The 71163-nt window shown below is 38.3% G+C and overlaps 5 protein-coding genes across 5 annotated transcripts; all 5 read left to right on the top strand.

Moving 5' to 3' along the window:
• Positions 1-15219: 15219 nt before the first annotated feature.
• On the top strand, positions 15220-21925 carry LOC135937375 (uncharacterized). Its single transcript, XM_065480526.1, has 7 exons — positions 15220-15401; positions 15459-15562; positions 15625-15805; positions 19557-19863; positions 20150-20746; positions 20915-21053; positions 21352-21925. Exons 1-7 carry the CDS (start codon positions 15220-15222, stop codon positions 21771-21773), a joined length of 1932 nt encoding a protein of 643 aa, XP_065336598.1. The 3' UTR covers positions 21774-21925.
• Positions 21926-22655: 730 nt separating this feature from the next.
• On the top strand, positions 22656-26631 carry LOC135936675 (major royal jelly protein 1-like). The gene is made up of 5 exons (XM_065479578.1): positions 22656-22710; positions 23538-23853; positions 24366-24962; positions 25278-25440; positions 26359-26631. The coding sequence occupies exons 2-5, from the start codon at positions 23548-23550 to the stop codon at positions 26376-26378; spliced, it is 1086 nt and encodes a 361-aa protein (XP_065335650.1). The 5' UTR covers positions 22656-22710; positions 23538-23547; the 3' UTR covers positions 26379-26631.
• A 728-nt stretch (positions 26632-27359) lies between these two features.
• Positions 27360-30392, top strand: LOC135936532 (protein yellow-like). The gene is made up of 5 exons (XM_065479375.1): positions 27360-27441; positions 28293-28621; positions 28799-29389; positions 29602-29764; positions 30128-30392. The coding sequence occupies exons 2-5, from the start codon at positions 28307-28309 to the stop codon at positions 30145-30147; spliced, it is 1089 nt and encodes a 362-aa protein (XP_065335447.1). The 5' UTR covers positions 27360-27441; positions 28293-28306; the 3' UTR covers positions 30148-30392.
• A 2501-nt stretch (positions 30393-32893) lies between these two features.
• On the top strand, positions 32894-34552 carry LOC135937376 (protein yellow-like). The gene is made up of 4 exons (XM_065480527.1): positions 32894-32926; positions 33179-33505; positions 33943-34466; positions 34537-34552. Exons 1-4 carry the CDS (start codon positions 32894-32896, stop codon positions 34550-34552), a joined length of 900 nt encoding a protein of 299 aa, XP_065336599.1.
• An 8336-nt stretch (positions 34553-42888) lies between these two features.
• LOC135936543 (protein yellow-like) lies at positions 42889-47511 on the top strand. Its single transcript, XM_065479394.1, has 5 exons — positions 42889-42961; positions 44686-45013; positions 45481-46080; positions 46235-46379; positions 47058-47511. Exons 2-5 carry the CDS (start codon positions 44696-44698, stop codon positions 47075-47077), a joined length of 1083 nt encoding a protein of 360 aa, XP_065335466.1. The 5' UTR covers positions 42889-42961; positions 44686-44695; the 3' UTR covers positions 47078-47511.
• The last annotated feature ends 23652 nt before the right edge of the window (positions 47512-71163 follow it).

Below are 71163 nucleotides of genomic sequence, written 5' to 3' on the forward strand. Positions count from 1 at the left end.
TTTCGCAAAAATTCAGTTTCTTTTCATGCACTTCCTTGGTGTGAATATCCTTTTCCTCGACAGTGTGGAAAAATGTGGCACATCTACGATATTCACACTTGATGACATTCTCGTGCATATATCTCATGTGACTTCTAATGTTTGCGACCATTTTTCTACAGTAAAAACATTTCCTCCCGCTCTTTCCACCTTCAGAATTTTCCTCATTCACTCCATTTTCTTCCGTCTCAATTTTCGGCAACTCAATCTTCTCCAGCTGTACCCAGCATTGCTCTGCTTTTCCTCCTGTAACAATTAATCCAGACTAAAATTTGGGAATAATTAATAATATTTTAGGTTGTCAGATTAGTTTCTTGTTATCCTCTTTAATAAAATAATATATAAAAAATTATGAATATTGCCCTCCGACCCCTTATCTTCAATCTCGCGTCTGGCGCGTCTCCTGATGTGACAATTGCACATTGCAAATCTCACTGCAGCGTCGGCCAACTCTCTTGTTCGTCGTCGTGGCGGCTGCCCCTCACGATCGTTGGTATGTCAAGTCTCGTATTTAATCATTTATATTTTTCTCTCATTCCTTCAACGGCCAGAAGAGCCCAAACAAGATAAATTGTTTGTGAGAAACCTGTAGAGTTGGGTTCCAGTTCTGATATTTCCTGAACCGCCATAATTACTTTCTTGCGCATTCAAAATACTGAATACTCTCTTCTAGTTCTCTTTTTACGCATCATTTTTAATAGCTACCTCCATTTTGTACGTAGTTTTAAAATAAATTTACAACATGATGATGTACCTAAATAATTCCGTCTCAGCTCCTTCGCCACGTCGTCCAAATAAAGCTGATCCGGTGGCCACCAAGCCAAAGCTTCAAACTCGCGAACATACTTGGACAGAAACCTTAAAATAAAAAAAGCGTAATTTCAAACTGAAAAAAATAATCCCGCTGCTGCTCACTCGGCATGCCAGATGCAGAAATTGCAAATCAGATCTTCATCCTCAATTTCGTCTGCCAATTCATCGCCACAGACATTCAAGAACCAAGTCTGCAGCTTCTCCTTGTCCATTTGGACAGCCTGGACAGCGCCGTCCGCCGTCGGACGCTCGCAAACGCGGCAGAGCGGCTTCACCAGCGGCATCACGGTGACTCGAAATGGCGCGAATGAGATCGAAACAGCTGCTGTTCGTCAGGGTAATCAGGTGGTTTATAGTCAGGTGGGTTACAGGGTAAACGAAAAGGAGAAGATTTTATAAAGCTATAACTTCAGTAAAGCAATCAATTGTTAAGATTGAAATTTATTGACTTTTAGCTAAATTGTTATTTTATTTGTCCCCACAAATATGTGGTTTGGTTTAAATAAATAAATTCTAGAAAAATAGCTTTTGTTGAACGAATTTTTAAGCTCCAGAATTATCTTCTATAAAATGAAGCAGCAATGGTGAAGGCGATAGTTCTCTCTTTGAAACTGGATGGCGCGTCGAGAAGTTGATATGACATGACGGATTGAGGGTTTTCAATAATTAATTAATTAATTAACTAGTGCAGTGCACGCCCTTCCAGGTCCTCCGGTCCTCAGACAGGGATAAAAAGAGCAAAAAAAATTAATTAATTTTAATGGCACTATACACTTTTATTTTTAAACCGCGAACCACTACTTGTTGAGTTCTTTTTAAACTTTTGAAGTTATCCGAAAATCTTATTTCCAACCAATTATAATGATTTTAAATTCGACCAGACATTTTGATTGGTTAGTAATTAATTTCTGATCAACTAACCATTTGATTACTTCACGCTGCCCGTAGGACACTTATTGGGTCTTTTTAAAATTATGAATGTTTTGTATGGCAAATATAATTAATGAAAATATTTTTATTTAAATTTCGATAATTTGTGTAATTTTAAAATTAGTGTCGAAACACATCGAAACATTACTGAATTTAAATATTTTATAATTAAATTTCAACCTTTATTATTAATCCCTTTGTAAAAAGCTTCCGAATTTCTTAAAAATATTGCTTTTAGGCTTTCAAAACTACTTGACTCCGTTATAGAGCCACAATTAATTATATTGAACATTTTTGCGCAATCATTTCACTCACAACCATTCGCCTCTTTCTGACTGGGAATGTCATTCATTCGTCCATTCATTGTTGGCGCTGCTGGCATTCTTCCTCCTCCCCCTCCTTCACTCCATTCGTTGCCACTGACGTCACTCTGGTCGCGTGCCGCAATTGTTGCGGGTTGCATAACCTGCTCTTTTTCCAGGCGGCAAAATAAACTGATTGCTATTTCAATACAATTTTTGGTCAGCCAGAAATCGGAAGAATCAGCTGTTCCTATGCCACCAAATGTGCGCTTAAAACAAAAAGTGTCTAATACTAAGACGCACGAAGTTCCTTTTGATGAGAGACGAAGGAAACTGACAATAATTAATATTTTTATCGATATCTATGGGACTGGTTATTAATAAGTTAATTAAAAAGTTTTGCATTTTCCCTCAACCACGATTTATTGGAAAGTAAATTACAAAGATTGCAGTATTAACGCATATAACTGCAAATTAAGAACAAAAGAGGGACAAAAGGGAATAGGGAGATTGAGCAGAAAATTTGGCTCGTACATCAAATATGTTTACATGTACAGATGATTACAGGAATGAAAAAAAAAATTACAGAAGCTGAAAACTACGACATCAAATTATAAAAAAAAAACAGTAATCCAAATCAATCTCTAAACATATTTTGACTAAAAACACTTACACTCTCAACATCGAACGGATATTTCTCAAGCACTTCTGATATCATGAATTGATAATAAATGGGTTTTCATCCACTTTTCACTTAATGATTTTCCACACACCTTACATAGTTTCAGTTTTTTGTTCATCAAATGAGTGCTTCTTTTGTGTGAAGCCAGAAAACGTGAAGAAACAAACTTCTTTTGGCACTCACCGCATTCGAATTTGCCTTCAATCAAAAGGTGCGCCATGGCCAAATAGTTTTTCAAGTGTGCAAAATCAGTGAAGCTTTTGGGACAGTGAGGGCAGTTCTTCAAATTTAGTCTCTTGTGAAAGTGATTCAAGTGGATTTTCAGTTGTTTTCCATTTTTGTAGTAACTTTTGCACGACTCGCACTTGAATCCAAGATTTTTGTACATCAAACCGTGCCATGAATTATTTCTGTGTTTCAATTTCAAGTGGTATTTCAATTGAAATGGATATTGGAAAATCTTTGGGCACTTTTCACATTGGAAACGGGTTGTTTTGCATGTTTTCAAGTGAGATTGGTACAAACCTGAGCATTCAAATTCATTCTTGCAGCGCCTGCAGTTCATTCTTTTGGAATGGCAACTCATATATCCAACAGTAACATCTGAATTGCAAATTGAGCACACAAAAAACTTATGGTTCTGTCTTGCATGTTCTGCCAGATGCTCCTTGGTAGAAAACAATTTGTGGCATTTGTCACACTTCTTGGTCTTTGGAAAATGCAAACGAGTAAAATGAATCGACAAAACCCTTTTCGATTTAGATTTGTACTCGCAATAAAGGCAATTGAAGACTTTTGCTTTGTCTTCTTCCTTGTGAACAGCTTCAAAGTGTAAAATCATTTCAGATTCCGATTTGAAATAACAGAAGCAACCAAAGAAGTTGCATTTAACGCGAAACTCGGTATGAACACGACGAATGTGCTTTCTGAGTATATCGGACCTCCGAAGCTCCTTCTCGCAAAAATTGCACTTGATCAATTTCTTTGCTTTTGACTTTTCATGCACTTCCTTGGTGTGAATTTCCTTTTCCCCGGCAGTGTGGAAATATGTGACGCAAACACGATTATCACACCTGATGGCATTCTCGTGCATTTTCCTCACGTGGCTACTAATGTTTGCGACAACTTGTTCACAGTAAATACATTTCCTCCCGCTCTTTCCACCTTCAGTCTTTGCCTCGTTCTCTCCATTTTCTTCCGTCTCAATTTTCGGCAATTCAATTTTCTCCAGCTGTACCCAGCACTGCTCTGCTTTTCCTTCTGTAACAATAACACCAACCAAAATTCCGAAATAATTAAAAATTAAATTAGTAAGAATAGAATATGCATCTGAAATATTTTGAGCTAATTTTTAGGATTCAAGTGTGGAATTTACCTTCAACCACTGTAAATCCTGAATGTTTACCACATAATGAAAGAATAAATTACATGTAGTCATTACATTTTTTTACTCTCTTCAATAATAAAACAAAATAAATATTTGGTGCCCTCCTACCCCTAAACTGTTACACTTCGCAAATCAGGAGCGGATCCTGACGCTGCGAACAGAGCTCGTTGGCGCGGCGACCACTAATCTTAAGATCGTTCGTATCATTTCATTCTTGCAATTTCTCTCTATTTCCTTAGGCCAGAAGGGCCCAAACAAGATTAATTATTAGTGAGAAACCTATTGTGTTACGTTCTGATATTTCCTGAGCCATAATAGCCAATTTCTTGCTCATTCAGAATTATATAAATACTTTCCTATAGTTCCAATTTTCGCGGATTTTTTACTACAATAATTTTACCTAGATATTTCTTCCTGAGCTCCTTCGCCACGTCGTCCAAATAAACCAGATCCGGTGGCCACCAAGCCAAATCTTCGTGATCGCTATCATGTTCGGCCAGAAACCTTAAAATAAAGAATTCATAACTTAAATTGAAAAATGAATCTCACTCAGCTGCTCACTCTGCGTGCCAGATGCAGAAATTGCAAATCAGGTCTTCGTCCTCGATTTCCTCTGCGAATTCGTAGCCACAGACATTCAAGAACCAAGTCTGCAGCTTCTCCTTGTCCAATTGGACAGCCTGGACAGCGCCGTCCGCCGTCGGACGCTCGCAAACGCGGCAGAGCGGCTTCACCAGCGGCATCACGGCAACTCAAATGGCGCGAATGAGAACGAAACAGCTGCAGTTCGTCAGGTCGTCAGGTGGATTATAGGGTAAACGAAAAGGAGGAGGAATTGCTGGGAGAAACTGTAGCAAATTTATCAAATTTGAAGGGTCGTATTAAGTTATGAATTTTATATTTATGACTTTGAAATAAATTATGAAATTTTTTCCCGTTTGTTTTAATTTTAAAAATTTAAATTTTGTTTGTATTTCAGCTCATGATCAATCTCCCACGATAAAAACGCTGCTAGAGGGCGACTGTAAAATAGAACTAGCTCATTTGTCTCCCTTTGAAAATCAAAAAGCGCGTCGGCGGGAAATTACGTTTGGCGTGACGGTTGGCATTGGCTAATTAATTTACCCCCAAGTCGCAAATATTTTTTCTTTGCTGATCTTGATTTAAATTTCTGATCCATGACAACTGTACATCCGCGGCTGGTGATATTTCTTAATTAATAAAACTGTCCAGAAACCCTTCCCGCCAGCGCTGTTCTTTCCAGACATGCTTTAAATTCTCTTCTTGCGAGTGGAAACACAAAACAGAAGCCAGAGTCGAGTCCATTATCAAATCGGCGAAAGAGGGGAAAAAGAAACTATGATAGAAAGAAGGAACTGCAGCTAATATTTTACGTTTCATTCATGCTTTCCCCGCAGAAAAGAGCGCGAATTGGTGCTCTCAGCAGCAATAAGACCAGCTCCAGTATCAATATCTCGCTTTAATTGATTAAAACGAATAGAGTTGAGATCTAAAAAGATAATTTTCTTGCCGTCAGATTCTTTTTAAGTTCGGATTTTACAATCTGTAAACTGTTGCCGGCCCTAAAATCACCTCAAAACCTAAATTGTTCTTTTCTGTTCATTTTCCCAATTAGTTTTGGATTTGCAGTGTCGGTTCTATTTTATAGAAAAATAGACAGTATGGATGAGGTGGTTAGCAGACAGTTCAATTAAAATTTATTCGAAACTTAATTAGATGCTTATATTTGTTCACGAAATTTGATATTTAAGCACAAATCGAGCGAAGTAGAATCCTAAGCTCCCCTTTCCCAAAAATGTTTTTTACTCGCGTAGAGAAAATTGCTTTTGCGACTAACTGGCAATGAACCTAATAGTTTTATTATATATATATTATTTTAATTTAAACGTCTCCTGATTGGAATTATGCATGCAAATGTTAAATAATTAAGCTTGAAAAATAAACATTTAACAGATATGTAGCGGTACATCAGCGCGGTCCTGCTTTTTGTTGGAAGCCAACTATTGTCGGCAGTTTAAATTATTGTAATTTTGCATTATTGTTTAACAGCAGAAAGTTGATCTTAAAATAAGAATTTTGTTTTCGTCCGTCAGCCACACGGTATGCTGACGTGAATCGTTTAATAGAGCAAAACCCGCTTCAAAGGGTTCTTGTACTTGATTAAGTATCCGAGCGGATTACAACTTTGAAAACGCTCCTCCAACATAACCCGTCATCTGTATTCATCGGTCTTCATCATTTCAACCCACTTCCTACTCCCCAAAGATATTAAACGAATTCGTTCAAATTACATACCAAGATGGAGAAAATACATGCGTACTAATTATATTTTATTTAGATAAATACAGTTTCACGAATTAATTTCTATGTTTTCAATATTATTTACGCATTGGACAAAAAGAAGCAGGAGTGTTTTTTTCTAATTAATAAAAATTTTACTTCAAAATCAATTTTAGGCCTTCGTGAAAAAAATGGAGCATTTGCCAGGTAGGCTTACTTTGACGGAAGCTATCGATCAATCAGTATTAATGTAACAGAGATAACTGAATGAATCGACGTGGTGGCGCTCAGGGCGCAGGAGGGGGAGGAGGGTTACAGTCGAGGAGACACAGCAAAAGAGATGAGAGACGAAGACGGCCCAGCGAAGCAAGCAGTCGAGCCCTATCTTCTCTCCCGTCTCGCAGCCCTGAGCAGCCAATCATATTGAGAAAGGTAAAATCTCTGATTACAAGCTCTCACCCCTTGCTAAAATGAGATATCCCAAAGAGAAAAGAGAGAAACTATTATACGAGCCTAATATGGCCGATCGAATATTAGTACTGGGGTTGGGGGAGACGCGCCACCGTAAATAGGTTGCCGAGGTGGAATAATCTCAGGCTCCCAAGTAGACATCTCAAGTGGCGATGGCCAAGCTTGGCGCCCCACGAACTCACTTCTCACAGATTAATTTGTATTATATATACATTCCACACTTTTAAGAAAAATAATAATAGCACACTGTTAGATAAAAAACAAAATATGCATTGTACCAGTGTTATTCCTTGATTTTATCAAAAATAATATTAATTTATTCCCCCCAGCACTATTCAAAATTCTTAAATGTTTAAGATGTTAGTGAAAAATGTCCCAAATTCCTCTAAAAGTTATATAGAGCATTTTTCGGAATTTTCAGCTATTCAACGACCTTCTTCTTACAATAGTCATTGCTTCAAAAGGTCTCGCTCAGAAATGTCGTGCGCGAAGCCACTCTGCGTTTTGTGCGAGCGTCCGACGGCGGACGGCGCTGTCCAGGCTGTCCACGTGGACAAGGAGAAGCTGCAGACTTGGTTACTGAACATTTGTGGCCCCGAATTTGCCGAGGAAATCGGGGATGAAGACCTCATTTGCTACTTTTGCATCTGGCACGCAGAGTGAGTCAATTAAAATGTCATTTTTATCGTTACTATATTTTTTTTATAAAAAGGTTTCTGGCCAAACACGGCTTGGATTTCGAGGCTGATTCTTGGTGGCCGCAAGATATGGATTATTTGGATGACGCGGCAAAAGAGCTGCGGAAATGTTACTTTGGTAAATTAATTCTATATAGCGTTTAATAAAGAACATTAACATAATTTTCATTGCTTTTCTAGATGGAAAAATTGAGCAGGGCTGGGTTCAGTTGGAGCAAATTGATGAGTCAGAGAGCGAAGAAGAAGAAGAAAGAACTGAATCAGAATCTGGAACTGAGCAAAAGCAGAGAAAATGTTTCTACTGCAAGAAGTCAATCAAATTTAGTAGAAACTTGGCTACCCACGTAAAGAATGCGCACAAAAATGCCATCAGGTGTGAAAAACGAAAATGTGCTACCTATTTTCATACAATTGAGGAAAAAACGGAGCACGTCAAGAAATGTCACGAGATGCCAAATGAACGAAAAATTATTCAGTGCTGCTTTTGTGAGAAAAAATTCCTTTATCATAATCACTTCCGCAAGCATGTTGGCCATATTCACACTGAATTTACGGTGAAATGCACTTTTCGAGGTTGCCTAATTTACTTCAAAACTGATGATGAAATGAAATCCCACTTCGACATAAGTCACAAGAAAAAAGATGAGGCGAAAGTCCACGAATGCCATCATTGCGGGTATAGAGCAAAGAGAAAAATGAATTTGGAAAGACACATTGCTGCGAAGCATTTGACAAAGACAATCAAGTGTGAAAAGTGTAACAAATCGTTTTCTTCGACGAATTTGTTGAAGATTCATTACCATCAACATCATTCTTTCAAAATTTGCTCAATATGCAATGCAGAAGTTACTTCGCAAAAATTCCGCCACCACCTGAAAAAGCAGAAATGCCAGCGCTGCAAAAGCATATTTGACTGCTCAGGGTTATATCAAATGCACTGGGAAACTTGCAAAGAGACTCAGTTTAAGTGTGAAAAATGCTCGAAAACGTTCCAAATGCGTTCCCTGCTGGATTACCACGTGCGAGGATCACACAGAAACAACTCCTGGCGTGGTTTGCAATACAAAAATCTCGGCTTCAAATGCAGACCATGCAAAACATACTACAAAAGTGCTAAAGCATTGTCAGATCACCTGAAATACAAACACAGCACAGCTAATTTGAAGCAATGCGCGCACTGTCCCAAAAGCTTTACTTATCTCAGCTCTTTGAAACGCCATTTGGCGACGAAACACAATTTGACCAAGGGTTGTTCTGAATGTGATTTCTGTAAGAAGAGATTTAGCTGGAAAAGTAACCTAACAGAGCATATTCAATTTACCCATTTGAGTCGCGCCCGTGGGAAATGCACATTGTGTCGCAAGGAGATGCTCATCAGTAACATGGAAAGACACCTACTTTATGTTCACGATACACAATAATCCACTTGCAGTTTCACAGCTTTCAAAAATGTACTTGTTGTAATTAAATCCGAAATTTATTTTGTAATTGATTTGAATTAAAAACTATCAAATTTTTTTACTGTGTTTGGCATGCAACTTTTATATCATTAGTATTTTTGACAAAAGGCATAACCAAAGAACAGTTGTTATAAAGCGTCTTTCATTTCATCACCATCAAAATAAACAAATTGAAATTAATAGTTATGAAAATGACTGTTCAAATAACGCTCAACAATGTCATGCTGGTTGTTTAATTTTGAATTTTAAAACTTTTGTTATAAGTTATTAAATTAAATTTAGTGAAACAAAATTACCTTATTTTTATTTAGCTTGGAGCCTTTTGATTTCTAATTGTAAGCGTTATCTTACCAAGAAAACGGCCAGCAAGATTCAAAACTGTTTTTTAAGGTTTTGCTACGTAGTGGTGCTTAACGCTAATTAGAAAATTTAAATGATGCGAGGGGGCCGCCGCCCATTCCGTTGCTCTCGCTGCTTCCGCAGGGTTTCCTCCTCAGCCTGTGCCCAACCTGCTTCTTCTGCTGCTCTCGTGGCTTACAATTAGTAGTTTAAAATGTGTAACCTGACACGCCCAACAACCCAAAGCCATCGTATCCTCAGTCCTAGCCTGAAATCAACGCTGAGATGCTAATTAAACTATTCTCAGGTAAAGGATTATTGGAACAAATTTAAATCGAGGGTTAAAATTAACTGACCTCCACTTTTACTGTTTGAAACAATTTATGGAGAATGGGATTGAAATCAAATAATTATAAAGTATTTTTGGCTCTTTGAAGGAGATGATTTTTTATTTAAATATAAATCGCAGATATTTATAACTTCGAGCTACCACCATTATTAGAGCATAGCAATCAGCTTTGCATTTTTAGTCCTAAATAAAACTTAAAGCGACAAAATTGACACATTTTTAAGTTGTTTTTTGTGTCTCAAAAAATAGTGAATCCCTATTGAAAATGCAGTTAAATCTAACAAACAATTTAAGGAATTTAGAGCATTCTTTTGAAATCCTTAATTTTTCTTCTTTCTCGCAACAGTTTGAATTTTATTAATATTCATTTTTTGACGTAAAACCACAAATCACTGGTTCTTTTTCCAAATTTCAAAGTTACCATAAAATCTTATTTAAAGTCAATAAAATTTTTTTAAGTTTTTTCAAACAAATTGATTGGTTAGTAATTTATTTCTGATCTACTAACCATTTTATAATCGCATGCAGGACAATTATTGGGTCTTTATATTATTATTAAATTTTAAAAATTAAAATTTTGACGTTATTAATTTACAGGAAAATATGTCTGAATTTCTTAAAAATATTGCTCATTTTCAATAGTGTCTGACAATGAGTTCGTTAGGAAGTCAGGATCAATTTTGTTGAAAATTTGCGCGCAATCTTCGCCCTAAAAAGAAGTTTCCTCTTTCTGCCTGAGAATGCGATTCATTCGTTCATTCATAGATGTCCTTCTTCCTCCTCCAATCCATTCGTGGCCGATGACGACAATCGGGTAACGTGCAACCTTTGTAGCGGGTTGCATAAGCTGCTCTTTTTCCAGGCGGCAAAAGAAACCTATTTCTTTTTCAATACATATTTTAGTCAGTCAATAATCGTTCATTTGAATATATTCACGCAAATTCTCAACCCGTAAATATGTTCTCCTATAAAAATTAATCTACAGGTTTCGAAATTAGAACCAATCAGTGCTCTCGGATAAAGTCCAAACATGCAAACTCAATAACGCGTCGGGAATAAACATTTTAATAAATGATAAGAAACAAGCTGAACTAGCTTCAAATAAATATTTCAATTTAATTCTAAAGAGAGTTTTTTTGTTATGCAAAGAAGTCAGGGGCATACGCCAATTGCTTTCATGCTGATAGACAGGCGTTGTCAACGCACACACAATAAATAGTAAATATCAAAAATGCTTGGAAGCCACCTCCTCAAATTCGGATTTAGACGTTGAGCCACACACCGATTCAAAATTGCGCGGCTGAAGCCTCTATTGAGATTCAAGCTACCTCCTTCTGACCCATAGTTCCTTAAAAACCCTAAAGATGGCACTGAAAAGAAAACATGGCTCAGGTGCTTTGTAATAATCAGCTGTCTCTTTGCCGCCAAATGTGAACTTTAAACAAAAAGTGTCCAATATCAATAAGATGCACGCGGTTATGTTTGACAAGAGACTAAGGAAAATGCTAAAAATTTACATGCTATCGACTAATAAAGGATGGGTTATTATTAAGTTAATTAAAACGTTTTGCATTTTCCCTCTACCACGATTTATTGGAAAGTAAATTACAAAGATTGCCGAATTAACGCATATAACTACAGACTAAGTTCAAAAGAGGGACAAATGAGAATTGAGCAGAAAATTTGGCTCGTACATCGAATATGTCTACATTTACAAACAATTACAGGAATGGAAAACAAGAATACCATTAGCTGAATCCAATAAAGATATATACATAATCATAAATAAATAAATACATAAATAAATGTCATCCAAATCAACTCTCAAAAGATATTCTAACAGATGAGCCTTATACTCTTACCAACTAACGGACATTTCTCACGCACCTCTGATGCCATGAATCGTTAATAAATGGGTTTTCATCGACTTTTCTCCCATTGATTTTCCACGCACCTTGCACAACTTCAGATTTTTTATCAGTAAATGTGCATTTCTTTTGTGGGAAGCCAGAAAATATGAAGAAACAAACTTCTTCTGGCACTCACCGCATTCGAATTTGCGTTCAATCAAATTGTGTTCAACAGCCAAGTGGTTTTTCAAACGTAAAACAATAGTGAAGCTTTTTGGACAGTGCGCACAATGCTTCAAATTCAGTTTCTTGTGGATGTGATTCATGTGGATTTTCAGTTGTTTTCCATTTTTGTAGTACCTTTTGCAAGGCTCGCACGTGAATCCAAAAGTTTTGTACTTCAAACCACGCCAGGAATTGTTTCTGTGTTTCCTTTTCACGTGGTACTCCAACAGAGCAAGAAATTTAAATGCCTGTGGGCACTTGTCACATTTGAAAAGGGTTGTTTTGCATTTTTTCAAGTGCGATTGGTACAAACCTGAGCATTCAAATTCATTCTTGCAGCGCGCGCAGTTCAGTCTTTTCAAATGACAACTCATATATCCAACAGTAACATTTGAATTGCAAATTGAGCACACGCGAACCTTGTGATTCTGTCTTACATGTCTTTCCAGATGCTGCTTGGTAGAAAACATTTTGTGACATTTTTCGCACTTGATTGTCTTTGGAAAATGCAAACGAGAAACGTGAAGCGACAATTCCCGTTTCGATTTAGATTTGTACTCGCAATAATGGCAGTTGAAGGCTTTTGCTTCGTCTTCTTTCCTGTGAACAGCATCCAAGTGAACCCTCATTTCACGTTCAGATTTGAAATAAGAAAGGCAGCCAAAGAAGTTGCATTTAACGCGATACTCGGCATGAAGACGACGAATGTGCTTTCTGATGTGTGAGGATTGCCGAAATTCTTTATCGCAAAAGTTGCACTTGAACAATTTCTTTGCTTTGGACTTTTCATGCACTTGCTTGGTGTGTTTCTCCTTTTCCTCGACAGTGTGGAAATATGTGGCACAATTACGATTATCACACCTGATGACATTCTTGTGCATATTTATCATGTGACCTCTAATATCTGCGACCATTTTTACACAGTAGAAACATTTCTTCCCGCTCTTTCCACCATCAGTCTTTGCCTCGTTCTCTCCATTTTCTTCCGTCTCAATTCTCGGCAATTCAATTATCTCCAGCTGCACCCAGCACTGCTCTGCTTTTCCTTCTGTAACGAAACCATAATTTTTTTAAATTAGACATATTGATTCATGAAAAAAAACATTAAAACATTTTTGTTCTATGCATTTAAATACAAGAAAAAAATTTACCAAAATAGATTTTGCGTAATTCCTTTAGGGCGCCGTCCAGCTGGAAATTTGGTGGCCACCAAGCAAGATTATCAAATTCAGGTAGTTGTCTGGCCAGAAACCTGGCGAAAATGTTAATTTGGGGAAACATAATCGCGTTTCAAAACTCACTCAGCGTGCAAGATGCAGAAACTGCAAATCAGATCTTCGTCCTCGATTTCCTCAGCAAATTCATTGCCACAAACATTTAGGAGCCAAGTCTGCAGCTTTTCCTTGTCCAATTGGACAGCCTGGATAGCGCCATCCGCCGTCGGACGCTCGCAAACGCGGCAGAGCGGCTTCACCAGCGGCATCACGGCAACTCGAAATGGCGCGAATGAGATATCGAAACAGCTGCAGTTAGTCAGGGTCGTCAGGTGGATTATAGGGTAAACGAAAGGGAGAAGTAAACGCTTATAGAAACTTAAACAAATGAATTGTTTTGAAAGGATAAAACTGAAAATTGAAACAAATTATTATCAATTTTTGTATTACTGTCAAATAGTTATAATATGAATTAAAAATTTTATTTTCAGTAACTGCATTAGTATTTCAGTTAATTCAACTCCAGATAAATCTCTCATACTAAATATAGAGTGGCAGGGGTAGAAGCAACAGTACTCTCCCACTCTCTCTTTTCACCCTTTGAAACTCAATGGCGCGTCGTCGGGAAACTGATGGGCCACGACGGTTACCGAATTAGCTCGCAATTCGCAAATCTCACTCAACTTCTTTATTTTTTAACGACCTTGATTGAAATTTCCGATGCATGAGAATAGTGCATCCACGGCTGGTGACAATATTAATAATAAAAACTATAGCAACTAGCAAATATAGAGCTTGTCAACGCTCATTTCCAGAATCATACTTTCAGCCTCTGCGCCGACTCTTTTCAATGGCGGTGTCCCACGTGCATTTAATACTTTTCCTGCGAGTCGGAACACAAAAGAAAAACCACAGCCGAGTGCGCTCTGCCGCGTGGAAATCAATTAACTGCAGATTCAATCTGGACGATGGCGAAAGAGGAAGAAAGACCCGTTCTGTGAGAGAGCTTCTAAACATATTAATGTATGTATTTCAGTGTTGCTTTCATTAACCCGCAGGAAAATGTGCGAATCGATACTTTCAGCAGCCCAAGGCTACCGCAAAACACCTACGCCAGAAACAATATCTCGCATCAATTGAGTAAAACGAAACTGAGATCTAAAAAGACGACTATTTTGGCTGTCAGATTCGTATTTGGCTCAAATTTGATAGGAAGAAAAGAAACTTGTAATAAATTTTATTTAGTAAGATAGTGCAGATTTACAAATAATTAATTCCTATTAATTATTGTTTTAAATATATATTACGAATTGATGAAAATAAAGTCTTTAGCAGAAGGGTTTTCTATTTATTAAATGAATTAATTCGAAAGATTTTTTGGTAAATTGAAATTAATTAAAAATCAAAACATTTATCAGGGTAGATTTACCCTGACGGAAGCAATTGATCGATCAATGTTACTTATACCGATTTCTGAATGAATCGATTTGGTGTCGTTCAGGGTGAAGGAGGGGGTAAATTCAGAGTTAACAGCTGTTAGCTAGTCGAGGATTAACAGGGGACGGCGGACGAGACGAAACTCGAACACGGACCACCGGCGGAAGCAGTTGAGGCCTCTTCTCTCTCGCCCCTCTTGCAGCCCTGATTGTAGCAGACCGGCACCCAAAAAACATAAATAAGGTATTTCACTGATTCCCTTCTCGCAAACTTTGTCCAAAATGAAGCATGCCAAGAAGGAAGAGAGAAACTATACGTATTTTAAGAGTTCAATATAATAGCCGAACGAATTATTACACGGAGGAGACACGTAACAAGGGCCCCGACGGCCAATGCGGTGATGACGACAGCCGGGAGCCCCACGAACTAAACTCTCACAGACTCATTTGAATTGTAAATAACTAAAACTATAAAGAAAAGTAATCAATTTAATATTGTTATAATTGACATAGAGGAATCTTCCCGATTTTATCAGTGTAAAAATATTCCTTTATTTCATCTACATTCTTATGGTGCCACACAATTTAAATTCTTTAAATGTTTGACATGTTAGAGAAAAATATCCCGAATTCCTCTAAATTAGAAAGCGCATTTTCGTGCAGTTCAACGACCCTTCTTCTTCTCTTTACAATTCTCATTGCTTCAAAGGTTCTCTCTCGGAAATGTCGTCCGCGAGGCCACTCTGCGTTTTGTGCGAGCGTCCGACGGCGGACGGCGCTGTCCAGGCTGTCCACGTGGACAAGGAGAAGCTGCAGACTTGGTTACTGAACTTTTGTGGTAACGAATTTGCCGAGGAAATCGAGGATGAAGATCTGATTTGCTACTTTTGCATCTGGCATGCAGAGTGAGTTAATTAAAATGCTCATTTTAATTATCGTTTCTTTATTCTTTTTATAAAAAGGTTTCTGGCCAAACATGACTTGGATTTCGAGGCTGATTCTTGGTGGCCTCAGAATTTGGATTATTTGGACGACGCGGCAAAAGAGCTGCGGAAAAGTTATTTTGGTAAAATTAATCAAAAATGAATTTAATAAAGAACATTTACATCACTTTTATTGCTTTTCTAGATGGAAAAGTTGAGCAGAGCTGGGTTCAGTTGGAGGAAATTGAGCAGTCAGAGAGCGAAGAAACTGAATCAGAATCTGGAACTGAGCAAAAGAAGAGAAAATGTTTCTACTGCATGAAGTCATACAGATATAGTAGTGCCTTGGTTTACCACGTAAAGAACGCGCACAAAAATGCCATCAGGTGTGAAAAACTAAGCTGTGCCACCTATTTTCACACATTTGAAGAAAGAACAGAGCATGTCAAGAATTTCCACGAGATTGCGAAGGAACGAAAAATTATTCAGTGTTATTTTTGTGAGAAGAAATTCCTTCACAATAGTCACTTCCACGAGCATGTTCGTCGTGTTCACTCTGAATTTCCAGTCAATTGCACTTTCCAAGGTTGCCTAATTTACTTCAAAACTGTTAATGAAATGAAATCTCACTTCGACTCAACTCACAAGGAGAAAGACGAGGCCAAAAAACACGAGTGCAATTATTGTGGGCATAGAGCAAAGCTAAAAAGACATTTGGAAAATCACATTGCTGCGAAGCATTTGCCAAAGAAAATCAAGTGTGAAAAGTGCAACAGATCTTTCTCTGCGATGAAATTGCTAAAGATTCATGACCGTCAAGATCATTCGTTCAAAATTTGCTCAATATGCAATGCAGAAGTTACTTTGCAAAGATTCAGTTCCCACCTGAAAAAGCAGAAATGCCGGCGCTGCAAAAGCATATTTGGCTGCTCAGGGTTATATCAAACGCACAGGGAAACTTGCAAGGAAACTCTGTTTAAGTGTGAAATATGTGCAAAGACGTTCCAAATGCTTTCCCTGCTGAATTACCACGTGAGAAGATCACACAGAAACAATTCCTGGCATGGTTCGCAATACAAGAATCTCGACTTCAAATGTATGCCATGCAAATGTTACTACAAAAGTGCTCGAACCTTGAAAATTCACTTAAAAAATAAACACATCGCAGCAAATTTGAAGCAATGCGCGCACTGTCCCAAACGCTTTACTTATCTCAGCTCTTTGAAACGCCATTTGGCGACGAAACACAATTTGGCCAAGGGTTGTTTTGAATGTGATTTCTGTAAGAAGAGATTTAGCTGGAAAAGTAGCCTAACAGAGCATATTCAATTTACCCATTTGAGTCGCGCCCGTGGGAAATGCACATTGTGTCGCAAGGAAATGCTCATCAGTAACATGGAAAGACACCTACTTTATGTTCACGATACACAATAATCCACTTCCAGCTTCATAGCTTTCAAAAATGTACACGTTGTAATTAAATCCGAAATTTATTTTGTAATTGCTTTGAATTAAAAACTTTATCAAATTGATTTAGATTTACTGTGTTTGGTTTGCATCTTTCATATCACCAGAGTTGCTGACAAAATGTATGCAACCGGCTTGACAGAAGCGCCTCTCAGGTTGCATAACCAGAGAACAGTTTTTACAAAGCGCGTTCCACGCGCATGGCATGCAAGGAGGATAAGGAAAAGCTTATTTTCTTAATCATCACATCCGAATCTGCACCGTCTTTCCAGAACACCTCCTTTTTATAACTGGAAATGTCATTCGTTCATTGGTGGCGCTGTCGGCCTTCTTCCTCCTCCTCCCCCTCCTTCAATTGTGTGCCACTGACGTCACTCGATTCGCGTGCCTCTTTAGTTGCAGGTTGCATAACCTGCTCTTGCTACGCAGTGGCGGAAATATAAACTGTTTCTATCATTTTTGGAATATTTCACGCCGTTGTTGGTTAATCAAATTTTATTCCAAACAATTTATTAGAAAGTAAAAGCTACAGGTTGCATATTATTCATCGTTTTGGATAATCGGATAAAAAAAATGGAAATTTGTTTATTCATCTCATATTGCTGAAAAATGCTTGTCCGTTCATGCTTTACCAAAGGTTTCATATTAGAATAAATTTAAATTATAATCGTTGGAAAGGAAAGTACATATAATATATAAATTTCACCCCCGCAAATCAACAATATTTTTAAAAAAGAGCACTGTTAAGGATTGTCTATGCCGTGAGTAACCAATAAATGTCTTTTCATATTTTTGCCTACAATTGATAATCCGCACTCGTGTGAACGTCAACACGTGATTTTTCTCGTAGGGATCAGAATTAACCAGTTTAAGACGAAGTTGGTAAAACGGAGCAGGATCATATTTACGATGACGTCGGACCAGGACCTTCTTCTGGACCGTCACGGAACAAAAACTCGAGACGCAAGCCAGCAGAGTCGGTGCAATATCTTGAGGTGTTGCCCTAAGAGTGGCTAAACTCGGCTTTAGTGGCCAACTTAATGATTTATTCTGCATTCTTCATTGCTATAATATAATAATCTCTCAGCAAACGGTTGTCTTCTGATACTAATATAAAATAAAGAGTGTTGCATTTTATTAAATTATTAATAATAAATTAATTAATTAACTATTCTAAATAATAAATATCTTATAAAACTTGCTCTGCGCTTGTGTCGAGCCGGTTGCATACATTGTCAACAACTCTAGCCATATATCTGGGGGCAGAAGGCAGAATTTTATGCTGTGAAGATAAGGCGCACATGGCAGTGAAAATCACGGCGCAGCACTGCACGTGAAGAAGGATGGAATTGAGACTTTCGTGAGCATCTTTATCTTTTTTAAATAAATTTTTAATTTTTTTAAGGGCACAAGAAGCATTTCACATCAAGCTATTTTTATTAAAAATTAAATCTGATATTCTATAATTATTATATATTCGTTTTTCTTGTGCTGCTCTTTTTCAAAACATCGCATTCGTGTTCGACTCCCAAAGGAGACAGCAGGGAAAAACACTCGAAACATTCACCGAGTGAAAACCTCATAGTAAATTAATAATTATTCATTTCTACAAGACTCTACCAGAAAATAAATAAAAAAATTCGTGCCCGTCCAAGCACTGCTTTTGCGGCTGTTGCCACAAACAAGGAAAAAACCGCAATCAGTTTTTAGCATTGGCTTTGATAACGCCGTGCCTCCAGTTCATCTATGAAATTTTGTTTATTTAATTTGTATAATAATTATCGTTCTCTGAATGATGCACATCTTAATGAATTACAGGAAAGACTGAGTAACGTAAAATTCTGATTTTTTTGTCTTATAAATAATTTTACCAGCATTTTTTTTAATAAATTCTAGAATTTTTAGTTAATTTCATTATTGTTAGCATTGTCGATTACAATTTCTCTTTTTAAATTATTCCTCGCCTCCCGCCAGTTGTATTTGATGGTGTAAGTTAAGAAATATCTCAAGACTACAAACAGCCGATTAACATGTGTGTCTCAAACAGGATGTTTACTAACTATTAAGAACGTCCGGCCAAGCACTTTTCAAAAATTATCACGCGAAATGACGTCATTTCCGACCTCCAACCCGACGAGTTATCAAAAGTAAAAGCGCTATTTAGACGCTCTCTCAACGTCGAGAAGGCAGTGCCTCGGCTCAGCTGAAAATTGGGGGCGATTTTCGCTGCATTTAAGGTAAAGAAAACTATTCGTGTTGGTCTGTTTTATTGAAACTCATCTATTCTTTTGATTTGTATTCAGAAATTATTTTCTATATTTAAAAAAATATTTTATGAGATTTAACAGATAGGAGAGTAAGAAAATTTATGCATTTATTTTATGAATTAATTTATTGAGTAACAAATTTGGTTAAATTTAAAAGAGTTGTGTTTTGGACTCAAAAAAACCGCTTGGCTATTATTCTTCAGTTTTTTATTCCCCTTTTCGTTGGATTGGATTGAACGAGCAGGAGAAACGTGTACAATAAGCGCTCTGGGGAAGCGATAACACGCGTGAACAGGACGTACAATTCCAGCGCCTTATCGTCCCACAGCGGCGTTTTTTTATACTTTTGTTTTCTTAACATAATCAAATCCGTTTTTCAATTTGATTTTTTTTTTGCTTTCAGCTCGAACACGATGTCTGCGTCCTTTGCCGCCATCTTTTTGCTTGGGGTGTGCCTGGCCAACGCCGTCAACTTCACAACCGTCTACGAGTGGCATCAATTTGAATTCACGTGGCCAAATGAACAGATTGGACAAAATTTTAATCCAATCTATATTAATCTTCGATACATGGCTGTTTTTGGAGAAAGGCTATTTCTTAGCCTTGATTCGTCTTTGGGAAATCATCCCGCCACACTGGTGTGGCTGCCAACGAGCGGCACGTCGACTGCATCGCCAAAGCTTGCTCCTTTCCCTTCTTGGGATTTACACGTAAGTCTCTGAATAAATAAAAATGATTTCTATTTGAATAAACTGGGAAAATTTGACGTGAAATAAACTCGCATTTAATAAAAAGTATTTCAACAGAGACGAGTCTCGTACTGAATGAGACAAAATTCAGACATCATTCCGTCCAAAAAAAATATGTTAAATAATATCATTTCCTTGATTTTTCATGCTGCTTTTAGAATTTATCGCTAAATATCGATCAATTAGATAAACAACCTAAAATAATATTCTGCTTGAATATAACAACTGTTTTAATTTTTCTTGCCAGAAAAAAAACAACTGTTTCACGATCCAGAAAGCCAGAGGTTTGGAAACGGATACTGATGGTCGGTTGTGGGTGCTTGATGATGGTAGCCACATATGTCCGGGCCAACTTTTGATATTCGACCTGGTCAACAACGACAGAGCAGATCGCATTCACCAGTTTCCAGACTCAGTCGTCTCTCATTCATATAATAATAGGTACCTGCGTGATATCGTGCTGGACAAAACGCCAGACGATTACCTTGCGTACATCATGGACTCAAGATCTGAGCAAATCGACGTTTATAGCCGAAAAATGGACAAATCCTGGTCAGTTAAAACACCAGGGAGAAAATGGTATTCCTTGGCCCTCTCTCCTAACAGGGAAGTGAGGCAGCTGTACCTTGGAAGAGATCATTTCAAAGAACTGTATTCAGTGTCTGTGTCTGAGCTGAAGAATGAAGGCGGAAGCGCTGCTGTGGAATTCATCGGCAGATGGACCGAAAGACCTTACAGAATGCTAATCGACAGCGCCAATGTCTTGTATGCCGCCTTTTACGAACAGAGTTACACCTCCAAATGGAATATTTCAGAGCCCTTTCTTGAACAGCGATTTTATGAGGTAATATATCTATGCATAAATTGATTAAATTTTAATTATGCCGCACACAAAAGTCAATAAAAAATATTTGTGTGTGGCATTACTTTGACTTTAACGCCCAAATTATTTTTCCTCACGATTTAACAGTTGATTTTTGAGGCTAACGATCAAATCACTGCACTCTTTTAGGTCGGAGAACTGGGTGTTGAATATCCATTTACTTTTGAGTTGGACACGAACGGCAATTTATGGATGACGGAGCGAAATAAAACTATTATCAATGTGAAAAGGCATAAACTACTCGAGGCTGCAGTCAGCGCTTCTACAGGTAAATAAAATCAAATTGCACTTTCTATCAAGGATAAAATTTTGTGCTTTACCACAAAATATTGTTTTAATTTATGAATAGAAATACTGATTCGCAGCAGTTCTAAAACAATCCACAGAATATAATCCCCATCATCCTTTCGTTCTGAATCAACCCCTCCTCCCTCTTTAAAAACTAGAGTCAAAAACTTAAATCTGAGTCAATTTCTTCGGGAGATAGACCCGCCAAAAAACGACCAACAGAGTCTAAAATCTCTCTCCCGTTCTTGTTGCTTTCGCAGCCATGACTACGCCTCAAGCACATGGAACAACATCAGTGACCACGTCTTCTCGGATTCCTGTTTCTAAGACCACGATGAAAAATCCTACAGAAGAGCAAACTCGGCAGAGATTTACTACGGCTTCTACCCGCCAGCACTCGTCTGCCCCTCCCCTCACAACCTTGACTACAATTTACGCGAATGAAGAGACTACGGAAGTCGTGAAAAGCTTGGAAACTGCTGGTATTGCAGAAGATGATCGCAAATGTCAGTCTTCGAACAAAATTCTGATTTGGTTGCTTGTTTGTTGCTTCAGTTGCTTGGTCTTGTGCGGTATTGTAATTTTGTGGCTGGCCCTGAGGATGAGAAGAATAATGCAAACCTCTTTGAGGCAGAATCCGATGGACAATAATGAGGAAATGTACGTTTTTCCAGGACAACAAGCACTGAGACTAATATAAAATTAACGTGTGTTTTATTTTAATAAATAATTAGTTTATGAAAATATTAGAAATTGATCATAAAGCTTCGTACGGTTTTTTTATTTTTCTATAACAAAATGTTCTATTCTCGTTATGATGTTTTGAGCAAAATAAAAATACATTTATTGCTTTTTCCCTAATTAAACTCTCGTGTTTGCTAATCCATTTATAAGTGTATATTTAGAGATGATGTAATTTTTTAGGAATCATAAAACACAGAAGCAATCATCTATTTTTCTAATAAATTAAAATAAATTTGATTTTTTAATTCAACTCGGTGATTGCTCTTTTCAAAATGTTGACATTCTTATCCTTGCAAATTTATTTACACTCTAGCGAACGCCCGACCGCACAAGCAGAGACGGAAAATCACGCGCAAAACGCTCTTCTGGCCGGTGAATACCGTTTAGTAATTATAGTAATTAAACAGTAAAAAATATTAATGACTCGCCGAGCGAAACTGGAGTAATTTTACGTGAGCTAATTTAGCAATGAATTTATTGAAGAGTTTATTTTCTTTCGTATCCTTCCGAAAACTGCTTTAGCGGCTCAGTATACGAACAAGGAAAACCACCGCAAGTTGATATCAAACGCTCTCTCTATCGCAGTGGCCCGAGCAGTTCATCTGCATGCGCGGTGAAGCAGAAAAATGGTGAACCATTTATTTTTTTTTCTATGTGCACGAAAATGCCTTTTGAATCTGGTATACAACACGGACTAAAACATATTTATTTAGAACGTGAGCCCGAGTAAATTTGCGACTAAAAATTATCACGCGAAATGACGTCATCTCCGACCTCCAACCCGACGATCGAGTTATCAAAAGTAAAAGCGCATTTTAGATGCTCTCTCAACGTCGAGAAGGCAGTTTCTCGGCTCAGCTGACACTTGGGGAGCGGTTTGTGCTGCATTCAAGGTAAAGAAAAGGTTTCGTGTTGATCTCTTTTATTGCAACTCTTTGCTTTTGGGTTAAAAATTGAAAATTCAGCTCAGTGCAAAATCGAACTATTTTTTACCATTGAATTTTTTAAATAAAGATTTTTAGACATTGAACAGATAGGTATATAAAAGAAATGAAATTATTTAATTTTTAACCTGAAAATTGAGATATTGCTTCGGTTAAATCTGAAGGAGGAGTGAAGACTAATTTTTTTTATTAATTTCTGGACACAAAATCGGCTTCAGTTTATTTTATCGTGATATTTTCATTGGATTGAGCGACCGTGAGAAACGGGTGCAAGTTCACTGGGGAAGCGATAACGCGCGCGAACAAGACGTACAGATCGAGCGCTTATCGTCCAACAGCGCGGATTTTATTCATTCGTTCTCTTACTCAATCGAGACAACAAAAATTGCACGAGCCATATTAATGTTTGAAGCCGCACATAGATGACGCCACCGTATACTCTGTTAAAAATTTTAATTTAAAGGCACTTCCGCTGCGATTTCAGACTCAATCCTGCTCCTGTACATTCGTATGCTTTCTTCTAACGTGCTGAAATCCAAAATCAGTCCAGCCATTCACCGTAGACTCGTTGGAAAATATTTTATGTTTCAAAAAATATATATTTCACGATTCTGATCTCTCGATATCGGCGCTTGATATCTATAATTGATGATAACTTCCTTTTTGAGTGTTTTTTGAGCAAAACATTAACAAAAAATTAATAACAATTTAGGGGAAAAGCAGTGATGAAATATGTTTTACTTACGTTTTTCAATTTGATTTGTTTTTGCTTTCAGCTCGAACACAATGTTCTTTGCGGCCATCCTTTTGCACGGCCTGTGCCTGGCAAACGCCATCAACTTCACAACCGTCTACGAGTGGGACGAATTCGATTTCATCTGGCCATCAGGAGCGGACAGTTCACACGGACAGATCAAACAGAATTTTAAATCATCGAAAGTTTATCTTGATTACATGGCTGCTTTTGGAGAAAGGCTGTTCCTCAGCATTGAAACGCAATCCGGAGTTCCCGCCACTTTGGTGTGGCTGCCAACGAGTGGAGCTTCGACTGCACCTCCAAAGCTTGCTCCTTTCCCTTCCTGGAATTTACACGTAAGTCTCTACGAAGTCTGACTGAAAATACTAATTTATGTTATATACCATTAGAATAAGTTGAGAAAATTTGACGTGAAATAAAATTGCATATAATAAATAATATTTTTACAGTTATGACGTCTAAAATGTCGTACAAATTCTCAAATTAATGCGTTTCTGAGGAAAACTCTTAGACTTTGGACCTTCACTCCTTTGAGTTTTTAGTGAAAATAAAAATTTACATAACAGCAAATTTCAGTGACGTTCCACGCAAAATTATACAGTTGGAAAAATTAGAAAAAGTTCTTCTTTTAACTTTTGTATAGTTAGTCTGGTACTGAGCGACACAAGGGAGAGATCATTCAGTCAGAAAAAATCACTTTTTATTATTTTAAGTAGTTAATTAATTTCCTTGTTGCTGCTTTTATAATAATTTTCATCACTTTTAATATCGATTAATTAATAAAAAAAATCGATATAATAGTCTGCTTACATTAATAGTAACTGTTTTTTTTTATTTGTCTTGCCAGGAAAAAGACAACTGCGATTCTATCCAGTGGGCCAAAGGTATGGAAACGGACACCGATGGACGGTTGTGGGTGCTAGATGACGGTAACAGAAAATGTCCGGGCAAACTTTGGATATTCAACCTGGTCAACAACGACACAACCGAGCGCGTTTACCAGTTCCCGGATACAGTCGTCTCTCATACATTTGATAAAAGGTGGCTGCATGATATCGTGCTGGACAAAACGCAAGACGATTACCTTGCGTACATCACGCAAGTTTCTTCTGAGAATATCATCGTTTATAGCCGTAAAACGGAAAATTCCTGGTCAGTTAAAATACCAGGGGTACGTATTTCTACTTTGGCCCTCTCTACTAAAAGTGAAGCAAGGCAGTTGTACCTTGGAAGATATGGTTCCAAAGAACTGTACTCGGTGTCGGTGTCTGAGCTGAAGAAAGAAGGCGGAAACGCTACTGGGAGATTAATCGGCAAATGGACTGCAAGACCTTACAGAATGCTAATCGACAGCGCCAATGTCTTGTATGCCGCCTTTAACTACCAGAGTTACACCTCTAAAAGGAATAATTCGACACCCTTTCACGAGGAGCGATTTCATGAGGTAAAAATTCCCTTTTAAAAACTGAAATTTTGGTGCTGCCTAACAAATGTTCTGCAAAATGGAAAAAAATGTTTAACAGAATAAAAGATCTATAGCTTTATTATGTCACGAAAATTTTTTATCGTGATTTCTAACACGGACGCCCTTTTTAAACATTGAAACAATTATTGGTGAACCCTTTTTTACAATCTGCTACTGTTACACAGGCAAAATTTGGTGGGAATTTAATTAACGTAATTATATAAAAGTCTCCTTTTATACCCGATAATTTATACTTTGTTGGGCTAACAATATAAAATCACTGCACTCTTTTAGGTCGGACAACTGGGTGCTGGATATCCATTTACTTTTGCCTTGGACGCGAACGGCAGTTTCTGGATGACGGAGAGAAATGAAACTGATTTTGGGATTAGGCATAAACTACTCAAGGCTGAAGTCGGCGCAAGATCTTATTTATACAAGATCTTATTATCCACAGGTAAATGAAATCCTAGAGCATAAAACGATAAATATAAATGTCATTCAATATTATTAATTGAAATTCATTTAAACTTTAAAATATCAAATACTGATTTTCAAACCTCATAAAATATTGTTGATTTCAAGTACGGAAAAATAGACAATATTCTCGTTTGAGCTAAAAAATTTTAATCGTTAATTTATTTGTATTTTTTCACTGAGAGACGAGGAAGAAAAACTTGTCATTATGCCATGTTTTTTATAATTCAGTTCTCTTGGATACATTATTGCAATACTTTCCCTCCTTATTAAGATTCAAAATATTAGAATTATCAAAAATTCTGAGTTGTTACTTAAATCTGTTTCGCGTTTTGTTGGAATTTGTTTTGATAAAAGCTTTCACCAGTTATGTTAATTTAAGATTTAAAAAAAGAACCCAAGTGTATAAAGAAAGTGACGCGCGTAAGAAATGTGCTCGGCTGCAGCACTACGCTGCTTTTTTCCCTTTTTTCCCTATACTGGCCATGTTAAATACCCTCGCGTGATCGCTCCTCAAAGCGCTCTGACTGGACAAAAAATATTTCGTCGGTACCAATGGGAAGCCGACGAGTTGAACTATTACATATTTTAGAACAAAAAACGAAAAACGAATTGATTTTGAGAAATTAGCGCATGCATTTCATGCTCATGCTCTTTCCGGCGAGAGGTTCTGGTCACGTGACGCGGGCGAGCGCGCTGATTGGTTGCTGGTCGCTTCCACTTTTAGCGCGCAAAGTGTCACGTGACGCCGCTTACTGTGGGCGAGTGTGCCAAAAGTGGGAGCGACCAGCAACCGATATTATTATCAATCTGAGCGAGTTCCCCGAGTCAGTTTCTTGGGAAGACCAAACACTGCCCACAAAGTCTAATCTCTTTCTCTTATCTGATCCTTTTGCAGACTTGCCATTGCGTGGCTGACCCTGAGGATGAGAAGAATGCAAAACTCTTTCAGGCACATTTCGATGGACAACTTCGTTTTCCCGGACAGCAAACAGTCTTTTACTGAGACTATTATATACAATAAAGTGTGTTGCAATTTAGTTTTGGGTTAGTTAAAAAAAACATAGAGAGATGAACAGAGCGCTTTTTATGGTTTATCGCCTTTTTCAACAAAATAATCTTTTATTTGTAAGAATAATTCAAGGCAAATAAAATATTGCATTTTATATTTTTCTGTTCATTTTTCTTATCGCATCCTTTTTTAAATGTAGAGACGATGGTCATCTTAAAAAATTCTTTTCAATAATTAATTATCAAATAAAAGCTTGCAAGAATTTCTCTATAGTTTTGCCGCATATTTAAAAAAAAATGACAATTTGCTGCCAATTTTATTCCCCTTGCACTTTGCTATTCCATTCATAGAGTCTCTGCTGGTGGCCGCCTCTATTTCTTCTCGCTGTGAAACGCAATAATAAAGGACTCTTATTAAGGGCGCCAGCAAGGTACATGTTCATCTTTTTTTTTTTAATTAATTTACGAGCTGAAATATTTTTTCGTATATTTGGACACTCAGGATCAAACCCTGAAAGTTATAATTGACCTAAAATGGTTCAATTTGGTATGTTTTTATTACTAGGACAAGAAAAAATTATTTTATTACAATCAATTTCAGGTTTTTAAACATTAAAATTATATTACAATTTAACTTTCTCAATTTCCACCCTGAAACTTGTTGTACCAGTAAAAACTCTCAGGAAAATCTTTACAATAGGTCGAACTAATTTTTTGGTAAAGACGAACTTATCCAATTATCGTATGTATTATTTATTTAGAATTTGTGTTTATTAAATAGGAACGTCAGTCTGAGCACTCTTATTTGCAACTCGCGCCTCAAATAATTATCACGCGAAATGACGTCATCTCCGACCTCCAACCCGACGAGTTATCAAAAGTAAATGCGCTATTTAGACGCTCTCTCAACCTCGAGAAGGCAGAGCCTCGGCTCAGCTGACACTTGGAAACGATTTTTGCTGCATTTAAGGTAAAGAAACGTTTTGCGTTGGTCTGTTTTATTGAGAATCATCTATGCTTTTGATTTGGGTTAAAAATTAAAATTTCAGCTCAGTTCTGAAGTGTCTTCACGCACTGACACTTATTTTTGAGCATTCATAAAAAGATTTTCATGAATATAACAGAAAGGGACTGATATTGAAAAGAAATCAATTCATTTAATGATTTAATTTTGAACGTGAAAAATTTAGATATTAAATCGCTTCGGTGAAATCTGAAGGAGGTGTGGAGACGAAGTGTGTGTGTTTCTTTTTCATTTTTTATATTTCTGTACACAAATCTACTTGGCTATGTTACTTTAATTTATTTATTCGTGATATTTTCATTGGATTGTGTGAACACGAGAAACGGGTTCAAGTTCACTGGGTAAGCGATAACGCGAACGGGATGTGCAGATCGAGCGCCTGCTTATCGTCCCACAGCGCGGACTTTTAATAATTTCATTCTCTTACACAATCGAGTTGACGAAAATTGAACGAATGACGAGCAAATAGAAATAGCGTGAAAATCATCAGCAACTTTTATTAAAGGGTAGAAATCTTCGAAAGAGCAGTGCTTTAAATTAAATGTATTTTCATGTTCAGTTCAAAATATATAAACAATTTAGGACGACATTTTATTTCTGGAAATCCTAATTCGCTTTAAAGAGAATTTAACCGAGTTTTTCAAATTTTTTAGCTCCACTCAGTCTTTTAATTATTTAATTTTAAATTTACTCAGAGAGCTAGACTGAATAAATAAATTTAACGGAAAACATATTTTAATCTTGATCATCGCGAATATATGTTGGCGCTAATATGGATTTCTAATTTTTGCTTTCAGATCGAAGACAAAAAATGTCTCCGTTCTTAGCTGCCATCTTTTTGTTCAGCCTGGACGTGGCAAACGCCATTAACTTCACAACCGTCTACGAGTGGGACAAATTCGATTTCATCTGGCCATCAGGAGCGGACACTTCAATCGGACAGATAAAAGATGAATACAAGCCAGGCAATGTTTATCTTGACTACATGGCTATTTTTGGAGAAAGGCTCTTTATTAGCCATGATATGGGTTTTCCCGGAATTCCCGCCTCCCTGGTGTGGCTGCCAACGAGCGGCACGTCGACTGCACCTCCAAAGCTTGCTCCTTTCCCATCCTGGGAATTTCATGTAAGTCTCTGAATTAAAAATCAGTTATAAGCTTCTATTAAGTCTAAAGTCTAAAATGCAGCCGGTAAAATTCTCAATTTACTGCAATTTTAATTAGTTTACGTACACCATATTTCTTAGAAACCTTTGATTCATTTGATCAATTGGAGTAAATTGTTTGTATTTTTCTTTTGCTAGAAAAAAGACATGTGCGAATCTATTCAAAAGGCCAAAGGAATGGAAATGGACGCTGATGGTCGGTTGTGGGTGCCTGATGACGGTAACGGCAGATGTCGGCCCAAACTTTGGATTTTCGACCTGGTCAACAACGACACAACCGAGCGCGTTCACCAGTTTCCGGACACAGTCATCTCTGGTTCAAGGTACCTGCGTGACATCGTGCTGGACAAATCGCCAGACGATTACGTTGCCTACATCGCGGACTCTTATTCTGAGCACCTCATAGTTTACAGCCAAAAAATGGACAAATCCTGGTCCGTTAAAACACCAGGGAGAAAATGGGAATCCTTGGCCCTCTCTCCCAACAGGGGAGCGAGACAGTTGTACCTTGGAAGATATGGTTCCAGGGAAATGTACTCGGTGTCTGTGTCTCAGCTGAAGAATGGAGGTGGAAGCGCCGCTGCTGTGAATTTCATCGGAAAATGGACTGAATACCCTTACAGAATGCTAATCGACAGCGCCAATGTCTTGTATGCCGCCTTTAGATACGAGAATTACGTCTCCAAATGGAATATTTCGGAGCCCTTTCTTGAACAGCGATTTTATGAGGTAATATATCTGCGGAAAAATCAGTAATTTTGAAATGGTTGCCTTTTCAGCGCGTTGAAACAAAAATTCCGTTTGTCACATGGGCAGAATTTTATATAGAAGAGAACATGGCATCGTCTTTAAAATCCTAGAAATAAAATGAACCACCCTCTCCTGATCTTCCCGACTATTTTATGTCAGTCTAACAATATTAAATCACTGCACTCTTTTAGGTCGGAGAACTGGGTGCTCTTTGGCCATTTACTTTTGCTTTGGACACGAACGGCACTTTCTGGATGACGCAGCGAAACGAAGCTAAGGGTTGGTCTAAGTCTAGGCATAAACTTCTCAAAGCTGCAGTCGGCGCCAGATCGTATTTATTCGACACGTCCACAGGTAAATAATATCCAACTGCGAGAGAATTACGGTTAAACTTTATGCTGAATTTTTTAGATTTAGGAAAGTCTCTCTCTTGCTTATAGTCGGACATTTTTTGATAAATTACTCATCAATTTTAGATATTTTCAATGAAAATGGTAGTTGTTGAAATTAAACTCCCGCCAGTTAAATGATTTATATTTAAAATGGGCTGCCATTTCCACCGGCAGCTGACAGTATTTTGGGCCGGAAGACATTTTTTCTCTTGCGCTTTTTATTTTTTCACCGGTGGCTGTTGGCTGTGAGCGACATATAATTTAAAATACGATTTTTTGGTCTATGCTGAGTCTAATCTCTCTCCCGTTCCTAATCCTTTTGCAGACTTGAAATTGCGTGGCTGACCTTGAAGATGAGAAGAATGGACACCATTTTGAGGCAGATTTCGATGGACAACTTCGTTTTCCCGGACAGCAAACAATTTTCTAATATAAAATTAATTTCTTTCTATTTTAACTTTGGGGTAGTTAAAAACACATTGAAATGATTATAACGCTTTATGGTTTATCGCCTTTTTCAACATAATAATCTTTTTTCTTAAGAATAGCTCAAGGAAAATAAAAATATATGTATTGCATTATTCCCTATATAATTAAATTGTTGTTTTTTTCTAATCCATATACAAAAAAACTCGGGAAATCTTACAATAGACCGAAGTAATTTTTGGTTAAGAGAGACCAATTAACATATTTATTTAGGCATGACGTTTATTAAAGAACGTCAGTCAGAGCAATTTAGCGAATGGCGCCTCTAAAAGTTATCATGCGAAATGACGTCATTTCCGACCACCAACCCGACGGGCTATCAAAAATAAAAGCGCATTTTAGACGCTCTCTCAACGTCGACAAGGCAGCGTCTCGGCTCAGCTGACACTTGGGGAGCGGTTTTTGCTGCATTTAAGGTAAAGAAAACGTTTCATGTAGGTCTGCTTTATTGAGAATCATCTATGCTTTTGATTTGTGTTAAAAATTAAAATTTCAGCTCAGTCCTAAAAACGTTTTTATTGTTTTTATATTCACGAAATGAATTTTTTTGACCATAAATAAAGATATTCATGAATATAACCAACTGGACTGATATAGAAACGAAATGAATTCATTAATTGATTTAATATTTGCCGCGTAAATTTAAGACACTGCTTCGGTTTTATATCAGAAGTAGAGGTGGTGCGAAAGACCTGTGTTATTTTTTTTTTAATTTTTGTGTACACAAATCTACTCGGCTAGGTTACTTCAGTTTAATTATTCGTGATGTTTTCATAGGATTGAGCGACCTTGAGAAACTGTGGCAGCGATAAAACGCGCGCGAACAGGACGAGCAGATCGAGCGCGTTATCGTCCCACAGCGGGGATTTCTATCCTCTCGCTCTTTATTTAACTTTCCAAAAAGAATAAAACGGGAAATCGAGTATTGACGATTCTTTCGAAAATGGGGCAAATTGCGGCACCGTTTTTGGGCTCAACCTTGAAACACTGTACAATGCAAGGCTTATGCCCAGCGTTGCCATTTTCTGTCAAGGTTGCGTTGCCGGAATCCGCCCCATTTTGACTCCAAATGGAATGCCACCTATCACCTATTCCATCCGACGCTGCGATGACCAACACAGGTTTGTTTAATGCCCATAGAAAATAAAAATTCGACTCTTTCGGGTTTTTGAGTTAGCCGCCGCGACGGCTCCGCAACGCTTTTGATTTTTGTTAAATATTAAAACAATCCAACAGCTAAATTCAAAACATAAATAATTTTGACCATTGAATATTAATGAATTAACGATATCTGAGATTTAACGCAGGCAGAACCATAAATAATGAAGAATTGGAAATTTTAATTTATAAAATTTTGCTAGAGAAAAATTGAAATTTTGCTTCGGTTAAATCTGGAGCAGTGGAGAAGAAGCGTTTCCTCCGTGTTTTCCTTTTTTTATTATTAATATATCTGGACACGAATTGCTCGGCTAACTCTCGATTTTTACCATTCAATAATATTCAGGTCAATTTCATTGATTTGAGCGAACCGGAGAATCGGGAGCGAGCGAACTGGGGAAGCGATTACACGAACAGGATGTACAGAAAGATCGAGCGCCTTATCGTCCCACAGCGCGGATTTTTATGCTCTCTTACACAATCGAGTCGACAAAAATTGAATCAAATTTAACGTGAAAATCATCACTAACGAGAATTAAAGGACACACATTTTTGAAGGGAAGATTTAGAACGTTGACTGCTCATTAAAATAATTGTATTTTTCCATGGTCAGGTCAAAATGAATGAACAATTTATTTTTGCAACCACTTTTTTTGAAAATCATCGTGATTTATATTCCATTTTCGCTCAGAGAAATATTCAACCAAAATATTCCGCAAATTTTAACCGCTCATGCTACCCTCTACCACGACTTCTCGTCGCATTAGTATTCGGCTTACTTTTCATGGGCGATACCCTGACGACCTTTTTCCGAGTCAGAGTACCCCGACCTAAGATCGCTCCAGAGTCGTGTTTTTGGTGCTTTTTTCGCACTTTCGAGCAGAGTTGGCGTAGATTTTTAATCGTCGTCGCCACCAACCTTCCTCAGGTCGCGCCACCTGAGGGTTGATTCAACGAGGTTTTTTCAGTGCCGACGCCGACGTTTTTTTCGGCTACTCCGCAATGCTCATTTCATCGCTGAATTCGTCAACCTAGAGCACGCGGGCGCCGCGTCGACTTCTTTTTGGTTTTAGTGATTTTTTCTTAACGACGTGGCGCGGCGCACGTTTTGCCAAGCATTTGGCAGCTGCGTGTGGGCAGTGGAGCCCAATAGATAAATTAAATCAATACCACACAATGATTTCGCCTTTTCGATACTAATTGATCAACACGAAAAAGGTTTTATTTTTGTCAAAATTCAATCGCTCGTCCGATCGTCGACCACGAACCCTCGTTGGATACGTCTCGGTCTAGGCTTCAACCTGCCCTACCCTGACGACCTTTTTCAGGGAATCAGACCTGACCTCTGCTCCCATGCCGTTTTTTTATGCTTTTTTCGGCAATTCCGAGCACGTTTGACGGTGCTCCGCCAAATTTTGTGCATCACGAAATACCACTAACCCTCGCCATGTCGCGCCACCTGACCTCGCGATTCTCTACGGTCAGTGGCCCGCAGGGCGCAAGACACTCGACGGACCGAAGATCCTTCTAGCGCGCAGCTTCTCGTAATTGTTGTATTTTGGAGAATTTTGCTATTTTACCTCCGCTCAGTCTTTCAATTAGAGTGCTAAAATGAATGAAGGATTTTATTAAATAATTTTAACGCAACAAAATTTACTATTGATCATCACGAATAAATATCGGTGCTAAAACGAGTTTTTAGTCAATTTGATTTTTTTATTTTTGCTTTCAGCTCGAAAAAATGTCTCCGTTCTTAGTTGCCATCTTTTTGCTTGGCCTGTGCCTGGCAAACGCCGTCAACTTCACAACCGTCTACGAGTGGGAGCGGGACACATTTGATTTCGTCTGGCCATCAGGAGCGGACAGTTCAACTGGACAGATTAAAGATAAATACAGTCCGGAGAATGTTTATCCTAAATACATGGCTGTTTTTGGACAAAGGCTGTTTCTAAGCCTCAATATGGAATCAGGAATTCCCGCCACACTGGTGTGGCTGCCAACGAGCATCAAATCGACTGCACCTCCAAAGCTTGCTCCTTTTCCATCCTGGCATTTACATGTAAGTCTCTAAATCTGAATTAAAAAACCCTTTTAAGCTTCTAATAAAATAAATTGGGAAAATTTGACGAGAAATAAACTCGCATATATAACAGAAAGTATTTTAACAGTGACGACTAATATGTTGGACGAATTCTTAAATTACTGCGTAATTTTACTGATTAACAGTAAAATCTAATATTTTCTCCCCAATTTTTTTCCTTTTATATATCAGTGAGGTTCAACGCTAAATTATACAGTTGGAATGATTTTCTTTTAATTTTTGGAGTCTGCCTCGTACTGGACGAGACAAAAGGCAGAGAGCATTCCGTCCAGAAAATATAAAATTTTTAAAAGTATATTTAGTGAAATAATTTCCTTCTATGCGAATTTATCACTAATTTTCGATTAATTAATAAAAAGTCTGCTGAAATTAATAGTTTTTATTTCTCTTGCCAGGAAAAAGACAACTGCGAGAATATTAAAGAGGCCAAAGGAATGGAAACTGACACTGATGGCCGGTTGTGGGTGCTCGATGAAGGTAGCAGAAATTGTCCAGGCAAAATTTGGATATTCAACCTGGTCAACAACGACACAATCGAGCGCGTTCACCACTTCCCGGACTCAGTCGTCTCTCATTCATATGATAAAAGGTGGCTGCACGATATCGTGCTCGACAAAACGCAAGACGATTATCTTGCGTACATCACGGACTCAAGATCTGAGCGCATCGTTATTTATAGCCGTATAACGGATAAATCCTGGACAGCTATAACACCAGTAGCAGGCAGAAAATGGATTTCCTTAGCCCTCTCTCCTAACAAGGAAGCGAGGCAGTTGTACCTTGGAAGATATGATTCCAAAGAACTGTACTCGGTGTCTGTGTCTGAGCTGAAGAATGAAGGCGGAAGCGCTGCTGTCAAATTCATCGGCGAGTGGAATGGAAACCCGTACAGAATGTTAATCGACAGTTCCAACGTCTTGTTTGCTGCCTTTTTACGGGAGAATTACCTCTCCAAATGGAATATATCGGTGCCCTTTATTCGTGAACAGCGATTTCACGAGGTAAATATTCCCTTTGAGAAATTTTTGTTCTGCCCAAGAAATATTAAAATTTAGTAAGATCCAAAAAATAAAGAAAAAAGTTGATAGCTTTTATATCACGAAATAATTTTTAACATTGTCACCTTTTTATGTACACATTAAAACAATTGACGAACCCTGTTTCCTGTTTTTGGCAATTTAAGGCAGATCTGTTGTCACACGGGCAAATTTTCGTGGCAATTTGACTGTAGAAATGTAATTTCAACATTAAAAGTCTCCTTTCATTCCTGACAATTTCTGCTTTCATATCGGCTAACAATATCAAATCTCTGAACTCTTTTAGGCCGGAAATCTGGATGCTGCTTGGCCATTTACTTTTGCTTTGGACACGAACGGAACAATATGGATGGTGGAGCGAAAGGAAACTAGGAGTGGGAATAGTTATAAACTACTCAATGCTGCAGTCGGCGCGAAATCGAAATTATTCAGCACATCCACAGGTGAATAAAACCCCAGAGTACTTTCTATTACGAGGATAAAATAAAATAATATTATTTATTTACGCGTGTCTACACTTTAAAATAGCAAATAATTGCTTTTCAGACATAAAATGTTGTTAATTTCATGTGCAGGAAAATAATCTATTTAAAGCTAAAAATTTTACTGAGAGACGAGGAAGAGAAACTTGTCATTATGTTATCGATTAATTCAGTTCTTATGGCTTTAATATTCAAAAGATTAATATTTGTCAATAATTCTTTGTTCGTACTTATTTTTCAATTCAAAACCTTAATATTGCTTCAATTACAGTTTCTGCAACCCTTGATGAGACCTCAGCACAGCAGGAAATCACAGAATCACCCTCATCATCCCTTCGTGAAGAATGCACCCCTCCTCCCTCTTTAAAAACTGGAGAAGCGCACAGTCTACTCGGAGTCTTCTTTATCAATCTGAGTCCCCAGAGTTCTTTAATTGGGAAGTCCCAACAGCGCCCACAAAGTTCAGTCTCTCTCCCGTTCCTGATCCTTTTGCAGACCTGTTATTGCGTGGCTGACCCTGAGAATGGGAAGAACGCAAGCCTCTTTCAGGCACATTTCGATGGATAATCGTCCGGAAATGTCCTTTTTCCAGAATAGAGAGGGGAACCGGGACGGGTTTTTGGTCCCATCCCAAAAAAATAATCCCGTCCCCGTCCCATTTTTTCTCTCAGGTTCGTGCCTGTCCCTGTTAGCTCTTATCATTGTCCCTGTTTAGTCCCCCCTCGAGCCCTTTCCTGATCCGTAATTTTTCGAATTTCTACTTTTCTTTTAAAATTAGCTATTTTTGCAGGGTTCGCCAAATTTGCAATGCGCAAAAATGCACCACTGGTTTTTTGTGCCAAAAACCAGCTGGAAAAACCCACCAGTCTCGGGTTTTTCCGCATTTTTCCGAATTTAACCCGAAAATAGTCAATTCTCGCTTGAAAAGAGTCTGAAATTTCAGAAAATTTTGCAGAGTTAAAATTTTTAGTCTCTTGGTGGAACCAGTGGCTCTAATACTGATTTTGGGGATTTTGAAAAATCCCTATTTTTGGTCATCCATCATGAGAATTTTTTATTTTCCATAAAAACGCATGTGCTTCGAAAAAAATATGCGCAAAATCGCGGAAAAACCTCCGAAAAAGCAGATTTTTTGCTGAGAATCTTTAGGCTTTTAATGCTGCAATTGATGCCGAAAAAACTGTCCCTCATCCCGCTGCAGATTGTCCCTGTCCCGTCCCTGTCTCGAAATACAAAATTCGTCCCTCAGGGACGGGACGGGAATCCCCCAATCCCTGTCCCTGTTCCCCTCTCTAGCCAGGAAACACAAAAAGTTTTCCGATATAAAATTAAGTGTGTTGCTTTTTAATTGTGGGTTAATTAAAAAACCTACAGATGATCATAACTCTCTATTGCTTAACAGAATAATCTTTTATGTGTAGGAATTTTTCTAGCTAAATAAAAATATATATTGCAATATTCCCTTTATATAATTAATCTGTGTTGGTTTTTCTTAATCTAATCCATTTATAAATCTAGAGACGACGTTCCTCACAAAAAGCGTATCAATTCAATTTTTATTAAGATGCTCAAGCTGAAATGAATGACGCTCTATATTTCCTATTGTTATGCAAATTGCTCTGCGCTTTTGTCTAGCCAGTTGCATACATTTTCAACTACACTGGTGATTTGCGAGGCAGAATTTCTGCTGTGAAGATAAGCGCACATGGCAGCAAAAATCACGGGCAGCACTGGAGGCTGGAATTGCGACTTTCGAGAATATATCTCTTCATTTTTAAAAATAAATTAGAGCATTTCTGGTTAGGGGACGCTGAAAATGTCACAAAATTAGTTCAAATAATGTTATTCATATGAGAAAACAAGAAAATCACGTTTTTCAAACTTCAAAATCTATAGCCTCCTAAGATTTTGATCTGATCGACTCGTATTGTGTCATAAAATGATGTCGGATAAATTTCGCGTCGACTCTAGTGTCATTTCTTTACTTTATCCCTGACGAAAGGTACTGGTAGTGAAGAATAGACAACCTCTCGGAGCCATTAGCTCCAGTCCTTTGGGTGCGATTTTACAATTCCGCACAACATTAGCTTCTTATCGGTTAGTAAAAGCCGAATCTCGATTTTCGAGGTCCAGTAGAGGCCCGCTAATTCCCAAAATGGGCAAATCGCCCTGAAACCTGAAATGCTCGCAAAATTAAAAAGAACTCTCAGAAAAATCTATAATTTTTGGTTAAGAGAGACTAAAAACTGGAGCCAATTAACAGATTTATTTAGACATGACATTTATTCAGAACGTTAGTAGTCCGAGTAATTTTGCGAATGTCGCCTGTAAAAATTATCACGCGAAATGACGTCATTTCCGACCTCCGACCCGACGAGTTATCAAAAATAAAAGCGCATTTTAGACGCTCGCTCAACGTCGACAAGGCTGGCTCAGCTGACAATTGGGGGCGTTTTTGCTGCATTCAAGGTAGAGAAATCATTTCATGCTGGTCAAATTTATTGCTACTAATCCGCTACATTGTTGCTTTTGATTTTTGTTAAATATTAAAAGAATCCATAAGCTAAATTCAAAATAAAGATAATTTTGACCATTAAATATTAAAGAATTAACGATTTTCTGAGATTTAACGCAGGCAGAACCATAAATAATGAAGCATTGGAAATTTTGATTGATAAAATTTTGCTTCGGTTAATCTGGAGCAGTGGAGAAGAAGCGTTTCCTCCGTGTTTTCCTTTTTTTATTATTAATATATCTGGACACGAAATGCTCGGCTAACTCTCGATTTTTAACATTCAATAATATTCAGGTCAATTTCATTGATTTGAGCGAACCGGAGAACCGGGAGCGAGCGAACTGGGGAAGCGATTACACGAACAGGATGTACAGAAAGATCGAGCGCCTTTTATCGTCCCACAGCGCGGATTTTTATGCTCTCTCACGCAATCGAGTCGACAAAAATTGAATCAAATTTAACGTGAAAATCATCACTAACGAGAATTAAAGGACACACATTTTTGAAGGGGAGATTTAGAACGTTGACTGCGCATTAAAATAATTGTATTTTCATTTTCAGGTCCGAATTAATTAACAATTAAGTATATTATTTTTTAGCATTTTTCAACCACTTTCTGAAAATCACCGCGATTTATGTTCCAACAACCAGTTTTTAAAAGGCTCGAATTATAGCAGGCAAAGCCATCGCCCATTTCTCAAAAGCTCGGTTTATTTTTTCCTTACTTTACTCATAATACTGATTTTTTCCCATACTGTCTGGGCGACCCGCGGAGGTTGCGCGTCTCCGAACGTTATTTTGCCGAACCGGGAAAATCTGGCGTTCCCATCGCAGGGGCCCCGCGAGTGAAACGTCTCCCTATCATTCTGGGTAAAAAAAAATTGCCAAATCGGCGTGAATCGCCTTGAAACTTGCCAAGTCGACGCGGGGCGTTGCCGAATGAAGTGCCAGACCGTCAAAGTCGCCCTGCAGCCCACAAGACAATTAAGAAAAAAAAATAATTTTGTTTTTATTTCCTCCGCCCAGTCTTTTATTTAGAGTGCTAAAATGAATGAATTTGATTTTTTTATTTTTGCTTTCAGCTCGAACACAATGTCTGCGTTCGTTGCTGCCATCTTTTTGTTCAGCCTGTGCCTGGTCAACGCCGTCAACTTCACAACCGTCTACGAGTGGGACAAATTCGATATCATCTGGCCATCAGGAGCGGACACTTCAACTGGACAGATTAAAGACGAATACAGGCCGGAGAATGTTCATCTTCAATTCATCACTGTTTTTGGAGAAAGGCTGTTTCTAAGCATTGGCATGGAATCGGGAATTCCCTCCACTTTGTTGTGGCTGCCAACGAGCGGCACGTCGACTGCACCTCCAAAGCTTGCTCCTTTCCCTTCCTGGCATTTATATGTAAGTCTCTGAATTAAAACCGTTTTAAACCTCTACAGTATTAGAGTAAATTGGAAATTTGACGTGAAGTAAAACTCGCATTTCACAGAAAGTATAGTATTTCAAGAGTGACGACTAAAATGTTGGACATTAAATTCACGAATTACTGCGTTTCTGAGGCAAACTCGAAACTTTGAACCTTTATACTCCTTCGAGTTGTTTAGTAAAAATTATTATATGATAAATATGACAGTGAAATCGAATATTTTCTCCCCAAATTTTTGGGTTTTTTTAACGATGTTCAACGCAAAATTATCGAATGGGAAATGGTTTAGAAAATAAGTTTTTTTTTAATTTACGGAGTCTCGTACTGAACGAGACAAAAGGCAGGGATCAATCGGTCCTAAAAATTATTTTTAATGTATTATTTCCTTGATTTTTCATGCTGCTTTAAGAATTTATCTCTAAATTTCGATTAATTAATAAAAATTCTGCTTAAATTAACAGTAAAACACTGTTTTTATTTGTCTTGCCAGGAAAAAGACAACTGCGACACTATTCAGGCGGCGAGAGGTATGGAAACGGACACTGATGGTCAATTGTGGGTGCTTGATGACGGTAGCAGCAATTGTTCGAGTAAAATTTGGATTTTCAACCTGGTCAACAACGACACAACCGAGCGCGTTCACCAGTTCCCGCCCACGGTCGTCTCTAATTCATTAAATGACAGATTACTCCTTGATGTCGTGCTGGACAAAACGCAAGACGATTGCTTTGCGTATATCACGGACTTGAGATCTGACCACATCACAGTTTACAGCCGAAAAACGGACAAATCCTGGACAGTTGCAACACCAGGGAGACGTTGGTTTTCCTTGGCCCTCTCTCCTAACAGGGAAGCGAGACAGTTGTTCCTTGGAAGAGATCGTTCCAAAGAACTGTATTCGGTGTCTGTCTCTGAGCTGAAGCATGAAGGCGGGAACGCTACAGTAAAATTAATCGGCGAGTGGAGCGGAACACCTTACAGAATGGTAATCGACAGATCCAATGTCTTGTTTGCTGCCTTTTTAAACCAGAATTACCTCTTCAAATGGAATATTTCGGAGCCCTTTACAGAGCAGCGATTTCATGAGGTAAAAAATTCCTTTCAAAAACTGAAATTTCCGTATGCTCGTAATGTGTTAAAATTTTGTAAAATCCTCAAAATAAAGGAAAATAGCTCTAATATCAATAAATTAATTTCATCATGATTTCTAACATTTTTACACATTGATACAATTGGTGAATCGTGTTTGTTGAAATTTTATTTAAAGGTTAAAAGTCTTTTTTTATTCCCTTATTATCAGGTAAAACAAATTCAAATCACTGCTCTCACTTTTAGTTCGAAAGACTTGATGCTTATCGGCCATTTACTTTGGCCTTGGACAAGAACGGCAATTTATGGATGACGGATAGTGATGAAAGTAGTGGATGGATTGTCAATAAGACTAGGCATAAACTACTCAAGGCTGCAGTCGGCGCTTCCACAGGTAAATTAAATCAAATATCGCGCTTGACCACATAAATTTACTTAATATTTGTCTAAAAAGACGGGTATTTTATGGAAAATAGCCTAGACTGGGTTTCAGATAAATTTAAACTGTGTTTTAAACGATTTTTCTTTATTTTTTATTTCCACTCTTCTTTTATACTACCATGTCCATTTTTTCTGATATTTATTAGCCTATTTTCACGGCGAGACTTAGAAATGGGCACCGTTGAACTCGTCTCAACTTGCCCTGGCAAGCTGAAAGGGTGTTTACCCTCCACCCCTAAGATGCCATACTTTTTTTTACGATTTTCGAGGGTGTTGAAGTATAGCTGCCGAGGGGTGGAAGGTAGACACCCCTAAACCTGGTCAGGGCAGGTTGGGACGAGTCCTACGGTGGGCAGTCTTTGCAATTCTAATGGCTAGAACCCGAGATTCGGAGTTGCTTTTTGAAAAATTCCTCTTCAGTGAAAATTAAATGTTCTCTTAAGAAAATTTGGTCAGTTTTATTCTCTCAGAAGATAAAAAATGTATTTTTGCTACAAAATCAATGATTTTTAAGTCAGTTATTCCATCTAAACTGGCTAAAATGATTTGAATTTTGAATATTTACTCATTTATTTGCTTAATTTTAAATTTCAGTTCATAAAATATGTCCAATTGATTCGATTTTAGTTTCTGCAACCCTTGATGAGACCTCAGCACAGCAGGAAATCACAGAATCACCCTCATCATCCCTTCGTGAAGAATCCACCCCTCCTCCCTCTTTAAAAACTGGAGAAGCGCAGAGTCTACTCGGAGTCCTCTTTATCAATCTGAGTCCCCAGAGTAAATTTATTGGGAAGACGCAGCCCCGCCCACAAAGCTCAGTCTCTCTCCCGTTCCTGATCCTTTTGCAAACTTGTCATTGCGTGGCTGACCCTGAAAATGGGAAGAATGCAAACCTATATCAGGCGCATTTCGAAGGAAACTCTTGCGGAACTGTCCGTTTTCCCGGACAATAAACAATTTTCTAATATAAAATAAAGTTTGTTTGCATTTTAATTAATGGTTAGTTTAAAAAAACCTAGAGATGATCATAAATCTATATTATTTTGCCTTTTTTCAAGTTGTATGAATTTTTCAAGTTAAATAAAAATTTATCCTCTATATAATAAATAAAATTATGTTCGTTTTTCTTATATAATCTATTTTTAAATCTAGAGATCTTGGCCATGTTAAAAAATCGTTTTCAATACTTAATTTTGTAATAAAGGCTTGCAAGAATTTCTTGAAGGTTCTGCCTTGCTTTCTTAAAAAAATTGGCAATTTTCTCGAAAAGATGGAATTTAAAATTTACAAGCTTGCAATAAAAATAATATCAGCATAAACAGCAGAGCGTAAAAATTGCTTTTGTTTCCCTTTATTAAATATAATAGTTTCATGCTTGCATTACGTTTGACATTTTAAATTAAACAGCCAGCTTGACATTTTGCTGTGCGTTAGAAATTCCTTATCGCAATTTGTTTAAAAATCAATGTTCGTGTTAATGCTGAAATGTAAAGCGGTGCATATTTCCTCTTCTTATGCAATTTTCTCTGCGCTTGTGTCGAGCCGGTTGCACACATTGTGAAGCAGAATTTCTGCTGTGAAGCGCACACGCATGGCACTGAAAATCACGGAACAAGTTTTGGAGGCTGGAATGGTGACTTTCGAGGCCAGCCACAAAAGGAGCAGACAGGGAAAGCACACGAAAAATGCTCGGCTGGCTCCATTCAGGTCGGGGTACCCTGAAAAAGGTCGTCAGGGTATTCCAGATCGAAGCGCAGACCGAGACTTGTCCGATGAGGGTTCGTGGTCGTCGATCGGACCAACGGCTGAATTTTAATAAGAACAAAACCATATTTTTGCGAGTAGGAGTCTATACGCGTGGGGAAAAAAGACGTGAAACATGTATTTTTTAATTTTTCCATGGGCGGAGACCAAAATTGGTGTGTTTGCGAGCCGGGCTAAGGGAATGCCCAAAATGTGCAGGCTGCAGCAGCAAAACGGAAAAAAATTAATCAAATTCCCAATTACCACACTCGAGATTTGAGTTTCTGTTTACTCCCCGCGGTGATTCAATCGCTAAAAGGGAAAGAAATTGAGCAGGAGGTCGGCGGGGTGCCCATTTACGCTGCTCATTGAGGCACCAACAGCAAAAAAAAGCAAATTTTTGATAAAATCGCCAAAATTCACCAATGGCTAATTTTTGGTTAGTATAAAATTTACCTCAGAACTAAAACCTATTTATTGAGAAACGCCTGGCGAGCAATTCATTAGCGACTCTCTCATCGCCTAAAAAAATTATCACGCGAAATGACGTCATTTCCGACCTCCGACCCGACGAGTTATCGAAAGTAAAAGCGCAATTTAGACGCTCTCTCAACGTCGTCAAGGCAGCGTCTCGGCTCAGCTGACACTTGGGGAGCGGTTTTTGCTGCATTCAAGGTAAAGAAAAGGTTTCGTGTTGGTCTCTTTTAATGAAACTCGTCTATGCTTTTGATTCGGGTTGAAAATTAAAAATCCAGCTCAGTTCAAAATTAAATTTACATATTATTGCATTGAAATATTTTTTGACCATTATTAATTTTTTTTGTCAAGATTTTCTGAGATTGAATAGTTAGTAAGAATATTGACTGATTAAATTTTGACCGTGAAAATTTGAGATATCCCTACCAGGCCTCGCAAAAATCCGCATTTTTCCGAAAAAAACCACTGCATTGCAAAAGACTGTTTTTTGCGGGTTTTTCTACAACTTTGCAAATTTTCCCAAAACATTCTTATAGAAAATAAAAAATTATCATCATTGATGAACAAAAATCAGTATTAAAGCCACCGGTTGCACCAAGAGACTGAAAATTTTCACTCTCAGCGTGATTTTCCTAAATTTCAGACTCTTGGAGCGAAAATTGACTATTTTTGGTTTAAATTACGAAAAATGAGGTGGGTTCTTCCAGACGGTTTTTGCGCAATAACCCAGTGGCGCATTTTTGCGCTTCGCACCACTGGTGAACCCTGTTTCCTACGTGTTTTTTTTTTTTAATTTTTCTGGACTCAAAAACTGCCCGGCTATTTTACTTCAGTTTGTTTCTTCATGATATATTTTCATTGGAGTGAGCGTCCGAGATAAACGGGTTCAAGTTCACGGTGGCAGCGATAACGCGCGCGAGCAGGACGTGCAGATCGAGCGCCTTTTTATCGCCCCACAGCGCGGATTTTTTGCTTTCGGACCCCAAATGGAATGCCATTTGTTCCACCCGACGCTGATGACCAACACGGGTCTGCGTACCAATTTTGGGATTTTTCGAAACAATAGAAAAATTAAAATTCGATTTTTTCGTGTTTTTGGGTTGGCCGCACCGACCAAGAATGGTTTTATTTTCTGCAAATTTCGACCGCTAGGGCTATCCTCGACCACGACCCCTCATCGGATAGCTATTCGTCTCGGCTCTCATGGGTAATACCCTGACGACCTTTTTCAGGGTACCCAGACCTGAGATCGCTCCAGAGGCACGTTTTTGATTCTTTTTCCGCAATTTTGAGCAGAGTTGGCTTATTTTATGTATATTTTTTCCTAACGATGTGGGGCGGCGCATGTTTGGCGGAGCGTTTGGCAGCTGCGCGCGGGCAGTGGAGCCCATATGATAAATTAAATACCACACAATGATTTTTTGAAGGCTGATCCTTGCGCCTTTTCGATACAAAAAAAGGCTTTATTTTTGTCAAAATTCAACCACTCGTCCGATCGTCGACCACGAACCCTCGTTGGATACGTCTCGGTCTAGGCTTCAATCTGCCCTACCCTGATGACCTTTTTCAGGGTATCCGAACTGCCCTCCGCTCCCGAGCTGATTTATTTGCTTTTTTCGGCAATTTCGAGCACACTTGAGGTGCAAGGCCAAAACGCCAACCCTCGCCAGGTCACGCTAAGGTCGCGCCACTTGACCTCGCGAGTCGACGCGAGCGGCGTGATTCTCTAAGGTCAGTGGCCCGCAGGGCGCTAGACACTCGAAGGACCGAAGATCCTTCTAGCGCGCAGCTTCTCGTAATTTTTGTATTTTGGAGAATTTTGCTATTTTACCCCCGCTCAGTCTTTCAATTAGAATGAAGGATTTAATCAAATAATTTTAACGCAAATTTACTCTTGATACTCTTTTTATTTTTGCTTTCAGCTCGATCACAATGTCTGCGTTCGTTGCTGCCACCTTTTTGCTTGGCCTGTGCCTGGCAAACGCCGTCAACTTCACAACCGTCTACGAGTGGGAGTGGGACACATTTGATTTCGTCTGGCCATCAGGAGCGGACAGTTCAATCGGACAGATTAAAGATGAATACAAGCCAGGCAATGTTTATGCTGCACATATGGCTGTTTTTGGGGAAAGGCTGTTTCTAAGTCTTGATGCGAATCCCGGAATTCCCGCCACTTTGGTGTGGCTGCCAACGAGCGACACGTCGACTCCACCTCCAAAGCTTGCTCCTTTCCAATCCTGGCATTTACATGTAAGTCTCTAAATCTGAATTAAAAAACCTTTAGAGTCTCTATTAAAATAAATTTGGAAAATTTGACGTGAAGTAAATTCGCATTTCACAGAAAGTATGTATTTCAAGAGTGACGACTAAAATGTTGGACAAATTCTCAAATTACTGCGTTTCTGAGACAAACTCGAGACTTATTTGAAGCTTCACTCTTTAGAGTTATGTAGTTTCTCCCCAATTTTTGTACTTTTTTATATCAGTGAGAGATTCAACGCAAAATTATACAGTTGGAATGATTTTCTTTTATTTTTGGAGTCTGCTCGTCCTGGACGAGACAAAAGGCAGAGATCATTCCGTCCAGAAAATTATTTTAAGTTTTCAAAAGTATATAGTTAATTAATTTCCTTCTTTAAGAATTTATCGCTAAATTTCGATTAATTAATAGAAAGTCTGCTTAAATTAATAGTAACTGTTTTTATTTCTGTTGCCAGAAAAAAGACAACTGCGACACTATTCAGGTGGCGAGAGGTATGGATACGGACTCTGATGGTCGGTTGTGGGTGCTTGATGAAGGTAACAGAAATTGTCCAGGCAAAATTTGGATTTTCAACCTGGTCAACAACGACACAACCGAGCGCATTCACCAGTTTCCAGACTCAGTCGTCTCTCATTCATATGATAAAAGGTACCTGCGTGACATCGTGCTGGACAAAACGCTAGACGATTACCTTGCATACATCGCGGACTCTCAAATTGAGCACTTCATCGTTTACAACCAAAAAATGGACAAATCCTGGTCAGTGAAAACACCAGGGAGACGTTGGTTTTCCTTGGCCCTCTCTCCTAACAGGGAAGCGAGGCAGTTGTTGTACCTTGGAAGATATGATTCCAATGAATTGTATTCACTGTCTGTCTCTGAGCTGAAGAATGAAGGCGGAAGCGCTGCTGTCAAATTCATCGGCAAATGGACTGAAGACCCTTACAGAATGCTAATCGACAGATCCAATGTCTTGTTTGCTGCCTTTTTAAACCAGAACTACCTCTTCAAATGGAATATTTCAGAGCCCTTTACAGAGCAGCGATTTCATGAGGTGAAAATTCCCCTTTAAAAATCAAAACATTGGTTTCTGCCGTACAAATTTGAAAATTTTATAAAACCCGAAAATTATTTATAAAACCCACCACAAAACCCACAATTTCTGCTTTGTTATCGGCTAACAATATCAAATCACTGCACTCTATTAGGTCGGAAAACTGGATGATGCTGTTAATTGGCCATTTACTTTTGCCCTGGACACAAACGGCATTTTATGGATGATGGAGAGATATGTAACCGTGGGTAGGATTAGGGCTTTGAGGCATAATCTACTCAAGGCTGCAGTCGGCGCAGGTAAATAACATTCAAGTGCACTTTCCATTGCGAGAGAAACACGGTAAAACTTTGTGCTGAATTTTTTAGATGTAGGAAAATTTCACTTGCTTATAGTTCGACATCTTTGGATAAAAAACTCATGTATCAATAAAAATTTCAGTGCGTTTATTTTTTGTCCCCAAAGAGAAAAATCCCAGCAGTTAAATGATATATACTGTTTTTAAAATAGGTGGCACTTTTTAATTTTTCACCAGTGGTTAGCAGGGTTCGCAAAAACCCGCATTTTCCGGGAAATACCCACTGCATTGCAAAAAACTGTTTTTCGCATTTTTTCAAAACACATGCATTCTTATTAAAAATAAAAAATTCTCATGATTGATGACCAAAAGCGGATCTTTCAAAATCAGTATTAAAGCCACTGGTTGCACCAAGAGACTGAAAATTTTCACTCTCAACGTAATTTTCCGAAATTTTAGACTCTTTTGGAGCCAAAATCGACTATTTTTGGTATAAATTACGAAAAATGCGGAAAAACTCAAGACTGTTGGGTTTTTCCAGCCGGCTTTTGCACCACTGGTGAACCCTGGTGGCTATAGCGCGGCGCAACTCGGCGTTTGGCTGAGACATCTAATTTAAAATACAATTTTTTGGTCTATGCTGAGTCTAATCCCTCTCCTGTTCCTGATCCTTTTGCAGACTTGCCATTGCGTGGCTGACCCTGACGATGAGAAAAATGCAAACCTCTTCCAGGCACATTTCGATGGACAACCTCGTTTTCCCGGACAGCAAACAGTCTTCTACTGTGAATATCATAAAATAAAAAGTGCGTGTTGCATTTTACTTGGGGATTAATTAAAAAAAAACATAGATGATTATAACGCTTTATGGTGTATCGCTTTTTTCAACATGATAATCTTTAATTTGTAGGAATTTTCGATTTAAATAAAAAAATATATTGCAATATTCCTTATATAATTAAACTGTGTTGGTTTTGTTTATCTAATCCATGTTTTAATCTAGAGATTATCAGTCTAATTTTCTAATAAATGTCTACGAAAATGTATCGAGCGTTCTGCCACGCATAATTAACAATTGTTGGCAATATTTTCTGAAAGATAAAGCTTAATCAAAATAAAACTTTTGTAAACAGGGCCGTAATTTTGTTTCCGTTTATTTAATAAAATAATTTAATGCTTGAATATACGTTTGACGTTTAAAATTAAACAGCCAGCTTGGCATTGCTGTGCGTTGGACTGTCATTTGCTTAATTTGTTAAAAAATCAATTTTCGTGTTAAAGCAGAAATGACAGGCCTTCCGTTATGCAATTTTCTCTGCACTTTTGTCGAACCGGTTGAATACATTGAGAGCAACTCCACTGATACTTACAGCGAGGCAGAATTTTTGCTGTGTAGATTTATTCGCCAACTTGGCGGTGATAATCACGGGACACCTCTGGACAAGTTAGTTGGAGGCTGCAATTGCGACGTGTTCAGGTTGCGTGACCTGAGGAAGGTCGGTGTCATTTGAGGCTAAAAAATAGCCCATAAGTTTCCGCCAAATGTGCTCGAAATCGCTGAAAAAGCATTAAAAACCTTCCGGGAGCGGATTTCAGGTTGGGGTACCCTGAAAAAGGTCGTTAGGGTATCTCAGGCCAACGCCCCGTCCAAGACGTGTCTGATGAGGGTTCGTGGTCAAAGATCGGACAAACGGCTGAATTTTAATAAAAAAACAAAACCATTTTTCGCGTGTGCGCTAGAGAAAAAATTGAAAAAAAAAATTCATTTTAATTTTTCAATGGGTACAAAAAATCTCAAATTCGGATTGCAGACCGGTGTTGGACCTACGCATGCGATGAAACATGCAAGAACCCATTATAGCTCCCCGTCCGGAAATAATTGAATTTTTTATTTTCCATTTTGGCCAATTTCACAATTTGATTGAGTGCATTCGAGTGGCTTTTTATTAATTTTTGTAATTTTGTAGCCACGGATCTCGTGAGGAAATTAGTTTGAATGTCAGAAAACAAGTGTAAAAGGTAAGGACTCGAGTGAGGCGAGACACAAAAATATCAGCATTCATCGGGTGCGAGCACAAAACCAAAACAGAGCGCCGGATGGCCACTATAGACGCCGGACAGACGCGAGCAACGCGGAATTTGCGCTGTCGGCGTGAGCTTTGACAACGCCGTGACAACAGTTGCCTCTCTAAAACACACTGAACCATATAGTAGAGGGAAGCAAATAATTCTCTTGTATTTTGGAAATTAAAACAAGGAGCAAGCGCCTACTTTTATTGCTTGGGTCATTCGAGGCGGCTGCGGCAACACCGCCGCTGTTAAATCTCAGGTCACGTGACCTGAGCAAGGTCAGTGAAGGGAAAGGTCTCAAATCGTGGCCGAGTATTGCCAATGTGCTTGAAATTACTAAAAATAATTGTAACGATGAGGAAATTTATAATTCAGGCACGTGGAAATAAAAAAAGCTGGCTGGCTGGCGCAGATATAAAATACTGTTTTTTTCTAAAATTTCCCAAAATGTTCAAAGGCAACACATTTTTATTAAAAAAAAGGATTTAAATATGATTTTTTGTTCTTTCAGCTCGAATAAAGTGTCTCCGTTGGTTGCTGCCATCTGTGTGGCCAACGGCGTCAAAACTTCATAAACTTCACAACCGTCTACGAGTGGGATGAATTCGATTTCACGTTGTGCCTCCTTCTGTCCTATGTTTCCTTTTAAATCCGAGCGATGGCGCTGAAAACTAAACCTGGCTCAGGTGCTTTGGAAGAATCAGCTGTCTCTTTGCCACCAAATATGAGCTTTAAACAAAAAGTGTCCAATAATAAGACGCACGATGTTCTGTTTGACTAGAGACTTAGAAAACTGATAATAATGTATTTAATATTGAATAATAAAGGATTGGTTATTATTTAGTTAATTAAGACTTTTTGCGTTTTCCCTCTACCACGATTTATTTGAAAGTAAAATACAAAGATTGCAGAATTAACGCTTATAACTACAGAAGATGAAGTACAAAAGAGGGACAAAAGGGGATAGTTGGATTGAGCAGAAAATATGGTTCGTACATCGAATATGTCTCTACACCTACAGTTCAACACAGGAATGGAAAACAAATATTACAGTAGCTGAAACCGTTATAAGGACATCTAATCATGAAATAATAGTAATCCAAATCAAACTCTAAATATTTTTAACAGATGATTATTACTCTCGACAAATGAACGGACGTTTCTCACGCACTTTCCATGCCATGAATCGCTAATAAATGGAGTTTCATCGACTTTTCACCCATTAATTTTCCACACACGTTACACGATTTCAGTTTTTTTCTCTGCAAATGGGTACATTTTTTGTGTAAAGCCAGAAAACGTGAAGATACAAACTTCTTCTGGCACTCACCGCATTCGAATTTGCGTTCAATCAAATTGTGTTTCGAAGCCAAGTGGTTTTTCAAGCGTGAGAAATCAGTGAAGCTTTTTTGACAGTGCGCGCAGTGCTTCAAATTCAGTTTCTTGTGGATGTGATTCAAGTGGATTTTCAGTATGTTTTCACTTTTGTAGAACCTTTTGCACGGCTCGCACTTGAATCCAAGATTTTTGTACTGCAAACCAAGCCAAGAATTGTTTCTGTGTTTCCTTTTCACGTGGTAATCCAACAAAGCAAGAAATTTAAAAGCCTTTGGGCAGTTGTCACATTTGAGAAGAGTTGTTTTGCACTTTTTCCAGTGCGACTGGTACAAACCTGAGCATTCAAATTCATTCTTGCAGCGCTTGCAGTTCATTCTTTTCAAATGGCAACTCATGATCCCAACAGCAACATTTAAGTTGCAAATTGAGCACATCCGCAACTTATGATTCAGTCTTTCATGTTCTGCTAAAATCTGCCTTGTAGAAAACATTTTGCGGCATTTTTCGCACTTGATTGTCTTTGTCAAATGCAAACAAGAAACGTGGTACGACAAGTCCCATTTAGTTTTAGATTTGTGCTGGCAATAATGGCAGTTGAAGGCTTTTGCTTCGTCTTCTTTCTTGTGAACAGCTTCAAAGTGGACAGTCATTTCAGGTTCGGTTTTGAAATAACAGAGGCAACCCAAGAATTTGCATCTAACGCGAAACTCAGAATGAACCCGACGGATATGCTCTCTAATGTGTGAGGATTTCCGAAATTTTTTCTCGCAAAAATTGCACTTGAACAATTTCTTTGCTTGGGACTTTTCATGCACTTCCTTGGTATGGCTCTCCTTTTCCTCGACAGTGTGGAAATATGTGAAACATTTATGATTGTCACATCTGATGGCATTCTCGTGCATACATCTCATGTGACTGCTAATGTTTGCGACAACTTGTCCACAGTAAAAGCATTTTCTCCCGCAATCTCGATCGTTCGGCAATGCCTCTTGCTCTGCATTTTGTTCCTTCTCGCTTTTCGGCATCTCAATCTTTTCAAGCTGCACCCAGCACTGCTCTATTTTTCCTTCTGAAACAATTAGTTTAGTTCAAATAGAGTTAAAAGCTAAAATTTTAATCGTTAAAACTTATTATATTAAAATACATCTCGACACATCATTTTTGGAGATAGATATTGAAATCAAGGTCAAAAATACCGTCAAACGAAGTAAAAGCATAGTTTTAGCAGCTAGTTGTCGTGAAACTAAATTATGTATAAAACAAAGATACTTCTCAATGTATTGTGATCGCATTAGGTACTATGTTTTTTGTAAGCCCTATATTACATAAATCACATTATTGTTATTCTGAATTCAGTATTCTTTCCTATTGTCCCCTTTGCTACACGTCATTAATTGTGCTATTAATACGTTCCATTCTAGTTATGAAATAAAATATACAATCTCGTGTACCTAAATATTTCCTCCTCAGCTCCATCTCCACGTCGTCCAAATAATCCTGATCCGGTGGCCACCATGGCAAAGCTTCAAACTCGCGAACATCTCGGGATAGAAACCTTGAAATAAAAAATACGTCACTATAATGAAAATAAAATTAATTCAACTGCTGCTCACTCCGCGTGCCAAATGCAAAAGTAGCAAATTAGGTCGTGATCCTCGATTTCCTCTGCAAATTCGTAGCCGCAGACGTTCAAGAGCCAAGTCTGCAGCTTCTCCTTGTCTAATTGGACAGCCTGGACAGCGCCGTCCGGCGTCGGACGCTCACAAACGCGGCAGAGCGGCTTTACCAGCGGCATCACGGCAACTCGAAATGGCGCGAATGAGAACGAAACAGCTGCAGTTCGTCAGGGTAGTCAGGTGGATTACAGGGTAAACGAAAAGGAGAGGGATTTTCGGGACTAATACTTCAGCAAGACAATCGATCATATCAAGGATTGAAATATAATCTTGAAGCAAATAAATATTGTTTTTCTTTCCAAAATTTTTACTCTCACAAATTATGATAATCTGGTTAAAAACAGTGTTTGTGTTTAGGTAAATATTTAATCTCCTAGTCTGTCTTTCTATTCCAAATAAACGGGAAGGATGAAGGCAATAGTTCTCTCTTTTCTCTTTGAAACTGAATGGCGCGCCGAGAAACTGAAATAATTGGCCTCGACGGTTAAACGGTTGCCTGAAATCAGGGCCGGATTGGCCATCGCAGGTGTACCGGTTGGCTACTGTCAAAATAGGCCATAGAAGCCAGCTCCAAAATGAAATGGGTCAATAAAGGGCTGGCAGAACAAGCAATACCCTGGTTGAATTTTTAAGCCTGTCCGGGCCTGCATGGTTGCCATTATTTAATTTATTTTCGCTTCGTTCCATAAGTCCTGAATCTCACCACTTTGCACCAAACATGGTCTTTATTGAACACGAAATTTAAAGATTTTTATGTTTAAACCCTGAACCACATGTTTATAACTTTTATTTGTCTTTTTACTTGTTTTCATTTTTGGCCTGTTGAAAATATTTGGAATGAAATATAAAAACCAGTTTCCAATCAACCTTATTTTTTAAATTTTTATAGATTTCCCCTTGACCGGAGATACATTGACTAATGGGTAATTTTTTTCTCTTAAACGAACTAAATAAAGTTTGCACGGAAGCCAGACTGGGCCTTAAAAATATAATTTAGTATAAAGTTTTTAAATGCAATAAAAATATTCTGACTGCTAAAAATTCTCTATTTTTACTAATTTTTGCGCAGCCTCTACACTTACATTCAGTCAGGTTCCCTTTTCCTGACTGAGAATGTCATACATTCATCCATTTATTGGTGGCGCTGTTGGCCTACTTCCTCCTACCTCCACCTCCACCTCCCCCTCCTCCAATCCATTCGTTGCTGCTGACGTCACAAATGAGTCGCGAGCAACTTTAGTTGCTGGTTGCATAGCCTGCTCGATCTGAAGGCGGTAAAAGACAAACAATGCTATTCATCACATTGAGAAAAAGAAGCAGCTCTTTGCGCCTGCAACAATGGCCCGGCTCAAGTATGAGAAAGCAAGATTCTCGTGGCGAAGAATCAGCCCACGACAACAAAACAATCGATACCCTCGTTCTTCGCATTCGCACCAAGTGTGACGTCAGCAAATTGTTACCTCTCTCTAATTCAATCACTGCACGCCACGTGTCTCTGTGTTCCAAGCTCGACTCAAATACAAAGTGACAGGCAGTATAATTTTCTTGAATAAGAACGGAAAATTAAAATTGAACCGCAGATCTGAATTTTGCTCTTTTATTCACGCAGCTATCTAGCTTGTAAAATGTGTTGTTGGCTTGCTGTCCCATAATTAAGACTGGTGGACAAAAAAACGCCTGAAAGTAAAGATTCATGACTCTGGTTTTCTTTTTAAATTTAAATAAAACAATTTAGGACTAAAAGCTTATGCTCTTGGAAAAAACATAGAACTTGCCTTTACTTAAATACAAAAATTGATTTTAATTTTAAACTTTTGTTTTTCCATTTTATAATCATAATATAAAGCATTGTTATAGTAGTTGTTAGAATTCAAATAGATGATTCATCCTTAATATCTGTGGAAAAGGTTTTCGTTGATTTCTTAAAAAATAATACTCCTGTCAGGAGTTTGCCTGACGAGAATTCGATCGATATTAATGTTATCGATGTAAACGATGTACTCTATTAGGGCGCCCAAAGGGGAGAGCAAAGGGAGGAACCTGAGCTATAAAACTACCCCGCACGGAGAGGGCTAGAGACATTCACGCATTCTGAGCGCCGACTCCAGCAGACTCTCCTTCCGACAGCAGACCGTGCACGACGCTGGCTCTTTCTTTCCCCCTGCTCCACCTTTGGGTAGCCGCTCAGTAGACCTTGCGTCGACGTCCACTACAATAAATATCCAAAGAGGTATGGATTTCAAAAATATACGACCTGCTTTGCTTTACGACGTGCTGAATGAGCCGTCAAGGCGTCAACCCTTTTAGTAGCATGGCTATGAGAATAGGCTCACGTGACTCGCGCTGACGAAAAATATCCAGCAAAATTCCTTGAATGTTTAAGATTGAAGGAAAAATATTCGAAATTCCTCAAAATTAGAAAGCGCATTTTCGTGAACTTGAACGACCTTTCTTCTTCTCTTTACAATTCATTGCTTTGAAGGACCTCGCTCGGAAATGTCGTCCGCGAGGCCACTCTGCGTTTTGTGCGAGCGTCCGACGGCGGACGGCGCTGTCCAGGCTGTCCAATTGGACAAGGAGAAGCTGCAGACTTGGTTCTTGAACGTCTGCGGCCACGAATTTGCCGACGAAATTGAAGATCACGACCTCATTTGCTACTTTTGCATCTGGCACGTTGAGTGAGTCTATTAAAATTTTATTTTTTTTATTCGTTACTCTAATTTGTATTAAAAGGTTTCTGGCCAAACACGGCTTGTATTTTGGGGCTGATTCTTGGTGGCCTCAGGATTTGGATTATTTGGATGACGCGGCAAAAGAGCTGCGGAAATTTTACTTTGGTAAAATTATTTAAAAACGCGTTCAATAAAAAACATTTACTTCACTTTTATTTCTTTTCTAGATGGAAAAATTGAGCAGAGCTGGGTTCAGTTGGAGGAAATTGATGAGTCAGAGAGCGAAGAAGAAGAAGAAGAAACTGAATCAGAATCCGGAACTGAGCAAAAGAAGAGAAAATGTTTGTACTGCAAGAAGTCATACAGATATAGTAGAACCTTGGCTTACCACGTAAAGAACGCGCACAAGAATGCAATCAGGTGTGAAAAACGAAAATGTGCCACCTATTTTCACACAATTGAGGAAAAAGCAGAGCAAGTCAAGAACTTCCACGAGAGGCCAAAAGAAAGAAAAAATATTCAATGCTGTTTTTGTGAGAAGAAATTCCTGCGCAATGATCACTTCCATAAGCATGTTGGTCGTGTTCACGCTGAATTTACGGTGAAGTGCACTTTCCGAGGTTGCCTAATTTACTTCAAAACTGATGATGAAATGAAATCCCACTTTGACTCAACTCACAAGGAGATAGACGAGGCCAAAGTCCACGAATGCAATTATTGTGGGCATAGAGCAAAGCAAAAAGTACATTTGGAAATTCACATTACTGCGAAGCATTTGCCGAAGACAATCAAGTGTGAAAAGTGCGACAAAAGGTTCTCTTCGAAGATATTGCTTAAGATTCATGACCATCGAGATCATTCTTTCAAAATTTGCTCAATATGCAATGCAGAAGTAACATCGCAAAAATTCCGCCACCACCTAAAAAAGCAGAAATGCCGACGCTGTAAAAGCGTTTTTGACTGCTCAGGACTACATCAAATGCACCGTGAAACTTGCAATAAAACTCTGTTTAAGTGTGAAAAATGCGCAAAGACGTTCCAAATACTTTCCCTGCTGGAATACCACGTGAGAAGATCACACAGAAACAACTCCTGGCGTGGTTCGCAATACAAGAATCTCGGCTTCAAATGTAGACCATGCAAGATGTACTACAAAAGTGCTCTAACCTTGAAAAATCACCTGAAATACACACACAGCACAGCTAATTTGAAGCAATGCGCGCACTGTCCCAAACGCTATTCATGTCTCACATCGTTGAATTACCATTTAGCGACGAAACACAATTTGACCAAGGGTTGTTTTGAATGTGATTTCTGTAAGAAGAAATTTGTCTGGAGAGATCATCTTTTAAGGCATATTAAATATTCCCATTTGAATCTCGCCCGTGGAAAGTGCACATTATGCGGCAAGGAAATGCTCATCAGTAACATGGAAAGACACCTTCTCAATTTTCACGATCCACAATAATCCACTTTCAGTTGCAATGCTTTCAAAAATTTACTTGTTGTAATTAAATCCGAAAAAATATTTTGTAATTGCTTTGAAATACAAATTTTCGCTCATTGATTTACTGTGTTTGGCACGCTTCATCTTTCATATCACCAAAATTGTTGACAAAATATATGCAACCGGCTCGACACAAGCGCAGTTCAAATTGCATAACCAGAGAACAGTTGCAGCGTATTTAATTTGAGCTAGAACTTCAAAATAAATTAAATTTTTAAACAAATTGAAATCTAAAATTGAGAAAATGTCAGTCTATATATAACGCACAAAAATGTCAAGCTGGTTGTACCATTTTATAATTAAAACGTAAAGCGTAGAGGTAATTATTTTATATTTAGTGAAACAAAAATTACCTAAACTCTATTTAGATTGCAGCCTTTTGAATTCTAAGCATTACCTTACCGAGGAAATACCCAGCAAGAGTAAAACTAACTTTTAGGGTTTAAGTTGGACGCTCGCAAACGCGGCACAGCGGCTTCACCATAGCGGCATCACGGCGACTCGAAATGGCGCGAATGAGATCGACACAGCAGGTAGTCAGGTCGTCAGGAGATTTACAGGGTAAACGAAAAGGAGAAGGATTTTCTGGAGTAAAACTTCAGAAAATCAATCGATTTGAAAGGGTATAAGTAACGATTGAAGCAATTATTTATTAATTTTTTTACTTCTTCATTGTCCCCGCACTTAGGGATATTCTGGTTATAAAAAATTGTTCATGTTGTACGTATTTTGTAACTCCTAATCTATCTTTTATGTGTATAAATTAAGTGGCAAAGGTGAGGGAAAAATTGTACTTTTATTTCTTTCAAACTGAATGGCGCGTCAAGAAACCATAATATGCCACGACGGTTGGACAGTTGCCATGTTTTCCGTTAATTAACTCATTTATTCCTGAAGTCCAGAATCACACTAGCAAGGAATTTCTGGTTTTTATTGCAATATATTTAAGAAACACTTATGTGATAAATCTAAGAAAAACTTGTTAAAATTTGACATTTGTATATGTATCGTCCTTTTCAATTTTTTGCCTAAAAAATTTTGTATTTAAAAATCACTCATATAATAATTTTAAAAACCGAATTGCAATCAATCACGATGAGATTTAATTTATATGGATTTCCCCTTGACCAAACAAATCGCTTGCTGAGTAATTTATCTCTGATCAACTTTACACCATTTGATATATGCGCATGAATGAAATTTTTCTTTAATGCGAGAATAGGTTTTTAAATAAAACCAAATATTGATATGAATTTTTATCATAAGTATTAATTAGATTACTACAAATAAATTTAAATTAAATATTCAACTGTTCTTATTAATCCATAGGTAAGTGTCAAATTTCTTAAAAAAATATTACATATATATGTATAGTTTTTGGAAAGTGTTTGAGTCCGTTAAGTGAGTCACAATCAATTTTATTTTTAATTTTTGCGCAACATTCCCACTTTCTGATTGTATCATTCATCCATCCATTCAATGGTATTTGGTGGCGCTGTTGGCCTTCGCCCTCCTCCCCCACCTCCAGTCCATTCGTTGTTGATGACGTCACTCGAGTCGCGTGCCACTTTTGTTGCGGGCTGCATAAGTTGGACGATCTGAAGGCAGCAATCTGCACCGATAATAGTTCGTCAATTTTGAAAATGTGAAGTGCATTTCATCAAGTAAAATTAACTTTTTTGATATCAAAAATTTTATTAGAGATTGAAGTTACAAATGTCGCAGAAAGCAGAAATTGCGATAGATGATCGATTTCAAAAATGGATACAAAGAAAATATCGTTGAAGAAGTGTACAAAACTTTGCTTTTCCATCCCTTGATCTTAAGTGCTAATCTGCTTAACTGTGTGAGGCAAACAAATAATATCAAACGGAAGAAGAAAATTATAAATGGCGGTCGTGCGAAACACGATTAGCCAATTATGTAGTACTTTTGTTTCTGTTGTTCTAAGGGTAATTGGCAGACATTTTCTAGAGCCTTTTAATAAAGTTCATAGTTACGGATTGTCTATGCCGTGAACTGTCAGAAAATGTCTTTTCACACTTTGGAGAGACATTGATTTTCCGCACACCTTGCACGCTTCCAGAATTTTGTTTTTCAAATGTGTATTCCTTTTATGTTTAGCCAGGAAATACGGGGAAACGAATTTCCGTTCACACTGATCACATTCAAATTTGCGATCAATCAAAAAGTGTGTCATGGCCAAGTGGTTTTTCAAGTATTGAACACGAATGAAGCTTTTTGGACAGTGTGCGCAGTGCTTCAAATTCAGTCTCTTGTGAATTTTATCCAAGTGGAGTTTCAGTAGTGCTTCACTTTTGTAGTACCTTCTGCACGGCTCGCACTTGAATCCAAGATTTTTATACCGCAAACCGAACCAAAAATTGTTTCTGCATTTCATTCCCAAGTGGTATTTCAGTTCAAATGGAAATTGGAAAGTTTTTGTGCAATTTTGACAGCTAAATAGAGTTTGTTTGCATGTTTTATAGTGCGATTGGTACAAACCTGAGCATTCAAATTCATTCTTGCAGCGCTTGCAGTTCATTCTTTTCAAATGGCGACTCATCTCTCCAACAATAACATCTGAATTGCAAATTGAGCACACGCGAGACTTATGATTTAGTCTGACATGTTCAGCCAAAATCTGCCTGGTAGCAAACATAATTGGGCATTTGTCACACTTGATGGTCTTTGGCAAATGCAAACGAGAAATGTGAGTCAACAATTCCCATTTAGATTTAGATTTGAACTCGCAATAATGGCAATTGAAAACTTTTGCCTCATCTTCTTCCTTGTGAACAGAATCAAAATGTTCAATCATTTCTGGTTCGCATTTGAAATAACAGAAGCAACCCAAGAATTTGCATCTAACGCGAAACTCGGAATGAAATCGATGAATATGCCTTCTAACGTCACTGGACCAATGAAACTCTTTCTCGCAAAATGTGCACTTGATCAATTTCTTTGCTTTGGACTTTTCATGCACTTGCTTGGTGTGTGTCTCTTTTTCTTCGACAGTGTGGAAATATGTGGCACATCTATGATATTCACACCTGATGGCATTCTCGTGCATTTTTCTCATGTGTCTACTAATGTTTGCGACCATTTTTTCACAGTAAAAACATTTCCTCCCGCTCTTTCCACCTTCAGTCTTTGCCTCGTTCACTCCATTTTCTTCCGTCTCAATTTTTGGCAGCTCAATCTTCTCCAGCTGCACCCAGCACTGCTCTGCTTTTCCTTCTGAAACCATAATATTTTTAAATTAGACATATTGATTCATGAAAAAAAACATTAAAACATTTTTGTTCTATGCATTTAAATACAAGAAAAAAATTTACCAAAATAGATTTTGCGTAATTCCTTTAGGGCGCCGTCCAGCTGGAAATTTGGTGGCCACCAAGCACGATTATCAAATTCAGGTAGTTGTCTGGTTAGAAACCTGGTGAAAATGTTAATTTCAGGAAACATAATCGCATTTCAAAACTCACTCAGCGTGCAAGATGCAGAAACTGCAAATCAGATCTTCGTCCTCGATTTCATACGCCAATTCATGACCACAGACGTTCAAGAACCAAGTCTGCAGCTTCTCCTTGTCTAATTGGACAGCCTGGACAGCGCCGTCCGCCGTCGGACGCTCGCAAACGCGGCAGAGCGGCTTCACCAGCGGCATCACGGCAACTCGAAATGGCGCGAATGAGACCTGAACAGCTGCAGTTCGTCAGGGTAGTCAGGTGATTTACAGGGTAAACAATAAGGAGAAGGATTTTCTGGACTAATACTTTAGCAATACAATCGATCATAGTAAAGATTTAAATATAATCTTGAAGCAAATAAATATTGTATTTCTTTCCCAATTTTTATTTTTCTCACATATTGATAATTTATCTAAAAAGGTGTTTGTGTTTAGGTAAACATTTAATCTCCTAGTCTTTCTTTCTATTCCAAAAAAACGGTAAAGATGAAGGCGATAGTTCTCTCTTTTCTCTTTGAAACTGAATGGCGCGCCGAGAAACTGATATGCCTCGAAGTTCAAACGGTTGCCTGATATCAGGGCCGGATTGGCCATCAGGTGCACCTGTTGGCTACTGCCAAAATAGGCCATAGAAGCTAGCTCCAAAATGAAAAGGGTCAATAAAAGGGCTGGCAGAACAAGCAATACCCTGGTTGAATTTTTAAGCCTGTCCGGGCCTGCATGGTTGCCATTATTTAATATTTTTTCGCTTCATTCCATTAGTCCTGAATCTCACCACTCTTCACCAAACATGGTTTTTATTGAACACGAAATTTAATTTTTATGATTAAATCCTGAACCACCTGTTCATAAATTTTATTTGTCTTGTTGAACTCGTTTTAATTTTGGGCCTGTTGAAAATATTTGGAATGAAATATAAAAACCAGTTTCCAATCAACCATATTTTTTAAATTTTTATAGATTTCCCCTTGATCGGAGATACATTGACTAGAGGGTAAATTTTTTTCTTAAAAACGAACTAAATAAAGTTTGCACGGAAGCCAGACTGGGCCTTAAAAATATAATTTAGTACTAAGTTTTTAAATGCAATAAAAATATTCTGACTGCTAAAAATGCTATATTTTAAATAATTAATGCGCAGCCTTTACACTTACAATCAGTCAGTCGGGTTCCCTTTTCCTGACTGAGAATGTCATACATTCATCCATTTATTGGTGGCGCTGTCGGCCTCCTTCCTATTCCCTCCACCTCCCCCTCGTCCAATCCATTCATTGCTGCCGACGTCACAAATGAGTCGCGAGCAACTTAAGTTGCGGGTTGCATAGCCTGCTCGATCTTGGCGGCAAAAGACAAACATTGCTATTCATCACATTGAGAAAAAGAAGCAGCTCTTTGCGCCTGCAACAATGGCCCGGCTCAAAATTGAGAAAGCAACTCGCTCGTGGCGAAGAATCAGCCCACGACAACAAAACAATCGATACATTCGTCCTTCCCGCGCCAAGTGTGACGTCAGCAAGTTGTTTCCTCTCTCTAACTCAATCACTGCACGCCAAGTGTCTCTGTGTTCCAAGCTCGACTCAAATACAAAGTGACAAGCAACATAATTTTCTTGAATAAGAACGGAATATAACGATTGAACCAATCCAATTTTTTATTTTCCAAAACGCTTTGTGCTAGTTAAACGCAGATCTGAATTTTGCTCTTTTATTCACGCAGCTATTTAGCTTGTAAAATGTGTTGTTGGCTTGCTGTCCCATAATTAAGACTGGTGGACAAAAAAGGCAGCTGAAAGTAAAGTTGAAGATGCATGGCTCCAGATTTCTTTTAAAGTTAAAATGAAATAATTTAGGACTAAAAGCGGATGCTCTTGGAAGAAACATTGAACTTGCCTTTACTTAAATACAAAAATATATTTTAATTTTATTCTTTTTTTCTTTTTTAGAATAATAATATAAAGCATTTTAATAGTAGTTATTAGTATTGAAATAAGTGATTCATATTTGTAGAAAATGTTTTCATCAATTTCGTAAAAAATAATACTCCTGTCAGGGATTTACTTGACGATCAATAATATTATTGTTATCGATGTAAACGATGTACACTATTAGGGCGCCCAAAGGGGGAGCAAAGGGAGGAACCTGAGCTATAAAACTACCCCGCACGGAGAGGGCTAGAGACTTTCACGCATTCTGAGCGCCGACTCCAGCAGACTCTCCTTCCGACAGCAGACCGTGTACGACGCTGGCTCTTTCTTTCCCCCTGCTCCACCTTTGGGTAGCCGCTCAGTAGACCTTGCGTCGACTTTCACTGCAATAAATATCCAAAGGTATCCATTTCAAACCTACGACCCTGCTTTGCTTTACAGACGTGCTGACTGAGCATCCTTCCTTTAATGTTTAAGATTTAAGGAAAAATATTCGAAATTCCTCAAAATTAGAAAGCGCATTTTCGTGAAGTTCAACGACCTTTCTTCTTCTCTTTACAATTCATTGCTTCAAAGGTTCTCGCTCGGAAATGTCTTTCGCAAGGCCACTCTGCGTTTTGTGCGAGCGTCCGACGGCGGACGGCGCTGTCCAGGCTGTCCACGTGGACAAGGAGAAGCTGCAGACTTGGTTACTGAACGTCAGCGGCTGCGAATTCGCTGAGGAAATCGAGGATCACGACCTTGTTTGCTACTTTTGCATTTGGCACGCAGAGTGAGTCAATTAAAATGTTCTGTTTAATTATTATTGATACTATATTATTTTTCTATAAAAAGGTTTCTGGCCAAACGCGGCTTGGAATTCGGAACTGATTCTTGGTGGCCTCAGGATTTAAATTATGTGGACGACGCGGCAAAAGAGTTGCGGACAAGTTATTTTGGTAGATTAACTCTTTAAAACGTTCAATCAAGAATATTTAAATTATTTTTTATTTCTTTTCTAGATGGAAAAGTTGAGCAGAGCTGGGTTCAGTTGGAGGAAATCGATGAGTCAGAGAGCGAAGAAGAAGAATCTGAATCAGAATCTGCAACTGAGCCAAAGCAGAGCAAATGTTTGTACTGTATAAAGTCATACAGATATAGTAGAGACTTGACAAGCCACGTAAAGAAGGCGCACAAAAATGCCATCAGGTGTGAAAAACGAAGCTGTGCCACCTATTTTCACACAATTGAGGAAAAAACGGAGCACGTCAAGAATTTCCACGAGATTCTGAAGGACCGAAAAATTATTCAGTGTTATTTTTGTGAGAAGAATTTCCTGAACAATAGTCAATTCCATAAGCATGTCCGTCGAGTTCACTCTGAATTTCCAGTGAAATGCACTTTCCAAGGTTGCCTATTTTATTTCAAAACTGATGATGAAATGAAATCTCACTTTGAAATAACTCACAAGAAGGAAGTCGAGGCCAAAATCCACGAATGCAATCATTGCGGGTATAGAGCCAAGCTAAAAATATATTTGGAAAGACATATTGCTGCGAAGCATTTGCCCAAGAAAATCAAGTGTGAAAAGTGCAACAGATCTTTCTCTGCGATGAAATTGCTGAAGATTCATGATAATCGAGAGCATTCGTTCAAAATTTGCTCAATATGTGATGAAGAAGTTACTTTACGCTATATTAGTGTCCACCTGAAACAACAGAAATGCCGACGCTGCAAAAGCAAATTTGACTGCTCAGGGTTATATCAAACGCACAGGGAAACTTGCAAGGAAACTCAGTTTAAGTGTGAAAAATGTGCACAGACTTTTCAAAAGCTTTCCCTGCTGAAATACCACGTGCGAAGATCACACAGAAACAACTCGTGGCGTGGTTTGCAATACAAGAATCTCGGCTTCAAATGCAGACCATGCACAACATACTACAAAAGTGCTCTTTCCTTGAAAAGTCACCTGAAATACAAACACAGCGCAGCGAATTTGAAGCAATGCGCGCACTGTCCCAAAAGCTTTTCAAGTCTCACATCGTTGAAACACCATTTGGCGATGAAACACAATTTGATCAATAGTCAGTTTGAATGTGATTTCTGTAAGAAGAAATTCATCTGGAAAGGTAGTCTTTCAAAGCATGTTAAATATTCCCATTTGAATCGTGCCCGTGGAAAGTGCACATTATGCGGCAAGGAAATGCTCATCAGTAACATGGAAACGCACCTTCTCAATGTTCACGATACACAATAAGCCACTTTCGGTTGCACTGCTTTCAAAATGTACTTATTGAAATTAAATTCTAAATCTATTTTGTAATTATTTGCATTAAAAACTTTCGCAAATTTATTTAGTGTGTTTGGTTTGCATCTTTCATATCACTAGAGTTGCTGACAAAATGTATGCATCCGGCTCGACATAACCGCCTCGCAGGTTGCATAGAATGCATAGCCAGAGAACCGTTTTTATGCAGCGTCTTTCATTTCATCTAGACCATCAAAATAAACTAACTGAAATTAATAGTTATGAAAATGACTGTACAAATAACGCTCAACAATGTCATGCTGGTTGTGTCATTTCGAATCTAAAAATTAAAGCGTAAAGACAATTATATTAGATTTAGGGATACAAAATTACCTTATTTTTATTTAGCTTGGAGCCTTTTGATTTCTAATTGTAAGCGTTATCTTACCGAGAAAACGGCCAGCAAGAGTCAAAGTTATTTTTTAAGGATTTTTGTTAAGGAGTAAGGTATTTGACGCTTATTAGAAAATTTATATTGATTTGAGGAGGCCTCCGGTCCTTTCCGCTGGTCTCGCTGCTTCCGCAGGGTGTCCTCGACCTGCTTCTTCGGTGGACCATTCTGCTCTCGTGGTTTACAATTAGTTGTCTAAAATGTATATCCTCTAGCGTGACACGCCCAACAACCCAAAGCCATCTTCTGCCCTAGCCTCAAATCGACGCCGAGATACTAAACAATTCTCAGGGCAAGGATTATTGGAACTTTGAGGGATAGAAAGATTTCAAATGATGAAGAATTTGGTTGGTGTATTAGTTACAGTTGGAAATCCGATCGGATACATTATCAAATACCAGAACTGAAATTGTTTTACAATAATAAGTTACAAATTCTTTAGTTTAACTGACGGTTGGACTCGCCCCTTTGAATCGGGTTCTGCACTATTAAACGAATCACGTCAGCACCGTGTGGCTGACGGACGAAAACTGAATTCTTATTTTAAAATCATCTTTCTGCTGTTAAACAATAATGCAAAATTACAATAATTCAAACCGCTGACAATATGGTTGGCTTCCAACAAAAAGTAGGACCGCGTTGTTGTCCCGCTACAGAACAAATTAAAATTTTGTACATGTATTGCCAGATACTGCCTGGTAGAAAACATTTTGTGGCGAGGGTTAAAATTAACTGACCTCCACTTTTACTATTTGAAACAATTTATGGAGAATGGGATTGAAACGAAATAATAAAAATATTTTTGGCTCTTTGAAAGAGATGTTTTTTATTTAAATATAAATTAATATAAATTACCAGCCCGTTGGCTTGCATTGTTAAGGCACTCTCAGGAGTGTCAAAGCAATGAGAGGTATTTGAGCAGTTCGGAGATCTAATACTGGCTACCCAATGTCAGAGATGGAAAAAAGTGGTTAGTTTAGTGACTCAAATTGCTCAGATTGCTCAACGGGCTGCTTTGCACCTTTGCAGCATGCGTGATTTGGCTTCACGGGACGAATGTCTAGCGTTTCAATGCAGTCCTCGGTGCGGAGGCAAGTGGCCCTTGAGTGGGCTGGGTCCCTCAAATGTGCGGCCTGGTGCGCCCATGTTATCCGTTCGCGGTGTTATAGGGACCCGGGTTTCAGCATTTCGTGCTAGTGCAGAGCGCGCCCTTCCCGGTCCTCCGGTCCTCGGACAGGGATAAAATGAGCAAAAAAAAATCGCAGATATTTATGACTTTGAGCCACCACCATATTAAGAGCATATCATTTTTATTCCTAAATACAAATTTAAGCGACAAAACTGACATATTTTAAGTTGTTTTTTGTGTCTCAAAAGTTAGTGAATTTTCCAAACCAGTTTCCAATCAACCTTATTTTTTAAATTTTTATAGATTTCCCCTTTGCCGGACTCACATTGACTAATGGCTTGGGTAAATTTTTTTCTTAAAAACGAACTAAATAAAGTTTGCACGGAAGCCAGACTGGGCCTTAAAAATATAATTTAGTATAAAGTTTTTAAATGCAATAAAAATATTCTGACTGCTAAAAATTCTATATTTTTACTAATTTTTGCGCAGCCTCTACACTTACATTCAGTCAGGTTCCCTTTTCCTGACTGAGAATGTCATACATTCATCCATTTATTGGTGGCGCTGTTGGCCTACTTCCTCCTACCTCCACCTCCACCTCCCCCTCCTCCAATCCATTCATGCTGCTGCGACGTCACAAATGAGTCGCGAGCAACTTTAGTTGCTGGTTGCATAAGCTACTCGATCTGAAGGCGGTAAAAGACAAACAATGCTATTCATCACATTGAGACAAAGAAGCAGTTCTTTTGGTCTGCAACAATGGCCCGGCTCAAGTATGAGAAAGCAAGATTCTAGTGGCGAAGAATCAGCCCACGACAACAAAACAATCGATACCCTCGTTCTTCGCGCCAAGTGTGACGTCCGCAAATTGTTACCTCTCTCTAATTCAATCACTGCACGCCACGTGTCTCTGTGTTCCAAGCTCGACTCTAATAAAATGTGACAGGCAACATAATTTTCTTGAATAAGAACGGAAAATTACAATTGAACCGCAGATCTAAATTTTGCTCTTTTATTCACAGCTATTTAGCTTGTAAAATAAGTTGTTGGCTTTTGCTGTCCCATAATTAAGACTGGTGGACAAAAAAGCGGCTGAAAGTAAAGATTCATGACTCTGGTTTTCTTTTTAAATTTAAATAAAACAATTTAGGACTAAAAGCGGATGCTCTTGGAAAAAACATGGAACTTACCTAAATACCAAAATAGATTTTAATTTTAAACTTTTGTTTTTCCATTTTATAATCATAATATAAAGCATTGTTATAGTAGTTGTTAGAATTCAAATAGATGATTCATCCTTAATATCTGTGGAAAAGGTTTTCGTTGATTTCTTAAAAAATAATACTCCTGTCAGGAGTTTGCCTGACGAGAATTCGATCGATATTAATGTTATCGATGTAAACGATATGTACACTATTAGGGCGCCCAAAGTGGAGAGCGAAGGGAGGAGCCTGAGCTACAAAACTACCCCGCACGGAGAGGGCTAGAAGACACTCACGGATTCTGAGCGCCGACTCCACCTGACTCTCCGCCCGACAGCAGACCGTGCACGACGCTGGCTCTCTCTCTCTCTCTCTCTCTCTCTCTCTCTTTCCCCCTGCTCCACCTTTGGGTAGCCGCTCTGTAGACCTTGCGTCGACGTCCACTACAATAAATATCCAAAGGTATGCATTTAAAAAACACGACCCTGCTTTGCTTTACGACGTGCTGAATGAGCCGTCAAGGCGTCAACCCTTTTAGTAGCATGGCTATGAGAATAGGCTCACGTTACTCGCGCTGACGAAAACTGTCCAGCAAAATTCCTTGAATGTTTAAGATTTAAGGAAAAATATTCGAAATTCCTCTAAATTAGAAAGCGCATTTTCGTGAAGTTCAACGACCTTTCTTCTTCTCCTTACAATTCATTGCTTCAAAGGTTCTCGCTCGGAAATGTCGTTCGCGAGGCCACTCTGCGTTTTGTGCGAGCGTCCGACGGCGGACGGCGCTGTCCAGGCTGTCCACGTGGACAAGGAGAAGCTGCAGACTTGGTTACTGAACATTTGTGGTTACGAATTTGCTGAGGAAATCCAGGACGAAGACCTAATTTGCTACTTTTGCATCTGGCACGTTGAGTGAGTCTATTAAAATGTTTTTTTTTTTATTCGTTACTCTAATTTGTATTAAAAGGTTTCTGGCCAAACACGGCTTGTATTTTGGGGCTGATTCTTGGTGGCCTCAGGATTTGGATTATTTGGATGACGCGGCAAATAAGCTGCGGAAATTTTACTTTGGTAAAATTATTTAAAAACGCGTTCAATAAAAAACATTTACATCACTTTTATTTCTTTTCAAGATGGAAAAATTGAGCAGTGCTGGGTTCAGATGGAGGAAATTGATGAGTCAGAGAGCGAAGAAGAAGAAGAAACTGAATCAGAATCGGAAACTGAGCAAAAGAAGATAAAATGTTTCTACTGCATGAAGTCATACAAAAATAGCAATACCTTGGCGAAACACGTAAAGAATGCGCACAAAAACGCCATCAGGTGTGTAAAACGAAGCTGTGCTACCTATTTTCCCACAATTGAGGAAAAAACAGAGCACGTCAAGAATTTCCACGAGATGCCGAAGGAACAAAAAATTATTCAATGCTGTTTTTGTGACAAGAAATTCCTGCGCAAAGATCACTTCCATAAGCATGTTGGTCGTGTTCACGCTGAATTTACGGTGAAATGCACTTTCCGAGGTTGCCTAATTTATTTCAAAACTGTTGATGAAATGAAATCTCACTTGGACTCAACTCACAAGCAGGAAGACGAGGCCAAAATCCACGAATGCCATTACTGTGGGCATAGGGCAAAGCAAAAAATACATTTGGAAATTCACATTGCTGCAAAGCATTTGACAAAGACAATCAAGTGTAAAAAGTGTGACAAATTATTTTCTTCGATGCAATTGCTGAAGGTTCATGCCCGTCAAGATCATTCTTTCAAAATTTGCTCAATTTGCGATGAAGAAGGTACTACGCAAATCTTCCGCCACCACCTAAATAAGCAGAAATGCCGACGCTGTCAAAGCATTTTTGACTGCTCAGGGTTATATCAAATGCACCGTGAAACTTGCAGTAAAACTCGGTTTAAGTGTGAAAAATGCGCAAAGACGTTCCAAAAACTGTATCAGCTGAATTACCACGTGAGAAGATCACACAAAAACAACTCCTGGCGTGGTTTGCAACACAAGAATCGCGGTTTCAAATGCAGACCATGTAAATGTTACTTCAAAAGTGCTGTAACCCTGAAAAGTCACCTGAAATACAAACACAGCGCAGCGAATTTGAAGCAATGCGCGCACTGTCCCAAAAGCTATTCATATCTCAACTCGTTGAAACACCATTTGGCGATGAAACACAATTTGATCGAGAGTCAGTTTGAATGTGATTTTTGTAAGAAGAAATTTAACTGGAAAGGTCATCTTTCAAAGCATGTTAAATATTCCCATTTGAATCGTGCCCGTGGAAAATGCACACTGTGCGGTAAGGAAATGCTCATCAGTTACATGGAAAAACATCTTCTCAATGTTCACGATACACAATAAGCCACTTTCAGTTGCACTGCTCTCAAAAATGTACTTGTTGTAATTAAATCCGAAATTTATTTTGTAATTATTCGCATTAAAAACTTTCGCAAATTTATTTAGTGTGTTTGGTTTGCATCTTTTATATCACTAGAGTTGCTGACAAAATGTATGCATCCGGCTCGATAGAAGCGCCGTGCAGGTTGCATAACCAGAGAACAGTTGTTATGCAGCGTCTTTTATTTCATTTTCACCATCAAAATAAACAAATTGAAATTAATAATTAAGAAAGTGACTGAACAAATAACGCTCAACAATGTCATGCTGGTTGTGTCATTTCGAATCTAAAAATTAAAGCGTAAAGACAATTATATTAAATTTAGGGAAGCAATATTACCTTATTTTTATTTAGCTTGCGGCCTTTTGATTTCTAAGTGTAAGCGTCATCTTACCGAGAGAATTGCCAGCAAGATTTAAAACTATTTTTTAAGGTTTTGATCATAGGAGCGAGGCATAACGCTCATTATAAAATTTATACTGATGTGAGGGGACAACCGGTCCTTTCCGCTGGTCTCCCACTTTTATTGCTTGAAGGAATTCACGGAGAATGGGATTGAAACGAAAAGTTTCAAATATTTACGGCTGTTTGAAAGAGATGATTGTTTATTTAAATATAAATCGCAGAGCTTTTTCTTTCTTTGTTACACCATAGCAATCATAGTATAGAGATTTAAATCCTAAATACAACTTTAAGCGACAAAATTTACACATTTTGAAGTGTGTTTTTTGTGTCTCAAAAGTTAGTGAATCCCTATTGAAAATGCAGTTAAAATCTAACAAACAAGAGCAAAAAATTGATTTTCTGCACATCTCGCGTGACTTCCGATTTCGGTTTCTCATTGTCAGGTGTGTTCTACGTTTATGGCATGCGAGGAAGACAAGGAAAATCATCTTTCCGCATTCATCACACCCGAATCTGCGCAGTCTTTCCAGAACGATTCCCTTTTTCTGATTTTAAATTTCATTCGTTCGTTCGTTCATTGGTGGCGCTGTCGGCCTTCTTCCTCCTCCCCCTTCTTCCATTCATTGCCACTGACGTCACTCGAGTCGCGTGCCACTTTAGTTGCGGGTTGCATAAGCTGCTCTTTCTATGCAGTGGCGGAAAAATAGACTGACAGTGGTCGACCAATTCTATCATTTTTGAAATATTTCCCGTTGTTGGTTATCAAGTGAAATTCAAATTTTATCCCAAACTATTTAATAGAAAGTAAAGCTACAGGTTGCATATTCGTCGTTTTGGATAGTAAAAAAGATTGAAATTTGTTAATTCATCTCTAATTGCTATAAAAATGCTTGTCCGTGCTGGCTTAACCAAAGGTTTCAACCGGAAAATTTTAAATTATAATCGTTACAAAGGAGAGTACATTATTATAAATTTCCCTACCGAAAAGACATTTTTTTAAGAATACTGTCAAGAATTGCCAATGCCGTGAATAACCAATAAATGTCTTTTTATATTTTTGCATGAAGTTGATAATCCCGACACCTTGCACGCTTCCAGAATTTTGTATTGCAAATGTGTATTTCTTTTTGTTTAGCTAAAATAGACGAAGACTATTTGCTACTTGCTGGTTTGCACATTTCTAGCATTTTTGTGATTTGGCTTCACGGGACGAATGCAGTCCTCGGTGCGGAGGCAAGTGGCCCTTGAGTGGGCGTGGTCCCTGTGCGGCCTGGTGCACCCATTCAATCTGTTCGCGGTAATATTCGCACTCGGAATTCAGCATTCGTGCTCGTGCAATGCGCGCCCTTCCGCTCCGAGGACACGGATAAAAAGAGCAAAAAAGCCAAAGCTTAATATATTATAAGAAAAATATATAATAGACTCCGGTTTATTTTAAAATACGGTCGCTACTTCCTCCTAAAGAATCGATGCATTGTTAATTATGAAATATAAAATTAGCAGTTATTTCGAATTGAAGAAAATAAAATCATTAGCAGAAATGATGTCTAATTATTAAATAAATCATAATTCAAAAACAACCTTTGGTAAATTGAAATTAAATAAAAATCAAACATTTATCAGGGAAGATTTACCCTAACGGTAGCAATCGATCGATCAATAATACTGTGACCGATATCTGAAATCTGAATGAATCGATATGGTGTCGTTCAGGGTGAAAGAGGGGGTAAATTCAGTGTTAACAGCTGTTAGCTAGTTGAGGATTAACAGGGGACGGCGGACGAGACGAAAATCGATGACGGACCACCGGCGCAAGCAGTCGAGCCCTATATCTCTCTCTTCTGTCCACTCTCGCAGCCCTGATTGTAGCAGACCGGCACCCAATAAACGTAAATAAGGTAAATTCACTGATTCTCTTCTCGCACCTTTGGCTAAATAGAAGCATACACCATCAAGAAGAAAGAGAGAACCTGTATATTTCGAGATCAATAAATTCGATAATTATTATGGAGAAACACGTAACTAGGGCCCCGGTGGTGATTGCCTGCCGGGAGCCCCACGAACTGAATTCTCAAAGATTTATTTGAATTATATATACGTCCCACACTATAAGGAAAAATAATCAATTAAATTGGTTTAGCTAACAGAATTATAGAGAAATCTTCCCAATAATATCAGTGTGAATTGTTCCCTTGAATTGGTCTAAATTCTTATAATGCCCCAACACAATTTGAATTCCTTGAATGTTTTACATATTAGGGAAAAATATCCCAAATCCTCTAAATTAGAAAGCGCATTTTCGTGCAG

This window comes from Cloeon dipterum, chromosome 2 (genome assembly GCF_949628265.1).
Source record: "Cloeon dipterum chromosome 2, ieCloDipt1.1, whole genome shotgun sequence".
Taxonomy (NCBI): Eukaryota; Metazoa; Arthropoda; class Insecta; order Ephemeroptera; family Baetidae; genus Cloeon; species Cloeon dipterum.

Excerpts from the sequence above, each read along its gene's own strand:
- LOC135937375 (XM_065480526.1), top strand. The coding sequence starts at position 15,220 with ATGTCGTCCGCGAGGCCACTCTGCGTTTTGTGCGAGCGTCCGACGGCG. Across the intron at positions 15,402-15,458 it reads TTTTGCATCTGGCATGCAGA|GTTTCTGGCCAAACATGACT; the intron begins GTGAGTTAATTA and ends TTTTATAAAAAG. Across the intron at positions 20,747-20,914 it reads TTGAACAGCGATTTTATGAG|GTCGGAGAACTGGGTGTTGA; the intron begins GTAATATATCTA and ends GCACTCTTTTAG.
- LOC135936675 (XM_065479578.1), top strand. The coding sequence starts at position 23,548 with ATGTTCTTTGCGGCCATCCTTTTGCACGGCCTGTGCCTGGCAAACGCC. Across the intron at positions 23,854-24,365 it reads TCCCTTCCTGGAATTTACAC|GAAAAAGACAACTGCGATTC; the intron begins GTAAGTCTCTAC and ends TTGTCTTGCCAG. Across the intron at positions 24,963-25,277 it reads ACGAGGAGCGATTTCATGAG|GTCGGACAACTGGGTGCTGG; the intron begins GTAAAAATTCCC and ends GCACTCTTTTAG.
- LOC135936532 (XM_065479375.1), top strand. The coding sequence starts at position 28,307 with ATGTCTCCGTTCTTAGCTGCCATCTTTTTGTTCAGCCTGGACGTGGCA. Across the intron at positions 29,390-29,601 it reads TTGAACAGCGATTTTATGAG|GTCGGAGAACTGGGTGCTCT; the intron begins GTAATATATCTG and ends GCACTCTTTTAG. Across the intron at positions 29,765-30,127 it reads TTTATTCGACACGTCCACAG|ACTTGAAATTGCGTGGCTGA; the intron begins GTAAATAATATC and ends ATCCTTTTGCAG.
- LOC135937376 (XM_065480527.1), top strand. The coding sequence starts at position 32,894 with ATGTCGCGCCACCTGACCTCGCGATTCTCTACG. Across the intron at positions 32,927-33,178 it reads TGACCTCGCGATTCTCTACG|CTCGAAAAAATGTCTCCGTT; the intron begins GTCAGTGGCCCG and ends TTTTGCTTTCAG. Across the intron at positions 33,506-33,942 it reads TTCCATCCTGGCATTTACAT|GAAAAAGACAACTGCGAGAA; the intron begins GTAAGTCTCTAA and ends TTCTCTTGCCAG.
- LOC135936543 (XM_065479394.1), top strand. The coding sequence starts at position 44,696 with ATGTCTGCGTTCGTTGCTGCCACCTTTTTGCTTGGCCTGTGCCTGGCA. Across the intron at positions 45,014-45,480 it reads TCCAATCCTGGCATTTACAT|AAAAAAGACAACTGCGACAC; the intron begins GTAAGTCTCTAA and ends TTCTGTTGCCAG. Across the intron at positions 46,081-46,234 it reads CAGAGCAGCGATTTCATGAG|GTCGGAAAACTGGATGATGC; the intron begins GTGAAAATTCCC and ends GCACTCTATTAG.